Source organism: Lissotriton vulgaris, chromosome 6 (assembly GCF_964263255.1).
Source record: "Lissotriton vulgaris chromosome 6, aLisVul1.2, whole genome shotgun sequence".
In the NCBI taxonomy this organism is placed as follows: domain Eukaryota; kingdom Metazoa; phylum Chordata; class Amphibia; order Caudata; family Salamandridae; genus Lissotriton; species Lissotriton vulgaris.
Window position 1 is genome coordinate 1,842,664,185 of NC_141694.1, and position 72,089 is coordinate 1,842,736,273.

Genomic DNA, 72,089 nt, shown 5'->3' on the forward strand with positions numbered 1-72,089 from the left:
AGGTAAGTAACTAATCCTTCTCTTCCAGGGGATCCTCATCAAAAGTCATAAGCATTAGAATAGAATAGCGAGCCTCACCTCATCCCTGCGGGCAATGGAATAACACAACAGTAATTTCCCATTAACAAGCCTGAGCAGGCCATAGGCTACCCAAACAGATTCCTCAAGGAGGCTTGCCCTACTTGAGTATCGGCCCTGGAATCAGGTTCTAGACAGTAATGCCTCGTAAAGGTATGAACTGATTTCCAGGTTGCAACCTTGCATATCTCTGACATAGGAATGTCATGTAAGAAAGCTACTGTGGCCGCTTTCCCTCTAGTAGAATGCGCTTTGGGTGACACCAATAAAGGTTTGCCTGCAAGCTGATAGGCCAATTTAATGCAGGAGACAATCCATCTGGAGATGTATCTCTTGGCCGCTGGAAAGCCCGTTCTCATTGAACCATAGTTCACAAACAGCTGATCCGTCTTCCTGATCCCCGTGGTCTTTTCCAAATGGAACTTGAGCACTCTCTTAAGATCCAAGAGTGCAGTGACCGCTCGGCTGGGGTCGTAGGATTTGGAAAAAACAAAGGGAGGGAAATGGACTGATTTTTTTTTATTTTTTTTTAAATATATTTTTATTGCAGGAATTAGTAAATCGTTACAATATCGACCAGCGTTGTATCATAAGCAATATCAACAGAATAAAACCCTCTGGTCCCCCGCCGTCAGCTCCGAACACAGCCATCCGGCCCACAACCCTGGGGTCGGGCGGCGAAATGCAATGGGGGATCAGTAGGATGCTTGAGCTGGTCCGGATAATGCACTGTCCGTCATCTGCTTTTCTAAACAATCCTATAAACCCAAAAGAAATCCCCCTCCCTCAAAGGACTACTAATCAAAAGAAATCCCACCCAACCCCACCATCAGCGCCAGGGAGCCACCTACACAGGATCTGCCATGGGACCCACGGGGAAAGCAATAGAACTATCAGTGCAAACGTTTACCGGGACTCGGGGCGAGTCGCTCCTTCACCTTCGGAGTCGCTGGGGGCACAATAATCCCTGAGGGCCTGCACTAACGTTTCCCACTCCAACGCGGCCTCCTGCGCCTTCTCATTGCGTTGCCTCCAAGCTAGTTGATATCTCAGCGCGCTCTCCCCCGCCGCCCATTTCAAAAGCTCACTGTGCCATCTGCTGCCTGTCGGACCAACTCGCGCCTTCCAGTTCCGGGTCACCTCTCGTTTAGCAAGGAGGAGCCCTAGGTCGACAAATTTACTAGTGATTTTATTCCTGGGGGTATGGGGGAACCAGTGCAGGAGCCCCACCGCTGCATCAAATGATAAGGATCTCCCCGTCACCTCCTCCAGGGTCGTCTCGATTTCCTGCCAGTAAGACGACAGACCTGGACAGGCCCATAACATATGTAGGAGGTCCGCTTCCTGAGCCGGACATCTAGGGCACGCCGCCGAATTCGTGGCAAAATACCGCCTGATTTTCACCGGGGTCAGGTACGCTCTATGGAGAACGTAATAGTGGACCAGCTGAAAACGGGCGTTGCGTGTGCCCTTCCAGGCTCGTCTCACTAATTGGGACCAAGTCGTCTCCGGGATTTCCCTACCAATGTCCTCCTCCCAGCGGTTTCTTAGAGTGGTGAGCGGAGCCAACCCTTCGTTAATCAACCTGCCGTAGAGGCAAGTGACCGCCTTCACCGTGCCCGCCGACATCATCACGTACTGGCACACCTGAGATAAGGGGGGTTCCTCCTGCCCGTTCTTCCAGTGTGCCTGGATCGCTCGCGCAATGGCCGAGTGTAGCAGAAAGTCACCACGGGGGATCTCGAAGCGGTCAATAAGATCCTGGAAGGACAAGAGCGCTCCGTCCTCGTACAGATCCCCAACCAGCTGCAAGCCGGCATCCTCCCAGGCCGCCAAGCGTGACCAATCCCCTCCATGGGGGAGGGCCGTCAACATCCCCAACGGTATTTCAGGCGCATATGGTATCCTCAGTTGGCCCCGGGCGTGGGCCCGGTTCCAACACAGGCGGATAGTCCGCTCCTCCATCGTCAAGTCCCGCAGGGCCAAACGTTGTCGCAGCGCTATAAAGGATAGTACATGCCTGGCCATGCCCGTCCCCCTCCCGTCTTCCGGGCCCCGGAATTCCCTGGCGATCTCCTGGGTGTAGGTCTGGAGCTGCGCCGCCAGATAATACTTTTCAAAGTCCGGTACCGCGATCCCCCCCTCGTCTTTCGGCCTCATCAGGGTTTTGAGTGCCACCCGCCGGCGGCCCGAACCCCAGAGGAATCCGACCACCATGGAGCGTAACAGTCGAAACGTGGCCGGCGGGACCCAGATCGGTAGAGTCCGGAAGTAATATAATAGCCGGGGAAGCGCCACCATTTTAAGCAGGGCGATCCGTCCCGCCACCGAGAGCGGCAGCGTGGCCCAAAAGGCCATGCTGCCTCGGAGTGCTCGAATGCTGCGGGCAATGTTCCCATCTAGGAGGTCGGGCTGGTCGTGGTATACAAACACCCCGAGGTATTTGAAGCAGTCGGGTTCCCACCTAATCTCCCTACTTAGGGCAGGGGCGGGAGTGCCCCTGCGTACTGGAAAAAGACAGGTCTTGGGCCAGTTCACTCGGAGGCCCGAGACCTCCCCGAACTCTGTGAGCGCCACCGCCGCTCCACGTAAAGCGTCGAGCGGGTCCTCCAGAAAGAGCAACAGGTCGTCCGCATACAGCGAAACATAATGCGGACCCGCAGGTGTCCACAAGCCCGAATAGTGGGCTCCCGATCGAAGGTGCAGCGCGAGTGGCTCCACCGCCAGCGCAAAGAGAAGCGGGGACAGTGAACACCCTTGCCGCGTGCCTCGTTCTACTGGATACCGCGAGGAAATCAGTGGTCCCGCCCTGACCCTGGCCGATGCAGAGGCATATAGAACCGCGGTCCACCTGATGAAGCCCTCCCCGAGGCCGAATCTCCGCAGCACCGAGCAGAGGTAGTCCCACTCCAGGCTATCAAAAGCCTTCTCTAGGTCCACCGACAGGACGACCGGGGACGGGGCATCCACGAATGGTTCCCCTAGCAAACGGAACAATCTGCGAATATTCATAGTTGTGTTCCGCCGTGGGATGAAACCAGCCTGGTCTTCATGCACCAGGGAACTCATGTGTCCCAGCAGCCTTGAGGCCAAGATGCTGCTCAGTATTTTATAGTCCACCGTCAGCATCGACAGGGGACGATAAGACCCCGGGTCGGACGAGTCTCGGCCTGGTTTAAGGAGAGGAACCACCAACGCCTCACACATCGAGCTCGGGAGCCGCCCCAGCCTCTTCGCCTCCCTGTAGACCACCAATAGTCGAGGGGCTAGGAGGTCAGCGTAAGCTGCATAAAACTCCACCGGCAGGCCATCCAGGCCCGGGGTCTTGTTTCTCGCCATCCGTTTAATGGCCCCGCGGATCTCCCCCAGTTCAATGTCGGATCCCAGGGCTTTCGCCACTTCTTGCTCCACCGTGCGGAGCTCCAGTGGACGCAGATAATCATCAAGCCGGTCAGGGTCTCGTGCGGAGCGACTACGGTATAAACCTTCGTAATACTGCCGGAAGCAGCTAAGAATCTCCGGTTGGGTGTGTACCTCGGTTCCGTCCGCCTTACGCATACTTGTCGTCAATTGGGACTGGCGCGTAGGGTTTGCCAACCACGTGCTCGATCTGTCTCCCTCCGCGATGGATCGGACCGTGTAGGCCTTATAGTCAAAACAGCGGAGCCGTTCGACCTCTGCGGCCACCTTTTCCCTCGCCTCTGCCGTTTGTATTTGCAATTCCGGGTGTCCCGGGCGGCGAAGTTCGAGCTCGCGGAGTTTCCGATCCGCTGCATCTAAGTCAGCTAGGATAACGCGCCTCATGCCCACCTTCTTAGAGATACAGTAACCCCTCACTACTACCTTAAAAGCATCCCACTCTAACGCTCTGGTACTCGCGGTGCCGCCGTTGGATGCAAAATATTCTAAAACCTTGTCCCCCAGGTCCGCCCTGAAAACACTGTCCTCAAGGTTCTCGGGTCGCAGCTTCCAGGTGGGCACTGCCGGCGGGCCGGGGAACCAGCGAAGGTCCAGCAGGAGGGGGTTATGGTCCGAAATGGTCCTGGACAAGTACTCAGACCGGACCGCTGCCGAAACCAGTTCGGGCGACCCAAGAAAGCCGTCAAGTCTGACATGCAACTCATGAAGGCTCGAGAAATATGAATAATCCCTAGATGCGGGGTGATGCGCTCTCCAGATGTCCGTCAAACCCCAGCGGGTCTGCCAATCCTGACGACCCTTAGCTGTGCGACGAACCGGAGAATCGGGAAGCGGCGGATGCGAGCGATCCATGTCCACGTCCACTACAGAATTGAAATCTCCTCCAAGCAGGAGGGGCCCGGAGAAGAAGTGGGCCAACGAGCCCGATAACCCGGAAAGGAAGGCAGTCTGGTCTATGTTAGGAGCATACACACAGCAAACGTTCAAGTCCCTCCCTCCTAGGGTGCCCGAGATGGCTACATAACGCCCCTCCGGGTCTATCACTGTTCTCGTGACTTGGAAGGGGACCCCTGCCCTGATCCATATGAGCGCCCCCTGGCATAAGCGGAGTACGACGTGGAAAAGACCTGCCCCCGCCATCTACGCTGTAGCGCCGCCCCTTCCGCCTTGTTCAGATGAGTTTCCTGCAGCAGCGCCATTTGCACTCCCCTACGCACTAAATAAGCGTGGACCTTATGGCGCCTGGACATAGTATGAAGCCCCCTTACGTTCCAAGTGACACATTTCAAGTTAGCAACATCAGCCATTGTCCCATAACGTTCTCGCACAGTCACCCCATCCGGGTCCCCACAAAGAAAAGACATCATCCCTCCCAGCACTGATGGCGGCCATTTTCCCCAACCAAAACCAAACAACCCAAAAACGAACCAAACCCTCACCCACCCACCCCAGAACAGGACCCAAACTGCACCATCTAGATCCCATCCAAACCTCGCCTTCCAGCAACCCAAGAACCCCTACTAATCCCACGGTCGCCACCGTGGGAAGGCCTTAAGGGCCAGGTGCGGGCCGGGCGGAGGCAGTGGGCCCTCGGCGCTCAGGCCACCAGGACTATATCAAGCCCTAAACAGTGCCAAAAACCTCTCTCGGGGCAGAAACAGGGGCACCCCCCCCCTCCCACCCTCCATGTCAGCAGCAATGGACGGCAACCGCCTCCCCCCTGCCGGGCCCCCACCCAAAATAAGGCAGCACACCCCATTACCCTTGTCCATCCAAAAGGTCCTCCACCGATTTCGGTGTGATTACCGGTGTATGGGTACTATCAGTCATTGAGTCCTCCGATTCCGATGGTGCCTCCTCTTCACCCAGGTTTTCCTCCTCCTCAATGGCTTCGTTCCGTGCACCCGACAATTCCGACAGTACTTCCAACACCCCCCTCCGCTCCGACGACGTCTCTACAGTTGAGGGCCCTCCCGTGCGGCCGCGGCGATTCCTGATCCTCCTGGATCGCCGCCTCTGTTCCGGCTCATCTGCCTGTTGGGACGAGGAGCCGAAGCCATCTTTCCCAGTCCTGTAAAGCTCGAGCCAGGCGCAGACATCCTCCGGGGTGTCGAAGAACTGGGTTTTGTCATCGACTATGATACGGAGCCTTGCAGGGTAGAGGAGCGAGTACTGGATGCCCTCGCTCCTGAGCTCGCGCTTGACCGCCAGGAAGGAGAAACGCTTGCGTTGAGTCTCGTAGGTGTAATCCGGAAAGATGTTCACCTGACTGTTCGCCACTTTGAATGGACCATTATGTCTGGCGGCGTTGAGGATTAAGTCCCTGTCCCGAAAGTGCAATAAGCGCGCCACCACCGGCCTCGGGGTCCGTCCCTGTTGTGGTGGCCGTGCCGGGACTCTGTGGGCACGCTCCAGAGTGTAAAAGGAGGACAGCCCCTCCGGGGCCACCGTGTCACGGAGCCAGGTCTCCAAGTACTTCACCATGTCACCATCCTCGATCTTTTCCGGGAGGCCCACTACACGAATGTTGTTCCTCCTGTTGCGGCCTTCCGCATCCTCCGCCCTCTGCTCCAGGGTCGCAATTCGGGACAGGGCATCCTTCATCGTCGCAGCCAAGGTTCGCTGCGCCGGCTCCAAGGTTTTCACCGAGCTCTCCACTTCCTTGACCCGGTCCGAAAGTTTGCCATGGTCCGCTCTGAGGAGGCCAAGGCTCGCCGCCACCTGGGCAATGTCCTGTTGGAGGGCCGATCTCGTGGTCGTTATCGCCTCTAGGACGCGGTCGAACTGCTGTTGCATCGACGCCCCACCGGAACTCTTTGGGTCCCCATGCTCTTCTTTGTCCTGGGCCTCCGAGTCCGAGGCGGTCGGGGTAGGCCCCTTGGCTCCTCTAGATTTCCCCATGTCGCCGGGGGCACTCCGTGAAAGTTCCGGAGTAGGCGTCTCCGGGTGTAGATGTCGATCACGACCCACCCGGTTACTGATCCTCAAATCGAGTGTGGGAGACCTCCTTCTCCAGGGCCTATGGAGACTTCTCCGCTTCGGCTCACGCCACCGCCACGGGGTCCGAGGGCACCGATGAGGGGGCGGAGACAACCGCCGTCGAACCGGGCAGGCCCGCTCACCCGCTAGAGATCCGGGGTGAGGGTCACCAACTCCACCGGACGACGTGTGGCGCTAAAGTGTCGCGCCTCCCATGGAAGTGAACCGGCCGGGAAGACGTAGCTAGGTGCGGAGTCGCGGGACGGGCCACCGCCTGGGTCACAAGGCGTTCGCTCCCGGGGTCCCCTATAACGTGGGCATCCACCCGGCCACCCAACCGAGTGCAAACTCGTTGTGGGAAGTCCGATCCAATAAACAGCCAGTGCACAGAGCAGCCGGGGATGGCGAAGTCGGGCGCAAGGCACTGCCTGCGACGCTCCTCCAAGTCAGTGGGTCCGACCAGGGGGACAAAGAAGTCCGGGCGCCATGTTGGGTCGCACTCCGCGACTCCGCAAACTTCGGTTTTACTCCGGAGCAACCCTCATCTGAGCTTCATCAGGGGCCTCGGCAGGTCGTCGCCGGTCCGCTCAGCAGAATGCGGGGTTTGGGGTGCCCCGCAGCCTCCGAATAACAGGATAAACCCGGGCTCAGTCCCGGAGCCGAGCTCTCAGGCGACCATCGCCATCGGCGCCCAAGCCACGCCCCCCCGGGAAATGGACTGATATATATGAAAATCAGAAACAACCTTAAGCAAGAAGGATGGATGAGCTCTCAGGACTACTCTATTGTGGTGGAAAACAGTATATGGTTCCCGTGTACAGAGCGCTTGTATCTCACTTACTCTGCGCGCTGACGTAATCGCCACTAAAAAGGCTACTTTCCAAGAGAGATGTTGCAAAGAGGCCTTGTGGATAGGTTCAAAAGGAAGTGACATTAACCTGGATAGAACCAGGTTCAATTCCCAAGGAGGAGAAGGATTTCGCACAGGGGGATAGACTTTTTTCAACCCCTGGAGGAAGTCCTTGACCACCGGAACCTGAAAGAAAGAAATCTGGTTAGGTGATTTTCTGTACGCTACTATGGTTGACAGATGCACTCTAATGGAAGCATATTTCAACCCAGAAGTTGCCAAGGAAAGGAGGTATGGAAGGATTACTTCCTCCTGCCCTTTAGTAGGATCTAGGTGACGATCCCCACGCCATATATAAAATCTTTTCCACTTGAAGGCATAAGACGCTCTTGTGGAAGGCCTCTTAGCCTCTTTTAAAATGTGCATACATTCGGGAGGCAGGTTCAGATGCCCATATTGCAGGACCTCAGGAGCCATGCTGTCAGGTTCAGTGATGGGAGGTTGGGATGCAGTATCCTCCCGTTCATCTTGCTAAACAGGTCCGGTTTGCAAGGAAGTCGTCTGTGTGGACGCACAGACAGATGCAGAAGGTCTGGGTACCACCACTGCCGTGGCCAATCCGGAGCTATCAAGATCATCTCCATGTCCGACCTGAGGAGCTTGGACACTACCTTCGGAATCAGAGCCAGGGGCGGAAACGCGTAAGCAAATGTTCCTGACCAATCCATCAGGAGCTGGCAGCCATTCAATAACTGATCATTAAGCAAAATCATTAAAGGGAAATCAGTAAATAACTGCAACTTGTATCTAATACAACACCAATCCGCTACTCTGATACAGTTATCAGAGTTTTGAAAAGAGGAGGGGTTCAAGGGTGTATTTTGACACGGAAAACCAGGGGGTAAAGAATACCCAAGTTGCAATTCAAAAAAGAACGTAAAACATTAACACTCATAGACACCAATTTTGACAATGGACAAACACGTAATTAGAATAAGGCAAGAGGGAAGAACCTCTATCAAAAAAGATGTTCAGTTTGGGGGCCCTATACACAAGTCCTGTACACAACAGGGGGGCCTATACAGCTAATGAAAACAAACCAGATTGAAAAAATTCTTTAGAGAAAACGACCAACAAACATTTTATACTTTAAACATTTTAGATCATGTTTGGTCGCAAAAAAACAGAATAGCTCTGAAACATTAGGGGTAAGGGGGTCGACGCGTTTCGAATCTCTGGCAATTTCAGAGATTCTCTTCAGGACCAACAGACATAATCTGAAAAACAAAAAATGAACAAACACTCAGTCAGATGCACACATGAGCGACCTTCAACTCGCATACGGGTCAGCATGTTCGTCAATCATACCTGTGTAGTCTTGTGTAAATGTCCAAGTCACGCAGTCTGAAACAGAAAGATTGGATATGTCTAACATTGTGTTCTATTAGAAACCAAAAGTGGGGGCTTGCATCACTTAAGAAGCAAAGAGATAGACACTTACATTATTGGAGGGTACCAAGATTACGTGGCCAATGCTCAAACCGCGAGGGATTACTTGCCCTTGCAACAAGCTGTACATTGGCAAAACCAATCAGGAGGCCAGACAAAGGATGTCTCAACATAAATCCCGACTAAAAAAGAAAGTGTTAACAGCTTCCCTGGTCCAACATTGGATCGATCATTCGCATGGGGACGATGAGCCCATCTCCTCCTGTCGGGGAGATGGGCCTATTAGGAGTCAGTCGTCTAGGTATGGATAGACGAAGAGCCCCTTCTTGTGTAGATAAGCCGCAACCACTGCCATGCATTTGGTGAAGACTCGTGGTGCTGACTTGAGTCCGAAGGGCAGCACTTTGTACTGGTAGTGCTTGCTTCCTACCACGAATCTCAAGTACTTCCGATGGCGAAGGGCGATTGGAATATGAAAGTATGCATCTTGCAAATCCAGTGAACACATCCAATCCCCTAATTGAAGATGTGGACATATTTGGTGAAGAGCCAACATGCGGAACTTTTCTTTGACCACCACCTTGTTCAGAAGGCGAAGGTCCAAGATAGGTCTGAACTTTTTTGGGGACAAGAAAGTATCTGGAGTAGACTCCTTTTCCCCTTTGAGAGGGAGGCACCTCCTCGATGGCTCTTTTTTGAAGAAGAGACTTGACCTCTCTTTGGAGAAGGTTTAGTTGGTAAAGGCGAGACTTTTTCGGAGGTATGGACTTTGGGATCGCACGGAAACATAGTGCATATCCATTGCGCAGTATATTCAGCACCCAACAATCTTTTGTGATGCTGACCCACTCTGCCAGATGTTGTGAAGCACTTCCTCCCACTGGAGTGGGTAACAGCGCCAGAGGAAGCCACTGCTCAAGCTTTCCCTCCTCTCGTCGTGGACGAGGACTGTTGATGACCTCCTCTACCCCTGTTGGATTTGCCTCCTCGAAAGTGTTTTTTTCCCTGATGTTTGTTCTGGGACCACTGAGGGGGTTGAACCCTCTGATGAGCCCCTCTGCCCTTGTTCGATTTGAAGCGTCGTTTGAATTCTTTCTTCTTCTCCAAACCGACCGCTTTTACCGTGTCCAGTTCGGTCTTCATACGGGTCATCGCCTCATCTGTGTGTTCCCCGAAGAGAGAGGACCCAGAGAAAGGAAGATTCAAGATGCGTTGTTGAGCATCCGGTTTAAGGCCTGTTAAGCGCAACCAAGAAGACCTTCTGGCGCATACTCCATGTGAATAAGAGTGCGCCGCCAACACTGCACCGTCCGCCGCGGTGCTTATCATTTGGTTTGCCACCAGACTGCCTTCCGTTAGAAAAGTCCTTTTGGTCTTCCTTCGGGAGCTTGGCTTTGAAGCGCTCCATCGAGTCCCATAAGGCTCTGTCATACCTTCCCAGCAGCGCGGACGCACTGGATACCTTCAGGGCAGAAGCGGCAGCATTACAAACTATGCGACCCCATGAGTCCTGTGTCTTACTGTCCTTATCTGGCGGGACAGAAGATGAAGGAGCGACTGCATCGGTCTTTCGAGCCGCTGCCACAATCACTGAATCTGCTGGTGGATCAGATTTGACAAAGACTGGGTCTGAGTCAGCAGGCTTATATTTCTTTTGTATACGAGCCGGCACTGCTCTGATGGTAGCAGGGGTGAGGAAAATGTTCTTGACTGGATCCATGATTCCAGGGACTAAAGGAAGTAACGGGCGGGAAGAAGATTTTTGGTGTAATGTCTCAAAAATTACTGTGGTAGTCACTTGTGAGACAGCCATCTCAATATTTAATTTCTTAGCCCCTCTCTGCAGAACATCCAAATAGGTATTGTTGTCGTCCACTGAAGAGACTCTGGAGATAGGGCTGTCTGTGAGAGGAGGGGAGTAATCCCTAGTGGAAGATTGGGTAGAGGAAGTAGAAGAGGTGGAAGGAGTTCTTTTACTCCTGCGATGGGAACTGTGTTGCCTCTTGCCCGATCTTCTGGAAAGCTTTTCCCTTCTTGGAGAACGAGACCTTCTGGGACGTTCCTCTCTCCTTGGAGAACGAGATCTTCTTGGACGTTCCTCTCTTCTTGGAGAACGAGATCTTCTTGGACGTTCCTCCCTTCTTGGAGAACGAGATCTTTCTGGCCTCCTTTCAGGTGAACGTGCTGCCTGTTGTCTGGGAGGACTGTTTCTGTCTACCTCAGCAACCAGCCTTGGCAGCTGAGATCTATGTTCCGGGCTGACGTACTGCCGAAGGCGTTCCGTAGCCCCTGAGTCCTGCCAAATTTGCAGTGGCGCATTCCATCTAGGGGACAGCCTCACCCCAGGAGCAGAAACCTCTGACCGACGTGGAGGAGATTTCCGGACAGGACTTCTGGTGTTTGCAGATGATCTGGAGGAACCAGAAGACTGGGAAGATGAGTGACGTGGAGCTGATTCCGTAACCAGAATCGCAGAGAGCCTTGACATTGATCTAGCTCTCGGCGGTGAAGAATGATGCCTCATCGTCGAATCGCCATGCATCGACGATGGAACTCTTCCCCTCGACGTCGACCGCCTCCGGGGTGTCGGCGGAGCCATCACTTCCGACGTCGGATGTCTTGACGAGTGATGCGAAGAACGATGGTCTCTCGACGTCGAACGGCGATGACTTGCAGACGACAGAGCTTTCTCCCTCGATGTCGAGTGTTTACGTGACGACGGCGGAGGAACCTTGGACGTCCTCGACGCCGAACGTCGCCGAGACATTGACGGAGATCGCCTCCCCGACGCCGATCGACGCCTTGTTGACGTCGGCGGGGGAGTCACACTTCTCGCCACCGATTGTGGAGATGGCGACAGCGGAGGTGTGCCGCCCCTCGACGCCGATCATCGCCGGCGGAGGTGTCTTGGTCCTCGATGCCGATCGTCGCCGAGTTGACGATGACGGAGGGGTCCTGGTCCTCGACTCCGAACGTCGTCGAGATGACGATGACGGAGGGATCCTTGTCCTCGACGCCGAACGTCGCCTGGTTGACGACGGCGGAGGGGTCTTGGTCCTCGACGCCGATCGCCGCCCGGTTGACGACGGCGGAGGAGTCACTGGCCTCGATGCCGATCGCCGCCCTGTTGACCACGGCGGAGGCGTGACCGTCCTCGACGCAGATCGTCGCCTGGTTGACGACGGTGGTGGGAATTTCACCGACGGAGCTGGCATCCTCAACGCCAGTGATGAACCTGATCTTCTTTTCGACGGCGAGCCCGCCGTCGATGGTCGTTTTTCAGCTGGAAAACTCACCGGAAGATGTTTCTTCAGCGCCGAACCCGACATTGAAGTTGAAGGACGTGAAGACTTGCCTGTAGAAGGACTTCTGGCCCTCTAGCTGCCCTTCTTCACTGGAGATTTTCCTCTGGTGGACCTTTGAGCCAGTCCATAAATGCGGTTTCTTTCTCTGTCCTTGAGAGTTCTCTCAGACAGGCGTTCGCAGTGAGGACAGTCCTTAGGATCATGATGATCAGGCAAGCAAAAGTATACAGACATCATGACTGTGATTTTGCCTTCTTGTTGCCACAAGAAGGACATCAAAAAGAGAAGGCATTTTAAAATAAAATGCCACACAAAAACTGTCTAAAAAGACAGAAACCTTACTTGACAAGGTGTTAAAAGTCAAAGTAAGTCCAAAAGTTAGAAAATTGAAGCAAATTTCTGTCAGAAAAGCCAGAAATGAGTGGAGCTGTGTTACCAGGGTCCTTCTTGAAGGAGCCGGAAAGAACAACTGACCCAACTGTCACCCCGGAGGCATGATGGGATACTGGGGGTCATGAGTGCCTTAAAGGCACGGTGTCAGTTTTTTATTACATGCAGCTACAGGTTAGCTTTTCAGTCTTTTTATACTGTGTATTTGCAATGCAGCCTGGGAGCTTTCTATGCTTTCAGTGAGTTATAAGAATTTCTACGGCTTTCTAAGCATTAAAACAGTTTGTAAACAATCTTTGGTGTTGTTTCTCATGTTTCTAATGCAGATGTTCATGTATGGTGGAAATTATTTACAGCATAATTCAGCTCTACTTTATTTGGCTGAAATTGCTTATTTTTATATATATATATATATATATATATATATTTTTTTTTTTTTTTAAAGAAACTGTTCAATGGAAACCGACTTTCAACAAGCTAAAGATGAAGCTAATGATAGGTTCCTAAACAGGGGATATTCCAAAAACATATTACAACAGGCTTCAAATAAGGCGTCTAGAATCAACAGGAGAGATCTCCTGGTGCCCGAAATATTGCCAGTAGTGGAGGATGAAGGGAGGATGATCACCAAATTCAACACTAGATCTGGCGACCTGGTCCACTCTTTTAGGAAGAACTGGCACATTCTGACTACTGACAGTATCTTGAAGAAACATCTTTCTAAACAGCCACTAATAACATATCGGCGCTGTCAATCACTTTCAGATCACCTTGTGCATAGCCATTTTTCCTCAGAGCCACAGCCCGCTAATCTTACCAACTTAAAAGGTTTTTTCCATTGTTTACGCTGTAAAGCCTGTAAAGGGAGCAGAAAAACCCTAGAGTATCCGGGTAGAACAGGTGAGGAAAGACCCAACAGAAAAATAAAAAAACTTCTTAATTGTAATTCCAATTTTACCATCTACTGTCTAGAGTGCCCGTGCAAAAGAAGATACATAGGGAGCACTAACCCCACGAAGCTTAGAATACTGGAACACATGCGGACAATCACGAACAAGGATAAATCATATCCGTTTGCCCGGCATTTTGCTGAATTTCATCACAGCAATAGAGATTTACTAAGCTTCTATTGCATTGATCAAGTAAATCGTTTGGAACGTGGGGGGACAGAGAGAAGGCACTCAGAATCCTGGAATCAAGGTACATAATTGACCTTAAAACCATGGCACCATGGGGCCTGAATAACGATGAGGAACTGTGGGTCCACCTCTAAATACGCACATGGGATCATGTGGTTTACTAAACTGTAACGATACGAACAATAACTGAAAAATGTGATCAACTCCCTATTTTTATTTATGTCCTCTATCCTTAAGCACTATTGATGTAATAAGAAAAAGATATGCCTGCCCATTCAGGGCTGCAAAACAAAAGAGATAAAGATATGTAAACATGTACATCTGAGGTATTTACAAGAGGTTTCATTAGGGGATACACCCCTAGAAAGAAAATAACTAAGAAATCACAAAGTTATATTTTCACTACATGTTTGCCATTTTAAATCTCACAAGGCATCAAAATGAAATGTATGTACATAAATGAAATAATGTTTGTTGTGTTAATGTTTTTAAATGAGCACCATGCACTTTATTTTGCACCATGTTCATACTGTGAATAGAGGAGTGATATACACTCAAAGATGGCCGCCACATTGGCAAATTGTAACATCATCTATGTCAATGAATTAAGCTATGGCCAATAGGTATAAAATGGCGTTTTTTACACAATCAAACTGACACTGACGAAGCTGGAATAGCGAAACGTGTCTGTCAGGGATGAAGGGGGGTTTGCATTCAAATCACTTAAATCGGATTCCAGCGTGCTTGCCATTCTTTTCGACTTTATAGTTGGATGTGTTGCAATATATATATATATATATATGTATAATGTATATGTATATATATATATATATTCCAAACAGCTTGGCGAAGTTCTTGCCTGCGCCTCTTAATGTGGCGGGCCTCGACGGGGTTTCGCCTCGCCCCGTTAAATCCAAAAGTTTACCGTCTTTAATGGTTGACAGAGAGTCGAGGCCCAGGTTAGCTTGGTTCAAGTGCTTTTATTTGGCAACAACAACACTCAACGAGTGTTGTTGTTGCCAAATAAAAGCACTTGAACCAAGCTAACCTGGGCCTCGACTCTCTGTCAACCATTAAAGACGGTAAACTTTTGGATATATATATATATATATATATATGAGTATATATATGTGGGGCACATATAATATATTGTTTCCGGGGTCCCGCGCATGGGCGGGAATATTCTAATGCTTATGACTTTGATGAGGATCCCCTGGAAGAGAAAGTGTAAATCAAAATAAAACACATGGGACTCGGACCCATAAGAATCCCTGTGAGGAGGTTAGAAAAGTGCACAAAAACATCAGAACACATGGTACTCGTCCCCAATAGTACCCCTGTGAGGAGGTTAGAAACGTGCAGGGAGCAATAGAAAACATGGGACTTGTACCCATTAGAACCACGTAGGTGGGACTAAAACCCACTACAAACTGCATAGATGGGACTAAAACCCACTACAAAAACATGGGACTCATACCCATTAGAACTAAGTAGATGGGACTGAAACCCACTACAGGCTGCGTAGATGGGACTGACGCCCACTACAAAAACAAAGTGTGAAGCAAAAGGTGACTTACACACACCAGAAAAAAATAACAACATAGCGTTAAATGGGACTACAACCCATAAACTGCAAAAACTGAGTTGAATGGGACTAAAACTCACAAACAGTGAAAACACAGTTGAGTGGGACTAAAACTCACAAACCGTGAAAACAATGTTGAGTGGGACTAAAACCCATCTACTGTACGGGATACTGACATGAAAAACAGGCAAAACCCATGTGCAGCACAAAATGACTTATGGACTGAGACAACGCAACAGTAGAAATAGGACTAGCACCCACTCTAGCATCCCCAATGGAAAGCTTTAAAACGTGAACCATGTATGTGAGACAAACCCCCACAATATAAGCGGAAATGAACAGTATTATGCCCTGCAGAAAAGAAAACAAAGAAAAATGTCCTGTATCAACTGGTTCATGTCTCACTTTGACTGAAACACCTGTGAGCAAATTCTCACATGATATGGCTTGCAAGTCAATACATAGTTGGACGTGGCCTAAAGATAGACGCCCCTAATGTACTTGAGTACCATCATGTTATTAAAAGGCACTTCCTAGGATAATCCTCAATGTCTTTCAGAACAAGAACTGATGGTAGCTCACATAAAATTACAGTTCCTCTGCCAAGCAAGTCCTTTGTCTACAATTCCACCAAACTGTTGATTAAAGACAAACCCACTCATTGCTTCAGAACAGCTTGCTTGTAGAGAGTGCTCAACAGTACAGCGACTGCCTCTGCTGTGACTCGACGACAAAGACAAGTGATGATATGGCATTGCGGCAGACGTGTAAAATACCAGCATTTTCGTAAGCATGTCGCTTGTTAAAAAATGAAAGACGATATGCCAGCATGAAGGACGCCCAAACTGCTGTATACAGAGGGGCATGTAGAGTGCTGCAGCCAAACACGAGATGGCAGCACGCTGTGGACACGCTTGCCTGATGGCTCACTGTGGCTCTGTGCAGCACAGCGTCCAGAAACAACTCGCCTAGGAGACGGTGGCAAGATGTCACAGCACAGTCTACGCATGTCATGGGAACACCAAGGCAACTGTAAGGGTGCGGGCAAAACTGGTGATGCGCCCGGAGCAAGCGACTCATGCCTGTCTATTTAAAAACAGCAACGGTCAAACTGCCAAAATTGGTGGGAGGACTTTAAGTCTGGAAAATCCCACGAAAATGTAAATGACCAAATTACCCTTAACAGGAGTCCGGCTCTGGTCGCTAGCAGAGAGCCAAAATTAAAACCAGAAGAGACATTTCCCAAAGGTGAAATCCGGCCACTGCAGAAAGCACACAAAGGAAAGTCTAGATATCGACTCAAAAATTAAATCATGTGAAATCAATCTCCTTTGATTTCAATGCTGATACCTTCTCAACCTCTTAGTATGCACCGCTGTAATAAGATATGCCTCTCTTGTGTTCAATTGATTGAAGCAGCTGTTGCAGAGACTCGTGCCGCTGTTTCAGGATTTCCTTGTGAGCGCTCCACACTTGTGCTGGGGTCAGGCAGTGTGAGGAAGATTGACGAAGAGCATGGGAAAATGCTCAGGATCACACAAGTTGTCACAGTAGAAAGTGCACAGTAGACAGTGCTCAGAAATACACAAGCTATCCACTTGGAAAAGTTATTTAAGTAGACCAAGGAAGCATGTTCAGGCTAAACTGTTCATTGATAAGTGCTCAGGATCACACAAGCTGTCACAGAAGTAGGAATAGGCAATCCTTTAGCTCAAAAAAGTACAAGTAGGCTGGGGCTGTTTGGTGAAAGGTCACTGGTGGGGCCTTGTACTTCAGACTAGAGGTTTTCTTCTTAGTTTCTGTAGGTTTCCTTAAGAGATTTCTTGTTTCAGAGTACTTTTTAAAATCATGCGTAGTATCGTTTTAAGAATCCTCACCAAAAATCTGTAGTGACGAGGACCTCAGCCAGGATGTAGTTTAACATAGAATGTTTGAGTTCAGTTACAGGTAGTTGAGTTGTAGAGATGCAGCCCCACCAAGAGCAGTCTGCCTACTGCTCAGTCCATACTCCAACTGACACACTCAAGCATCCAGGCCCCCAAACATTCCATTCAAGACTCTCACACCAACATTCCATGCATCACATTCACACTGGCTTGGCAGCTAGGGAGTTGGGGGCATATGTATCAAAATTCCCATTTGCGAATCTCAAACTGCGTTTTTTTGCATTTCCCACTTTGAGATTAGCAAATAGGGATGTAAATAAAAAATCGCTATCGAATAGCGATTTCTTAAAATTCGCTAAAAAGTCTCAGAAACTTGCTTTGCAATTCCTTAACCTTCTGCAATACAGGTGCAGCATGATTACATCACAACCAGGAAGTGGGAGTGAATTACTGCACCTGATTGCCTGAGGCACAGTCAGAGGCTGTTTGGAGAGTGAGAGGAGTGGACACAGCAAAGGAACATCCACAATGGAGTCCCAGAAACAACATGAGGGCAAGAAGGGAGAAAAAAGGTAGAGGAAGCAGAAATTCAGTGACAAGAAGCGGGAGGTGCTCATTGAGGAGATGTGTGCAGCCATGAGCTCCTCTTTGGAAAGAAGGCACTCCGGGACCCTGAGTCCAGGAAAAGGAAGATCTGGCTGGACATCCAGGAAAAAGTAAATGCTGTCGGTGTGACCCATCACACGGTGAAAGAATTAAGGAAAAGATGGTATGACATGCGGCAAAGGTCGATGGAGAGGGGGCAGCCAGACTGAAGGAGTCCAAATAGATCGGGGGAGGATCATCCACAGCATTAGACCCAACAACCCATGAGGAGCTGGTGGAATCAACCCTCCTGCCTCAGAGCGTCAGTGGTGTGGCTGACATAGACAGCTCCGACCCTGCAACCAGCAGCCAAGTTAAGATGCATGCAAAATATAGCCGCACACATCTCCATCCCATGCAGTCAGGAATGCACAAAAACCAAACTACACATGTCACTCCGGTCCACTTCTTACAGCACACCCAAAATGTATCATGGGAGACATAGTCAAATGCATGATAGTGTGTCCATGAGACATAGCAAAGTAAATGCAACATGTGAATCAGTGAAAAGGGGAAAAGAGAGTGTCAGAAGTTAGCCAATACAAATTGTAAAAACTTTATTGAGTGCAAAATGCAGACATTGACACAAACTCATGAATTCCCCTTTACATCCGCAGCACAATGCAGGACACTTGAAGACAGTGCAGACGGCGAGGATTTTGGAAATCCAGAGGACCAGGCTGATAATGGGGACTCATGCGACGACACAGAGCCCACACCAATCACGGGCAGGAAGCGCACAATTGTGCTCCCACTGCCACCATTGGAGGAGCCCACAGAAGAGAATGAGCAAACAGAGCCAAGGCAGGGTGTCTCACACATGCGTGGAAAGCACACCCCCAACTGAGGGAGCCAAGAACTGAAACATGCAGGTCAAGAGCCAGGACCAGCACTGCCAAGGTTGAAGATCCCACAGTCTTCGCAGATCTTGAGAACAGAATGCTGCAGGTACAGCGCCTGCAACCAAAATCATTGCGCTCAATAAATAGGCAGCTCAGCAGACTAAACAAAAATCAGCGCTACATGGGGGAGGGCATCATGGCCATTGCAGGTGCCATACGTGACCTGTGTGTGACATTAAAGTGTGAACAAGAAGCCAGGGACAGGGCTGCCTAACGTGCTGACGCCCGTCTGCACAGCTACACAAGGCGGTGAACCGCCTGTGCACCACCCCAAGCAACTTGACCCGTCGCAGCATAAGCATGCAAGTGGAAATGTCACACTGCTGCCACGACATCGCAAGAGGCCTGGCGCAGGTCATCAGTGCTGTAGAGCTAATGCAGACACAGATGGCACAGCACTCATGGTCTCTGGGGAGAGTGAGGGGACATCGAGCAGGAGTAGCTGTACACCAACATTGCCAGATAATAGACGGGGCAGTGGAAGACAGGGTGCAGCACCTAGGTACCCAACGGAGGGCATTCAGCCAGGAGAATGGCCAGCAGCAGTCCGTCACCGAAGGAGGTGAACTGAACACTTTAAGAGTTGCGCTAATGGGTGATGCAACCCATTCATACCTATTCCACTGATTTTTAGGACTACCTGCACTGTGGACATAACGTGCTGTGGACAGCAACAGTCATTGTGTTTGAGGTATAAATAAACACAGTACTGATTAAAATAATTATGTTGCCTCAAGTCATCCTTACTCACCTAGAAGTAGTTCTGTGTGATCTCAGCCCCAACTCCTGATGCTGGTCTGCCAGGGGGAGCTGGGCCATCATTGTCCGATGTATCTGTATCAGTCACGTCAATTGTGGTGCCTTTTCTCATAGCCATGTTGTGGAGCGCTGCACACCTTGCCATGATTTTACAGGAGGTCTCAGGGCTGTATTGCAGTGCTCCTCCGCTTTTATGCAGGCACCGGAACCGGCTCTTTAGGATCCCAAACGTTCGCTCTATGACACAGCACGTAGATCTGTGTGCCCTGTTGTATCTCCTCTCCCTTGCAATGGCTGGATCCAGATACGGGGTTAGGATAAAGTCCTGCACTGCATAGGCCCTGTCATCTGCAGGGATAGAAACAATATGTGAGTCACTCCCCCCCCCCCCCCCCCGCCCAACAAGATGTACTGGATGGATGGATGTGTGCCATGCATTTACCTAGCAGGTAGCCCTCACCAAACTCTCCAGCACTCAGACGTCTGTGTATCCCACTATGTCTAAAGATGAAAGAGTTGTGAGTACTGCCTGGGCATTTAGGTACCATGTCATTGATGATATACTTGGCATTGCATACGACCTGTATATTCAGGGAATGGTGGCATTTACGGCTTCTGAAGACATATTCATTTGTTGATGGGGGGTGATGGGCACATGGGTCACATTTATGCAGTCAATAACGTGGGGGTAACGTGCAATCTGATAGAAGTCCAGTTTTGTTTGCTGGAATGCCTGTTGTGTGCTGGTGAAGTGGTAGCCTCTGTAGCATTGCATTTAAAAAGGCATGGAAAAAGCGTGACAGGGCACTTTGGAGATCCCGCCAGCCATTGCTATCACCCCTTGAAAAGTCCCTGAGGCTAGGAGGTGCAGGGAGCACAGGACCTGCACATGGGTGGGAATTGTTTGGGTCCTGCGTGTTGGGTGTTCCAAATAGGGTTTCAGCTCCTCAATCAGGTCCAAAATGCGCTGTTTGTGCAGCCTGTACTTCTCACAGATCGCCTCTTCAGTCTGCTGGAACAGAGTGACGTGCAGCCTGAAGATCCGTTCTTGTCTCATTCTCCTCTGTGCTAGAGCCCGAATTCACAGCCTCCTGGCTATTACATATAGTGCTGCCATTGTGGAAGAATATGTTGCATTGTGGGCTGGTTTAAGTAGCTTGCACCTGGTTACCACCTGCATGCACTTGGTGGTAATTGTGATTTCTTAATTTGTGAATTTGCAATTTTCGTAAATTGCAATTTTTTTTACATTTCATTTCGATTTCTTAAAGTGCAATTTTTCATTTTACGAATTCCGCAAACTGAAAAATCGCAGTTTGAGAATTTGCACAGATATTCGCAGAATTATTGGTTCACAGAATAAGATATCGCTATTTTTGCGATTCCTTATTATTGCAATGCGAAAATGTCTCCTACATCGCATTTTGTGAATTTTTACAGGCAAACGCTGTTTTTTGCGATTCGCAGTTTGCAAATAAAAATTTGTTTCATACATATGCCCCTTGGTAACCAAATAAATACAACAAAGGTAGTGATCAAGGCTCCCTGTTTTCCGTTTTTACAGATTTTTACAGATAAATACAGACAGAAAACGATGTGTTTTCTGTCTGCATTTATTTTTAAAAGTGGATAAATACAGAAAACTGTGCTTCTTTTAAGTAATTCTCTGTGCAGTCTTTCATGAAATATAGGCCAGCAGCTGAGGAGATGGACAGCAAGGGAAATTAGAAAACAAGATGAAATTTCTTTAAATAACAGAATATGTCACATACATGTATGGTATGCTAATATTTACCATTGGATGCACTGTTATGTAATATTTAGCAGCTTAAATAGCTAACAAACGATCAGTTAAATTGATTCGGAAATATACAGTTATACTACTTCTTATATACGAAAAACACAAAATAAATATGGATAAATACAGATAAAATGACTAGAAAATAAATATGGATAAATACAGACAGAAATGGCCCAAAAATAAATACCATAAAACCGGAAGTCCTAATTATGATTCTGTCCTGTGTTTGTTTCTTCACCCACTTCTTTGGAATATTTCTAGCAAATATGCCTCTTGCGTATCCTGCATGTATTTTTTGGTAATAAGCAACACTGAGTTTATCACCTCAACCTGATATGTCTATCCAATTAATATCCCCATGTGAGAGTGAAAAAAGAGGGCTGAGCAGCATTAAACTCATAGCATGCATCTTAGATCTATGGGTTTTGTCAAATCTTGCTGCCCTTGTGTGTGCTCTATGAAGGAAGATATGCTGCAGTGATTTAAATCCTCTTGTTAACATCCATTTCTAAACCCATCTCTGTGCACCATACTCCTCATCTTTAGAACTCATAGCCACCACTTTCCAAGACAATAACAGGGGCTTAGCACCCACACTGGGGACAAACCTATCCTGCCATTATCAATCAGCCTGCAATGTCACTGATATCACTACCCATGCTTGCTTAATAATTGGTCAGAAGGGCACACAGCCGAAGGTGACCATGTGGGGTGGCATCCCATTAAGAACTCTGGAAAAAATAATTGCCCTATTTTTATATACATCTTCAAAGGTGGCGCAACTGCTCTGCCAATCAGAGGTATTGTTAAGGCAGCCCACAACCGGCAGATGGTCCTGTTGGACCCCCTCCAGCAGGTAAACCCCCTCCCAACCACGTGATAAGTGTGTTTGGCCCATTTTTCTGCTGACATTCTCCCAGCTTCCTCTAACTTACAGAGCTATCCACATATTTGTAATTTTAGTTATTAGTTGATGGATGTTAAGTTTCAGGGTGACAGACACTTCAATTCTGGAAGTGTAGGCATTGGGGATGGTGGACTAAATTAGCTAGTTGCACACAGTTGTAGGGCTAGTTTATGTGTTGTTTTTGTCCAAACTTCTCAGTTGTGTGCCTCACATGTAACTGTCCCTATATACCTATCCACTATGAGACATGCAGGCTTAGATAGACTGGTCTGCATTCTCTCTTGCTAATAGACTTTAACAAGTTAAATATGGCAGTTGTTCTCAACCACGCCAAAAAAACCAGCCCCTGCATATTCTCCTGATTGAGGAAATCCACCTCTGGGGTAACAACTGTAATTTCCTGGGCCGGTATGGATACACTCGGGTTTATCATGCAGGGTAAACAAGGGTGAGGGGAGCCGCCTTCATCCACAAGAGGTCGTTCCAGCTGCTGCCATTACAGGTGACCTGGTCTCACTAACTGCCCTAGCCTGCCTGCTGGCACAGGCTCCAGCAGACACCCTGGTCACATCAGTCCTGGGTGGAGATTTCAATGCAGGGATGAATCCTGCGCTGGACACATTCAATGGAAGGACACCAACCAGATAGACTCCCCTCGTCACTTGATCCACTTTACTGGGTCACTGGGATGAGTGGCACCCTGATGAGAGGCAGTATACCTTTTTTCACACCCCAATTCCTCGTTCTCACACATAGATCATTTTTTCATGCCAGCAGCAGACATTATGGGAGTACAGGACGTTATGGTCCTACCCAGAGGCCTATCCGACAACTCTCAAGTGAAATTATGCTTTAGGAGCAATCCCATAAACATCAGTAGGGGCTGGCATTTTAATACTTGGTAGATAAGCGATGAGAACTTCTCCAATAAGCTTAAGGTAGAGGTGTTTTCATACATTGATGTTACTGTGGGTTTGGTGGATGCTGCTGGCACAGTCTGGAAGGTCTTTGAACCTGTAGTTCGCAGTATTAAAACTTTTATCCCAGGGGCTACAACTACAGAGGCTGTGCAACTGAGGGTTTTGAGACTGAAATTCTTGCCCTTGAAAAAAAGAATTCCCAGTAGTGTGTTGACTCGACCCTTAGATGACTTGCTGCAGCAATGGAGGAACTCTGGCAGCACCAGCTAAACTCAGCCAGGCTCTCTCGGCTTGCCACACAACACAAGATCTATAAATGAGGAGATAAAGTGGGCAAACTGATATGCTGGCTGCAAATGCAAAAATTGGAATCCAGCATCATACTGCAAGTTTGGCAGGGAGATGGGAAGTTGGTAAGGGACACTACCTCAACTGCGGAGACCTTTGCAACTTACTACACCAGCCTCTACAGACATAATGGCCATGCTGAAAACAAACAGACTCAGACTCAAAAGTCTTACAGCGGAAGAAATTTAGAAGGTTAGCGCCATTATGAAGATGGTTCCCCATTAAATTCTTCAAAATATACTAATTATTAGCTCTTCATATCCTGTCGCTATTGCAGTAGGCGGGTAGGGTACGGCATCTGCTGCTTGATCTATGTGGTGGTAATCCCCAAATCATGGAAGAACCCGAACCAGTATCCCTCTTCCCACCCGATCTCAAAGCTCAACATTGAGATCAATATCCTGGCCAATAGATGGCTGTGAGAAAATTGGTCATCTCTGCTAAACTGAGACCAATCTAGTTCAAATACGTACACCAAAAATACTTGGACCCTAATAAACTTTGGGGAGAAGAAGGGAAGATCGCAGTCTGTGCTGTTGAGACAGAGTGGCATTATTTCACATTTTATGGGCTTGCCCAGTGATTATATAAGTTGAAGACATATCAAACACTTAACAACACAATAGGCGTTCCTTTGGCACCTAACTCCAAACAGGCTAGTCTGGGTATTGAATAGGAGGGAGTGGACACCCCCGGGAACTGGCACCCTTTGGTTTGATGGTGACAAAGCAAGATATAGCCCGGCATTGGATAGGATCTGCTCTTTGTACACTCAAAGAATGGATCTGAGGCATGGCTCTGTGTGCCAGCGCAACAAACTATCTACAGAGTCTGTGGTTGTCTACAAAAATAGTAAACTTTGAATATATCGAGGACCTTTGTAGCTGAATTACATAGGACATGTGGGTGTGATGGAAACTGATTAACAAGGTGATGAGGTTCTGTGATGACTCGTGTAAATCAATGTGTATTTTACTTTAGCAGTGTGCTTTTTCTAAGGTTTAACCACAATGAATTAATAAGAATGATCAAAGAATTTGTGCCTAGGCTTTCTCTCCCTCATTCGGTCTGTCGCTTTGTATGGTGTGTAGCCGTTCACTGTATATTCTACATGCATATCCGTACAACAGCTTTATTGGTAACAGCAGTAAACATAACTGTAACATAATAGCATTAGCCCTATAAAAAAGACTATAACTGAAAATTAACAGACTTAAAAATAAATCTTAATTTTTAGTAACATAGTTCAAGTTTTATACTGTCAACTTCCCAAAGAAACACACAACACCCTATATACAACCTGCTAACACATAATCAGATTGCCTAAATGAAGAAACAGTAATAATACTGACTCTACGAATGAGCCGGAAACGTACAAAGCTTTTGAACAAAAAATCAACCTGCAAACAGACATTTGATAGCAAACAACTTGGTATGAAGTTTATACACCAACACTTAATCTCCTTTTGTATTCTACTCTTTAGTGTCCTATTGCTATTTCTTCTCTATGTTTGTATCTCAGATTTACCGTTCTTCATGTTTTCTTTAATTTTAGTGTTCAATTGGCTCCATATTCTTCTTTCAACAACCTCCTGATAGATCTCCAAGACCATATATTTCTTTTTTCAATGTCAGTGTCCTTCTCCATTGTCTTGTTTCTTTACTTGTCTTAATCTCACATTATTCTCATTTCCAAATCCCTGTGTTGTCGGCCTAAGTACAATTGTGTCTCATACTCATGTTTCATATTGTTCATTGTGCATCCTTTTTTCTTTATTTTACCCTTTCAGCTTAACTTCATCTAGCGACCATGTGCTCGGTCATAAATGTGCTTCTATTTCACTTTATTTCAACTGTCGTATTCTTCCCGCTTGTATGAATCCCATTGTTTCTTTTTTAAGAACGTTTCCACTGCTTGTTGTCCTGCATATTACTAATTAGTCCCTCTAAGAGGAATACCTGTGCCCATCCTCTGTGCTTCTCACAATTGACTGTGTCTCTTCTTTCACATCGCATCTTTATTGATATACTCCTCTTATCTGCTGCTTTATTGTCTACATACATGCCTTCTATTAGTTTTGAGAGTATTCAAAGTGGAACTGGGTGTGAAATTAAGGTATATGTTTTTTTAAAGTCATCTGAACTGTAATCAAATGCTATTTGTTAGTTAAAACAAGATAAGTAATAGCCATGCTCCGTTGAGTACCGCAGACGGACTGATCAAGCTGGATGCCAGTTAATAACATTTAACACTCATTATGGAAGCTGAGACGGAGTACCTTGCTGGCCTTCTTGGCACCCAGCAACATGAGTGGTACATGGATTACGAACAGTTGTCACAGCAGCAATAAATAATGTGCACAAGCTACAACAGTAGACACCACCTCACAACTTTGGGGTGGCTTTAGTGTTAGACAGCTGCACAACTCCACCAAACATAAGCAGATGTCCAGTTCATCTTATTTAGAGTGTACGGATATCTACACACCCTAAATAGTGTTTTGACAAATGTCCAACATTCGCAAATTTCTGAAGCAGGCCCTTTGTCTTTACAACAATACTGTGATTGGTTCAGCGTTTAAGATGATTAAGATAATCTCAATGGCTTCCTAAGAGTCTTCGGGTTTCTACAATTAACAGAAAACAAATAAATCTGAAAAATGGAAACATGATTACAAAAGAAAATATTTAGGGGAAATCTTTCAATTTCAGTGTATTATTTCCACTTGTACAAGTATTAGATTTCTCACAGGTCTGTAGGTTGTGAAAATGGAATGCTGTTCATGCAGCATTTTGAAAATGGAGATGCAATGTATCAATAAACATTGCTCACAAAGTTAGAGATTCTATTCTTTGAAAGTGTAGCTGTAAGGAAATAATCTTGTCTAAGGATTTTTAGTGATTCGTTATTTCAACAGCAATATTCACAATCTTCTAAAAAGGGGGAATGGCTCGACAGCAGAAAGTTCCACAGGCATTTAATGATTGCTAGTGTTAAAACATGCAGTGGAGGCCAGGTTACCAGAAGGCACCTTTTGGGGCAAACCTGTAGTCCAGAACAGATTTTCAAACTATGTGAAACTGAAAAAACCTGCAGAGAGGCAAATGAGCACAAATAACTAGCGAGAGAAATAAAAACGTGATTAAACATAAAATGATTAAATTTACCTTTTAGTCCCTTGGGAACCGCTTGCAATTAAAGGGACAATCTCATTTGATACTTTTTGTACCATTGGTCTGTTCAACTCAAAGTACCTCCCGGGAGCTTTTACAGCATTTATTCAGTCCAGGGGTGAAGAATCTTAACTTACCAGATGGCAGAGATGAGACACGCTTAAACCAACCAAACTCTCTTTAAACACAAGTTATAAAGAGGACAAGGCCGGGTCATGTAGAAGCAGGTAGAGAACGTTAGCTGTGTACCTGGGGCCGGCATATCCTGACCTCATCCTTTCTGAAACTACATGGCAGTTGCATCAGATCACTGTCAACTTCTAGAATCTTTCTCCACCCAGAAACTCCCAAAAATGTTAAAAGTCCAGGAGAGGTGGAGTGGAGGTGGGACATTGGTGGCACAAAAGAAATGGTCAATTTCAGGTCCTTCTTCAAGAATAGGCCTTTTCACAGACTACCAATCACAATTCGTAGTGATCTGGGTCAGGTTTCTCAACTTTAGTTCCATCTGGAAGAGTGATTCGCACACTTGTCAGTCGCTCATATCCATCTGGGTCAGTGTATACCACAGCATGCTTTCGGATACTCCGTCCTATCTGCCAGTTATGTGCAAGACGCACAATCATTTTTATAAAATGAGGATGATCCTCTCTGTGACGACTTATTCGCTTTTTCTTGATTTCCTCTACAATCCAGCATTTAAGCCATTCCTCTCTGTTGTTTTCCACAAAATCCATCACTTCCTCTGGGACATAAGGATACTCCATGCCCCAAACTTCATTTACAAATTTGCGGACCTCCATTTCCGCCCGACTTAACCGTGGAAGCCAATTTCGATAAGGCGTTGCTGGGAGCACCCATACATCGCTACTTCGTGCAGTTTCATTAGCAGTCCCCAGTATCTCCCTTCCCGCACGCGTACCCTGGATTCTTGACTTCTTGGTTTCTGCATTCTTGACACCTTGTTTCTCCTGTTTTTGACAGTGGAGCGGAAGTTGACTAACACACCATGAATTTTCACTGTTAGTTACAGTGCTCTGACTTGCTTTAAAAGTCAGATCATCATCTGGATGCCTTGCATGTGGCTTATGAAAATCTACTGATTTTGTTTCCCACGAAATGTCAAGCTCCCCATAGCAGGATTTCTCAACACAGCACTTTGCGACTGAACATTCTTCTACATCCATGAACTCTGAAAGTAAGTTGGTGACCTCTGAGCAGCATATACTCTCAACGTCAGTAAGTTCCACACTGGTCTCCAACCACTCATTGACTTTTAAAGCTGCAAATTCATGTCGGAGATCAGCCATGCACAGCAAGGATCTTGCATGTACGTTGGTTGGCAATGGTATTTTATCTTGTTCACAATTTATAGTGCGCTCCTCGCTGGCCCGGCTCTTAAAAGATACCAGCATATAATCCTGGGCAGCAGATGCAGTGCAGATGTCTTCAGTGTTCTCACTGAGCTCTGCGACTTTCCAGCTTTCGTTATCATGTTCTGTGTTCGTACTAAATAAAGAAGTACCTTGGCTCTCACCTTCTTCCCCATCAATTGACAGAGTCTGTCCTTGAGGACTCGAGCCATCATTCGTCGATCTTTCACCCTCAATAGTACCATCTAGTCTCTCGTCTTCAGCTCCGTTGGGTGTCTGCAGAGCGGCATTCCAAACTTCTTTACCCTGGCACATATTCTCCCTTACGTTTTTGATAATCTGCGCTGACCTCCACTGGAGGAATTCTGCTTCAGTACCCCTGACAGGCTGGAAGTACATTGCTTGGCAGCTGTCACACCATGCCTCTGGATCAATGTGCTGTCCTCGGCGCTGGCAATTCCAACAAACCGGGACCTCTTCATTCTGACCATCCTTGATGCAGCATATACGTCCAGTAGGAAGGGAGCTGGCCATCTTTGCAAAAACGATCACAAATGGTGATGTAACACACTCAGGTTCACAATAATATGATTCTGCAAAGTAACATATAAGACAGAAAACAAGGCTTAATCAACATGCAGGAGCAACATTTCGGGGTTAATTTCACGGATGCAATATCAGTTTAATGTAACACATTAGAAATGTCAAAACAAAGCAAATACACTATCAGAAAACAGTACTACACCTCTATGTAAAATATAGGAAACAATGGCTAATGACTGAAAAAAAGGGACATCAAGCACAGTGTAGTGAAAAAATGGGCTCGTCTTCAGAACTTATTTGTACTTATTTTATACTATGTAGTTAGCATGCCTAGCCAACCAGTTTTTAAGTAGACTGTAATATAAGTGAAGGTCACAGGGGAGGCTGAAAGGGCGATGGGTACAAAATAAAATCAAAGTTTGGAGCCTTTGTTTGTAATTTTGTTACAAGACAGGAGGCTTTATTATGTAGTTCTGGGCAGCAATGAACAAACATAAAAAAAGGACATTATCCACTATAAATAGAAGATGTGCACATTTAACTTCCACTTTTCTGGCTGCGTCTCTGGGCATTTTGCCATTTATAAACGATTTTATTGTATGATTCATTAACGATTTAAGCATTGAGGATATCGTCACCTTTGACATTGTGGTTTTCATGTTCTTTGGTGGGGCAAATGCTTAAATTAACACACAGACTCTTTCTGGTTGTTTGCTTTTCTTTGTAATTACTTTCTTGCTGTTTATGTTAAGGGGTGTGTGATTCGCCAGGTGTAATGTTTCTGATTCTTCAGGCTCTCTGGGTTCGTCCTCAAGAGGTTTTTCAGCTATAAAAGCTGCATGTAACACAATGTCATTTTTCCTTAATAAAGAAACTATGAGATCTATTTCACTTGCTGTGAGGGATTAATTCTCGGTTAGATCACTTATTTGTTATCATTTAAATTAAAATAGAAAAGAAGCAGAAGAAGATGAGATGCTTAAAAAGATCCTCTGCAACTTATTTACACTTCTGTGTCTAATTCAATTTAGAAAGTGGTCTCCTCATCATTTAGAAATGTGACCACTGAAATAGGTAACTCAGTGGCAAGTGCAGCACCAAACGCATTGTCTGTACCTGTGGGCAGCAGAGTACATTTCCAGCAAGGGGAATCTTTTAGTCAAGTTGGCAAGAGAAGGATGAAGAAGAATCATACTTCCCCTCATGGGTATGAGGGTGGTGACAGTTCAGTTCTTCATATGGATAATGTCCCATGGTCAATGTGGCAAGACCCAATGGTGGGTGCTATGCGAAGTCCAATTAAGAGATCTTACGATGGCATTATTGAAGACAAATTGATGAAGATTGTGAGATTCTAGAGTAAAGGCGGCAAAGATGTCTAATAGAACATCAATGAAACAAGTATCATGGAGGACAGGATATCGTGATCAATGTTCTTCCCACAGAGTTTAATTGGAAGATGTTTACTTGTCATCAGAAGAATTGGTACAGAAGGTAGCAATAGAATAGTGTCTCCTATACACAAGGATTTTTTGCCAACACCCTATTTTTGGTTTAGATAAAAAACAAAAAATGTACTTTTAGAAACTTGAGAGATTTAAAACAATTTGTACATTACTGCCATTTCAAGATGGAGATGATTATAAGTCTTGGGGATATTCTTCCGCAAAAAGATTGGTTGATACGCTGGATCTAATAAATGCTTACTTAACAGTACCAATAAGTCAGCAGCACAGGAGATATCTGCAATTCCTGTGGCAAGGGTGGTGTTCAGGTTCAAGTCCATTCATTCAGGTTATCCTCTGCTCCTTGGTACGTTACCAAGCTGTTAAAACCTCTGGCGGAGGCACTCAGAGAACAGGAACTGTAGATGGTTGTGTCTCTAGACAAGTTGATATTCCTAGGACATGAGAAGGAGAATCTAGTAAAGCAGGTTCAAAGTGCCAAAGAGTTGATCCAAACACTGGGTTTCATTAATAACGTAGCAAAAAGGGTGGCATTTTTGGGGTTTCTGGTGGATTCAGAGAAGGAGATACTGATGTTACCTGAATCAAAAGCTAAGAGTACTCAAGGGGCAATTGAGGTTGATATTGACTCAGTAGTAGATTCCTCTTGGCCAGTTGGTAAGGCCAGTGGACCTTCTCTCTTCCTCAATTCAGTTGGTTTTTTTGGGACCATATTATAGGCCCCTTCATCGTGTGAAGATGAGCGATCTGCAAAGGTGTTTGGAATACTCACATGTGATTCTTTTAGATCAGGATAAAGGGAGGAAATACATTGGTGGCTAGATCACAGAGATGCCATCTTCCCTACTTCTACAGATTTAGTCTTAGAATCAGATGCAAAACTTTGGGGCTGGGGGACCAGATGTGGTAGTTGCTCGAATTGAGGAGGATGGTCCAGTAGGGAGTTGGCAATTTAAACTATGTACAGCTTATTGCAGGCTCCTTTGCAAATGGAAGCCTGGTTAAAAACACATACAGGGCAAAGAGTAGTTCTCCTTTGGAGAGACAGGTACGTAAACAGACTGGAGGGAACGAGATCAAGACTGTTGACAGTACTGGCCAGATCCATCTGTGAGTTTTGACTTCAGCAGATGAGTTCTCTTGTTACAGAATATATTATGGTCCATGCAATATGGCATGGGACTATAATTCAAGGACCCTGTTTGACGACAGCGAGGGGAGTCTGAATCTTCAGATATTAAATGATATGAACAAGATGTGGGGTACTACCCACATAGATCTTTTCACCTCTCTGTTTGATAGCTCAGCGTAGGAAATATTTCAGCTGGAGACCAAAAACACAGGTCAGCAACAGATGCTTTTCTTCAGGGATAGTCTGTTGGAAATCTCTACACATTTTCACCTTCTGTCATAATGCCAAGATGAATGTCTCGGATCTGCAAGTAATTAGCAAGTGGTACTTTGGTAACTCCACCAAGGAGAGAACAACCTTGGTATCCCCTCTCATATATTGTCAAGGGATTACTGAATTCCAATTAAGGTTTTGATCAATTATTCAGGGGTCCTCGTGGGCACTGCACTGTTATGACTGTGTCCTAGAAGGCAAGCTCACTCTGGTAACATCAAACCTTTCAGGATGTCTACAGATATCTCAGGGCTTTCTGAGAGCAGCCTCTGGTTATATCAAAGCACCCTGAGCAAAGTGCACAACAAGGGTATATAGGTCTAGAATAAATTGTGTGTGTAACACGTTTTGATCTCGTTCTGTCAAATGTCACAAGTGTCCTAATGTTTCTTGCATCGCTTGCAGCTAGTCAGAAGGCCGGCCTATAGGGCAATTAATGGCTATAGGTCAGCTATACCTGTAGGACAACAGAAGATGTAAGGCAAACCAGTTGGGCAATGTCCGTTAGTTTGAAGGTTATTTAAAGGGATAAGGTTTTCCAACTCACCCAAGCCTAAATATTCTACCTTGCAGGATGTGAATAGGGTACTAAAGCCTTTTCAGGTATGGAAAGCTGTTGCTTAAACTGTTGTCCGCAAAGATGGTGATATTGCTACGTTTTGGTCTCTTTTAGACAGGTGCCAGATATTAGGGCTTTAGAACTTTCCCTCATGTATTTTTCACGAGTGGGAGTTCATTTTACTGTCACAACGCGAACCAAGAATTCTTACACTGCAACTGAATTTCCAGCTTTTCCTTTACACCCTAAGTTATGTGTTGTAAGATGTCTCACGCAGTACATACAAATAAATGAAAACCGAAGGACGTCTGATTCGCAGCTTTTGCTAACTCTGCTTTGAATGTTGTAGGAATGCTTTAAACTGGCATAATAGAGCCTTCTGTCATGTAAAATAAATTAGATTGCTGATTCTCTCTTACAGTTATTGAAGGAAGACCCTGATTTCATTAAAGACAGAGGCGAATACTATTTCACCTCAGATATCATGAAGCCTAGTACCTGTTGTAACATACAGTTTTGATTATTCTAGTGCCAATTTCAACTAGCCAAGCAAAGGGCGTCAGCCTTTAAACATGGCCTTTTTGCAAGGGGGTGGTGGTGCAGATGAAAGGCACATATTGGAAGGATGGTGATCAACAGAAAGAAGAGGCTCTTTGGCTGTCCTTAGATTTGTGCTGCTGCTTGGATTTTCATGTACCACATACTCTAAGCCATCAAGAAAAGAAGAAGGTAAAAGAGGACTGTTTCTATTTGTAGTAGTTTGTGTCCTTCTTTTATGTTTGTTGCTCCCTGTCCAGAGGGCAGGACTGCTGGAAATGTAGTATACATTAAACATGCTGTGTAAATAAAAGACAAGAAGAGAGACTACATAATATTCGCCTCCTTTGCTTTAATAAAATCAAGAGTTCCTTCAGCAACTTTTTAGGAGAATCTACAATTCTTCTCTCATCATCCGTAACAGTCACAAATAGACACAGACCAAAAATGGCCATTCATTCATCGCAAGGAAGATAAGCTAGAAGTCCAAAAGCAGAAGTTACTTACATATACAACTTGTAATTACTCTGAGTCCCAATGCTTGAGAAAAAAATGGTATAATTTCAAAGTATTCTGAAGCTTAAAATGAGACAGACAGCTAATCCAGACACTTCCAAGACAGCTAATCCAGACACTTCCAAAGCTCTGGCTAGACTAAGCGCAATTTGTGGAGCAGCCACGTCGCGGCCATACTCAGCTCTCCTAGAATTTTACAAAAAGTATGACTGATGGTCCACATGGCTGTCACAGTGCTGACAGGTCAGGGTGAGCTAGGCTAACACCCAGAAGAGGAAGTTTCCTGATAGTAAAATATCTCAGAATAAAGTATAGAAGGCAGTGAGTGCTCAGCGGAAGGATGGGTGTCTGAATGCCAGGGCTAGTGACAAAGTAAACAATGTAAGGTCTGTCAGAAGACTGAAGCAACTACAAATAAGACAGAAACAACCTGACCGACCTAACATTTGAACTGTTATGGGCCTGTTTAGCATCTGAAGATGGATGCTGAGAAAAAGATACCGTAGGAACAGTTGAAACATTGAAATGTGGAGCACTCTATTGAATACAATAGAGTACTCTGTGCTTCTACGGGTCAGTAAAAGCCAGCAGAGCAACATTCCAATGTTGTTTGAGCAAAGGCCTCTGGGCTCCGGAAGCCTTTGTTTTATTTGTTAGAACATGCTGCCCTCTAGTGGCAGAATGTTATAATAGTCTTATAGCCCTTCGTAGCTGGGCTATACCGACCATTAAAGTCCCGCTCCCTTTAACGCTGGAGCGGGCCTTCAATGGCCAGTATAGCCCACTACGGCGGGCTATAAGGCTATATTGGAACATTGGAATGTTGAGAACTCCATTAGAGAAAATTAAGTAGCTCCGGGCTTATAATGTTTGTACTCATGTTTCTCCCTTTTTAATTGACAACATTCTACCCTTAGTGGGTGAAATGTTGTAATAACCTTTCTGTCTCGAACTATCCAGGTTATTAAAGGTCCTCTCCCTTGTTATAGGTCCGAGTCACTCAAATTCATGGGCTTTAACCAGTTTAGCCCTGGACAGCCGGCTATGATAGTGGGTTCTTACAAGAATCCTGATCCCAAAGACCACTAACGGGCTTGGGATGTGAAAGGCTGCAGCCTCCTGTATGTTCTCATCGCAACGGGGAATACGTTCTTCCAGGATGCCAGTTTAATAAATGTCATTGAATGCTACAAGCTTGAGACACCCTGTGTATGAAAAGCGCAGAAACAACCCTTAAATGCACAGCCAAACGGGGCCAGCAATCCTGGGGTAGAAGTGGAAGTGCACATGTAAACATAATTTAACAACATTTTGAAAAGAGAAGCATTTTCTCTCTGACCTGTTCTAGAGGCCAATAACTGTTCAACTGGATATTCAATAGTTGGTGATCAGTTGAGACACCAATTACAACACAAGATCTAGTGTACATGAAACCAAGTTCAAGTCCTTTGTGGAGTCTCAATGTTAAAACTTCAGTCACCTCTCTTTATATTGGCATGTGGTTGAATTTCCTTAGCTGCCTGAAAAACTTCACTGTATATGTGTGTATTTCTAGAGCACGGTTTCAAAAATACCAAAGATTGCACAAGTCCTCAGTTATGAAGTGGGCAAGTTAAAAAAATGTACACAAGGGAGCATCACAACGCCATTTAGATCTAGATAAGAGTCCCTCTTTAAAGTCAAACAACTGGGGAATTAATATGTTTGCAGCATGTGGTGCTACTAGAAAAGTTGGATCTCCAACGACTTTTAAACATGAGATACACCAGAAGACAGATAGTAAGAAAACACGTATAAAAAGGAATTTAGACATGTATCCTCGATTAATCCAGTCTCTGACCATTCAGAAGGTAGACATGTCACATTGCAAATGTTCATTAATTGTACAGTCAGTAACACTGGTTCACCATCTTTTTGCTCAACTCAAAAGTAGATAAGTTTACTCTCCGAAGATTACCCACCTGTGAGTCCTGAACAGCACAGAACAGAACAAAGGCCAACCACATGTATTTGGATAGAGCCCAAGACCATGTCTCAAAGGCCAGCATGTATGACTGGGAACGGGGCAACCTATTTTAATATGGAGAGAAGGAAGTAGAAAGCTCATGAACAACTCTCCCATCAGTGACTTACATTATCTTATACAGGTTCTTCAACGCCTCTACGCTCTGGATGCTTCCTAACAGAATGACTTGCAATGCTAAGCCACAGACAGATCACGTACTATCTAACTCCTCTCTCCTCTGTGCCACATATTATGGTATGGCCAATCCACTCTTCTGGGACCTAAAGGCACATGTGCTAAGATTTCTGGTGCAAATGCCACAAGTAGAGGATAACTGGAATAAGAACCGCAGACTCTCATAAATCTTCTGAGATAACAAAGTATAGGATTAATGCCATTGTCATTAATGGTAGGTCCATGGACATGGGCAGGCCGACTTAAATTAGCAGTATAATGGTGACCTAATTGTCATTACTTGAATCCTGACTCGTTCAGTGGATTATATTTCTGTGGCACTCCCAAAAAGTTACAAATGTAAACATGTAAGCTCGGCATGTAAGCTTAGCTAGTGCAAGAGTAGGATTTGCACTGATAAGAGATTTATTTGCAGAAGGATTTTTGTGTGCATAAATCTAATCACAGGGGACTGAAAAGTAGGGAAGAAACAAGTTACTTACCTGTAACTTTAGTTCTCCAGTATTGGTAACTTTCATAGATTCCCATTGCTTGTATCATTCCCCGTCGTCGGAATGGGAGCCTCGGTAATAATATATATATATATATACCTAGGTAAATACACCCTAATAGGTGTAAAAAAGGTAAAAAATTTAGGCCTAGGCCTCATTATCTTTTGCAGCCTATTGCTGTCATTATGTAAAAAGACCCAAAGTCCCCTTAGCAACCAATCAGATCAGCCTCACCCTGTAGAACCTTCCTGAGAAAGCTCAGAGCCTCAGATTTTCGTAGCCGTTGCTTTGCCACATAATCACCTAGCCCTAAAGTGAGCTTTCCCAGGGGAGGCGGGTGGGCGCATGGGAATCTATGAAAGTTACCAATACTGGAGAACTAAAGTTACAGGTAAGTAACTTGTTTCTTACTCCAGTATTGGAACTTTCATAGATTCCCATTGCTTGTATCAGAGTAGATAGCAGTTAGCATACCTCAAACATTTCGTGCACAGTATAGAATCATTATCAGCCAATGACCTCACAGATTATAACAACTATAAAGCAGTAACAAAGCATAATAAACGAAATGTTTGAAAAAACAGGAGGAGGGAAGAGAGGAAAGCTCACCTCTTATTGGAAGAGATTTCTCAGGACTGCCTGTCCTACAGCCGAATCCTCCTTTGCAGCCGCCTCCAGGCAGTAATGTCTCGTGAAGGAGTGCGTACTGCTCCAGGTGGCTGCTCTGCAAATGTCCTTTATGGATACTCCAGCAAACAGTGCCGCTGATGCTGAGACCGACCTTGTGGAATGTGCCTTCACCTGTCCTTGTAAAGGTTTGCCTGCCGCCTGGTGGCAGAACCGGATCGCACTAGTTATCCATCTAGATATCCCTTGTTTTGACAAAGGAAATCCTTTCCTTGGGGCTCCGAAAGCCACAAACAGTTGGGGTGTTTTTCGAAATCCAGCTGTGCGTTGTAGATAAAATTTCAAACATCTCTGAACGTCCAGAGAATGAAGTGTCCTCTCAGCCTGGGTTGAAGGCCGAGGAAAAAAAGATTTCAAAACCACTGGCTCGTTAAGATGAAAGTCTGTCGGTACCTTCGGAATGAACTTGGGGTTCATCCGCAGGATAACTGTATCATTCTTGAACTGTAAGAAGGGTTCTTTGATGGTTAAAGCCTGAAGCTCTCCTACTCTCCTTGCAGAGGTGAGTGCCAAAAGAAGCGCCACTTTCCATGATAGGAACTTCAGGTCCGCTTTATGCACTGGCTCAAATGGCGGTCTCATTAGCTGAGCCAGGACCACATTCAAGTGCCACACCGGAGGTGGGGGCCTAACTGGCGGGAAAACTCTAAACAGTCCTTTCAGGAATTGTTTGATTACTCTCGCTGATAATAGAGAGGGACCCGATCTCGTTCTCCTATACCTGGAAATAGCTGCCAAGTGGACCTTGATAGAAGCATGAGCCAGACCTGCTTGTGCCAATGAAAGAATATATGGTAAGAGTTGATGCGGAGCTGACGAGAAAGGATGTACTTTTTCCCTCTGACACCACAAATGGAACCTCTTCCATTTCGCTCTATATGTCTTATTAGTGCTAGGGGCTCGTGCCTGTGCCAAGATGGTCCTGCATTCTTCCGGGATGTTTAAATCCTTAAACTCTCTGTATTCAGGAGCCAAGCCGCCAACTGAAGCGAGCTCGGGTTCGGGTGAAGAACTTGGCCGTTGTACATAGACAGAAGTGTCAGTTTGGGTTGCAGATGAATGGGTGGTGTCTCTGATAGGAGAAGCAACTCCGTGTACCAAAACTGGCGAGCCCAGGCAGGCGCTATTAGTATCATCCTGCACCTGTCCATCTTGAGTTTCTTGAGGACTCGAGGAATTAGGGGAAATGGCGGAAAGGCGTAAACAAACGCGCCTGACCAGGACATCGAAAGGGCATTCCCCAGTGACCCTCGATGGTGTTCCCTGCTTGCGTAACACCGGCATTTCTTGTTCCCCGGTGTTGCAAACAGGTCGATCGCTGGGGTCCCCCAACGGGAGAAGATGTCCTTGATCACTGCGTCCTCCAATTCCCACTCGTGCGAGACTGCTCTCAGGCGGCTTAGCGTATCCGCCTTCGTGTTGCATACTCCTGGAAGGTGTTCTGCTACGAGTGTGATGTTCTGCGCTATCGCCCATTCCCACAGTATTTGGGCTTCCTGTGAAAGCAGTGGCGATCTTGTGCCTCCCTGCTTGTTGACGTAATGCATTGCGGTGGTGTTGTCCGTCCGCACCAGGATTGCTGAATCTGTAATCCTTGGGAGGAAAGCCAACATTGCCAGTCGAATAGCTCTTAACTCCAGAACGTTGATATGTAGATGACGTTCTTCCTGAGTCCAGTGACCACTGACCTGGAGGTCTTGCATGACCGCTCCCCAACCTTGAAGAGAAGCGTCCGTGGTAATGACCTGAGGAGCCCTTGCAGCCTTGAAACTGAGTCCCACAGTGAGGTGAGATCTTTTCATCCACCATGAAACCGACCGTTTCATCCGCTGGGTTATCGCCACCCTGTCGTCGAACGAACCTTCCACTTGTCTCCACTGAAGGTCCAGCTCCTCCTGCAGGGGGCGCATTCGCAGTCTGCAATGCGGAATCAATTGAATACAGGATGAAATCGACCCTAGAAGAGATTTGTACATCCTGACTGTCATCCAACTTCTCTTTTGGCAACGGGTGGCTGACGATATGAGTTTCATCTGTCTCTCTTCCGATGGGAAGGCTTTGCACTCCTGAGTATTGAGTATCGCTCCCAAGAACTTCACCGTACTTGCAGGCTGAAGAACTGACTTTTCCTTGTTGAGTTGTAAACCCAGATGAATAAAGAGGTTCAAGCACGTGTCCACTGCCTTCGATGCCTCTTGCAAGCTTGGGGCCTTCAGCAGCCAGTCGTCTAAGTACGGGAATACTTCCAGCGACTGTCTTCTCAGAAATGCTGCTACCGGTGCCAGCACCTTTGTGAATATCCGAGGAGCGGACTTTAATCCAAATGGGAGCACCATGAACTGGAAGTGACTCTTGCCTACTGTAAAGCGAAGGAAACGTCTGTGAGCTGGATGGATCGGGATATGAAAATAGGCATCTTCCAGGTCTAATGTTGCCATGTAGTCGCCTGGGTTCAAGAGGCGCAATATGTCCTGGAGTGAAATCATCCGAAACGATAGTTTCGTGAGATAGGTGTTGAGCTCCCTCAAGTCCAGGATAGGACGCCACTTTTGTTTTGTCTTTCGGATCAGAAAAAATCTGGAATAGAAACCTTCTCCCCTTTGTGATAGGGGAACACGCTGGATCGCCCCTTTTTGAAGCATTTGTTGAGCTTCCTCTTGAAGAAGGTTCAGATGGCTGGAAGTAGCGGCGTGGGGAGCTCTTGTAGGTGGAAAGTCCTGGAATTCTAGAGTATGCCCATTTCGGATGATATTTAATACCCACTGATCCGATGTAATCTCTTCCCAGCTGCTCAGATGTTGTGATATCCTGCCGCCCACTGGAGATCCCAGAAGCGGAGGAACAGTTGGCAGAGTCGGGAGGCCGCTATTGACGCTTGCCAGCGTCCTTGCCCTGACGCCCCTGTCGTCCACGAGCGTTCTGGCGAGAGAAAGACTGGGATTGCGACTGCCTCTGATAGTATTGATTGCCGTACTGGGGCCTGTAAGACTGCGACTGCTGTGAATATCGCTGTTGCTGATAACCTCCTCTAGGTGAAGAGAAACCTCTTCCTCGTGCTCCACGGAACGGTGTCTTTCTATATTGCAGGTTCCCCAGAGCCCTTGCTGTCTCTGTGTCCTTCTTTATACCCTGTAGGGTATCGTCGACATGTTTCCCAAACAACATGTCCCCGTCGAAGGGCAAATCCAAAATCCTATTCTGGACCTCTGGCCGGAAGTATGTAGCTCTCAGCCATCCTTGTCGCCGAAGAACCGCTGCACTGCCTAGGGCACGGAAAGAGATGGTGGCGATGTCCATCGCGCAGTCAATCATTTCCGAAGAGGAACGTTGTCCCTCTTCCAGAAGTTTCTGTGCTTCCGCTTTCTGGTCATCCGCTAGCAGATTCACATAGTGTGCCACATCACTCCACATCTGGCGGTCGTACCTTGCTAGGATCGCCAAGGCATTCGCCGCTCTGACCAGCAAGCTAGCCATCGACGAAAAACGCTTCCCAGCGTTGTCCAACCTTCTACCCTCCTTATCCGGCGGAGTCGTGAGGGTGGCCGAAGGATTCCGCGATTTCTTCTGTGCCGCCTGCGATATGACCGAGTCAGGTCTAGGTTGTCCAATCAAACAGGCGGGACTGTCATCTGGAGCTTTATATTTTTTCTCCAAGCGCGGAAGAGTTGGAATGACCGTCGCTGGGGTCTGCATCACTTTCTTCCCTTCCTCCCATATGTGCTCCACAATGGGAATCGAGCGCACGGCCTTACGGTATGCCTCTTTGAAATCGTATAAAAAACAATCTGTAGATGTTGTCGGCATCGCTAACTTAAAGCGCGCTGTGGCTCTTTCCATCAGGCTGAAGAAACCTCCTACATCAGCCGGAGGCGAATCGACCGGGTCTGGCACTGGTGAAGCCGGATCCGGAGCAATATATTGGTTCCATTCACTCTCTTGATCTTGGTTTTGCCCCGTTTCCTCTTCATCCGAGGTATCCACTTGGACTTGCGGAGGATATGCCCTCTCATGTTCTTCCTGTGCAGGCCGCACTGACTGTGCTGCCACCACCTGCGGTTGAACCTGTGCTTGACCTTCCACAGGTTGCGACCCCTTCTTGCTCCTATACTCCTCCAGCATAGCCCTCAAGTCTGTCAAAAGACTTATAGGCATCGATACCATGCCCTGCTGTGGTTGGGTATCTTGGTATGCAACCTGTCTCTCTGGCCGCTGTTCCTTTTGATAATAATATTCCTCATCCAAATCCGAATCATGGTATTTCAGATTCAATTGTGATGGACTGTAAGCGTCCCCATACATCTCATTTTCCTCTTCTGAGTAGTCATCTTCATCCAACAAAAGGGGTGGAGGTAATGATGGTACCTTCCTTGGAGAAGTCATATCTGGGGTTATCCTCCTCCTTCTGATGTTCTCTGGCGCTCCTGTCGTCAACGGCGTTGAAAACAAATCCACCGTTTCTATATTCTGAATCGTCGTCGACGGCATCGTCGACGAGAGTCCCTTCACCGTCGACGGCATCGTCGACGGAACCATCATCGTCGTCGGGTTCACCGTCGACGGGATCGTCGACGGAACTGTCATCGTCGACGGGTCCATCGTCGACGGGCTCGTCGACGGAGCTGTCGTCGTCGACGGGCTCACCGTCCTCGTCGACGGGATCGTCGTCATCGAGATTGCCACCGTCGACGGAATAGTCATCGTCGACGGGATGGTCTTCGTCGACGTGGTGGTCACCGTCGACGTGGTCATCGTCGACGACGCCGTCGTCGATCCAGTCTTCGTCGACGGAATCGACATCGAGGTCCTCGTCGTCCTCGTCGTCGCTGGATGGCTCGTCGACGACTGAGGAGACAAAATCACCTCAGATGATTTAGAGTCCTTCTTGACCCCTGTAGAAGCCTCTACAGTCGGTTTTTTGACGGACTTGGCTACTTTAACCTGGTGGGAAGGCCCAGCCGAGCTCTCATCCAGTTTAGCCTTTTGCACCTGCAGTGCCTGCCTTTCCCTCTCCTTTACACTCACGTGAGGAGATTCGATAGGCCCTGGCTTGCCAGACCTATCAGAGGTCACACGCACAGCCTTTAAGGGGGGTTCAGTTGAAGTGTCCACAGACGATCCGCCCCTCTTCAATGAAGTCTTTGAAGATGTTGATCTGGCATCTTCCTCATCACCAGACACTACTTCCTCCCTCCTTTCCAACTTCCTGAGCCACAGAAGCAGCCGTCCTTCACGATCACGGAGGGTTTTAACAGACATTCTCCTGCATATACTACACTTATCGACCTTATGGTCTGGGTATAGACAGTAAATACAGTCTTGATGTTGATCCTCTGTATAAAGTCGTTTTTTGCCACAAGTGGCACAAGACCTGAAAAGGCTCTTCTTTTCCTTATCAGCCATGACAAAGCTGAAAGAAATCCTTAAAGAAAACTGTTTAAACAGTACCTCAAGTTGAAGTTAGAGCAGAGCTCTAAGGAGACTCCCTGTCACCAACGAAGCGGTAGAAAATCTGAGGCTCTGAGCTTTCTCAGGAAGGTTCTACAGGGTGAGGCTGATCTGATTGGTTGCTAAGGGGACTTTGGGTCTTTTTACATAATGACAGCAATAGGCTGCAAAAGATAATGAGGCCTAGGCCTAAATTTTTTACCTTTTTTACACCTATTAGGGTGTATTTACCTAGGTATATATATATATATATTATTACCGAGGCTCCCATTCCGACGACGGGGAATGATACAAGCAATGGGAATCTATGAAAGTTCCAATACTGGAGTAAGTGGTAGTTTCAGGGCTGGAATGCCCTGTGAATTTGTACAGTTCTAAATATCCTCCTTTTCCCCAGCATTCACTAACTCCTCTCACACCCATTGGCACCCTGGAAATGGGTTGAAATTTAGTCCTGACAAGAGAAGTACAACATTTACAGGGTGCGAAAGGGACCACCCGTCCAAAAAGTAAAGTGAGGTTATAGAGAAAGGAGTTTAATTAAGGGTCAAGGGGGGAAAAGTTTTAACAAGTGAATTTGCACTTATAATGCAGATTTGCACATAAGCAAATCAAGGTAGTTACATTTACTCATGCCAAAACAGATTTCAATAAACCTTCCTATGAGTATACTTTATAGGCCTACTTTTACGAAGTATTCTTCCACGTTTATGTACATGGATAAGGCGTAATCTGCCATTAAATGCATTTTTGTACTGAAATGTTTTGCTGCCAGTGTCAGAGGTAGGGGGCACTCGGTTAGTCACCAGCATAAGCAAGGCTCCCAAAGAGGTCACACAGGCAGCGATGTCCTCAACTGAAAGACCAGTGCAGATTCTGGATTTCCTCCACAGGTGGCAGAGGCTGTGGGACCTTCAGAAGTCTAGTCCTTCTTCCCAGTAAAAGTTAGGGTAAAACCAATGGCCTTTCTCCCAGCCTTAAAGACACACACAACGCCTGGGTTCTGCAGACAGTGCAAGTTTTCCATTTGGAGTTCTACATGACTCCGAAGCAAGTACATCGCACAGAAGCTCTCATCTTTTCAGAGAAATGGAGAATAGTAAGAGATGCAAAGGAAGCAGCCCTCGGGGCCCAAGAGAGCAGTAGTCAGATAATTGCAAACCAAACCAGGAACTTTGTCAGGAATATTTTTCTGGTGCAGAAGAAAGAAAATGGGCAGCACCCTATGCTTAACCTCAGGGAGTTTAATGGTTGGCTTGTTTATCGCCACTTAGAAATGGAAGGTATCCACCTTCTCAAGGACATTGTTCAGCAGAACTACAGGATGGTCCGTCAGGATTTAATAGACGCCTGTTTGAACATCCCACTTTTCGCTCCACAAAAACACTTCCTACAGTTTTCCTGGAGGAGCCATATTTTTAAGTTCACTTTGCTTTCCTTTGTTTTGTCCTCTGCTCCATGATGTTTCACCAAGTTAATGAGGCTTCTAGGGGAAGCTTTAAGGGCGAAGGGTATAAGGCTAATTGTGTTCCCAGACAATCTGCTCCTCATGGGCCAATTGTGGGAGTGGTTGCTTTGGCGCCTGCAGATCATGATTACTCTTCTTCAAAGTCTTGTCCTTGTGATCAGCAAAAACAAGTCTGGCCTGGCCCCTCGTCAGTTGATCACCTTTCTGGGTTCCTTGATCAAGGTGATTCCTGCCTCCCTTCACTTTCCGAAGGTAAAGGTTACGTCACTCTCCTGTCCTTCAGGAAATTTTCCATCCCAAACTGGCACACATTGTGGGGGCTCCTTTCCTCCTTATCCAATCAATTCTTCCAGTCTCTCTCCATTACTGGGCCCTACAAAGACTCAAAAAAGTACAACTTAGCAAGGGCCTGAGGTATTCAAGCTTGGTACCCTTCATGGAGGAAGTCAAAACGGAAATCGGTTGTTGCTTGGAGCATATAGAAGCCTAGAATGGGGGAGCAATTCTTGGCAATTCCACTGACCTAGTCATAGAATCGGATGCCAATCAGACACGCTGTGGGTGCACTGCAGTGACATTGGCACAGGCTGGCACTGATCAGCAGGGGAACTTTAAATCCCTAAAAACTGTCTCAAATTGTAAATGGGTTCTTTCACAGTAAAGGCACTGATGACAGACCACCTCTCCTGTTGCTTTCTTTTGAGGATGGACAATATTTCTGCAGTCAGCTACATAAGCAGTCTGGGTGGGATAAGATCCATTGCGCTGGGAGAATCGGCCTAAGGATTTGTGAATTTCAATCTAGCCAATAAGATATCGGTAGCAGCAAAGCATCTTCCAGGTTCCTTCAATGTAGTGGCAGACTGGAATTTGAGATACTGGATGATGCCAAGCGGCCGGATGTTGTCATATACCATACTTTTTGGGCTGTTGGACAAGTTGCAAAGTGGACCTCTTTGTCTCCCGTCTGAACAGTCAACTAGAGAAATTCTTCAGTTGGCGTCCGGATCCGGAGGCCTGGGTGGTGGACATCTTTGTCCAAGATTGGGAGGGTGGGCGAGAAATTACGCCTTCCCTTCCTTTGGCCAAATGGGCTAGGGAAGTCGATCTCAGATCTGGGGAGCCGGGTTCCAGTCTCGGTAATGATGCTCAGCATCTTGTGATTCTGGGCAAATCACTTAATATCCCAGTGCCTAACAAAAATGAATGTGTTCTTGTGTAACGTTACTGGTGCTCATGTAAAACGATCTGATACCCGATACCTTCGCGTCATGTGCGCGCTATATAAAACTCCTGGGGGAATGGCCATCGGCCCAAGTAAGGGGACCATTGGCGGAAGTAATTTTGTTGAGACCTCTTTGGAGGGCGCACGCTTGGTTTCTGGTTCTTCTGAGCTTGTTTGAGATTCTCTGATCCTTCAATCCTTCTCAAGACTGGAATATTCTGACAAATCGTTGGGGAGAAATGCATCAGCTTGTCTTGCAGGAGTCTCTTAGCCTTATGGCAAGGAGAATTTCAGGGCACGTTAGTCTCTCCCTACCCTTTGCCACAGGGTCAAATATTCATCCAAGGAGCTTGAGGAGACAGTACCAACAAGCATTAAAGATTTGCTTGGTGACACTTGTCTGCTTGGTTTATGGGACGTGGGTTTGGATCCTATGAGGCCATGCCTAGTCTACATCCTGAATTTTCTTATAGAGTTAGAAGAGCAGGGTCTATCTTATCGGTCTGTCAATGCTGCGAGTTCGGCAATCTCACCAAGCCATCTGACCCTGGTTGTGGTTCCTGGCGGGGAACACCCCTTGGTATGAAAGCAACTGTGGGGAATTCATCTCTTAAAATTCCATATTATGGGTTGTAAATTTGGTCCTAAATCTCTTCTTGTCCTCTCCTCGAATAAATTCCAGACTTGAAAAAAAATTCTCAAAACTTCAGTGCTACTTTGCCTAGTCTTCTGCAGACGGGTATCTGATGTCAGAACCTTAGACTTGACAGGCTGGATGTTTAATCCAGATGGACTGACCTTAGATTAAAGAATAAACCCTCCAGCTCTTCTAGAACATTTCATAGTCCAGCAAAAGAAAGCCACTTCCCTATCAGTGCACAACTAATCATCTTACATACACTACTACATCTCCTTTGGAGCACATCCAACCACCTACGGCACATGTAAATTACATAAACACCGTTCGGGTCTCTTCGGATCTTACAATGTTCTTTCGTTCTTCTGGGAACACTAACAGTAGTACAACAGCTAAAGGACTTGCAGGAACATTACCTCCTATCAGCCATGAGCTTCAAACAGACTGACACTTAGGGAGAAGTGGCGCCTTCATTTGGATGCTCATGCCTGCATCATGGAGTATGCTGTAATGACACAAACATATTGTATTTACATATACAACAAGTGTATGTAAGGGTGAGTTGCACCGTCACCTACACGAATAGGGTAAATATTTGGTTTACCATGAAAACCGTACACAAACTTTCCTTTGCTTAACAGGTTACATTTCTTGGCTTTACTGGAACATAGAGGCAGAAAGTTATTATCCCCCTAAATTGCAGCAAAGTGAAAAATATTTTGAAAAATACATATTATCACTCAGACTTGTAGTGTCCTCTTTCCTGCTTGATTAGGGCGTCATTTCCTGGTATGGACGAGATTCCCCCACCCCCCCATATGCGTGGGGGAAGGCAGGACAGTCAGAATGAGCTGAAGCACAGGAAGAAAGGATAACTTGCTGAGGACTCTCTGTGAGCGGAATACAAAGATTGTTACTCTGTAGGATTGCTTCCTACAATGATCTCCAAATGCCAAATTCTTTTTGTCTCAACTACCAACAAGAATAAGCAATAAATACATTCCTGTCTTTATTATATGGATTTTTGTGGTATGTGAAGACAATCACTGCATTCGTGAGGAGGCTGTGAGTCACAGGCGCTGCTTGGTCTCAACACTCTGGACCTTTTCAACTTTCTTCTGTGAGCAGTAAGCATGTTGTCCTCCATCAATGAGAAACTTAAAGCAAAGACTGAGGTAGTCAGGTCATTAATTGTTGGCGTCTGACCTGCAGTCCATCCTGTGCAGTTGTCTGCTGCCTCTGTCTGACCCTCTGATCTTTACCCTGACCACCATCCACAATCTTGGGCCACCCTGGTGCAGGTGGGTTTAGTATCTATGTGGAGGCACATCAGGGCATCGAAACTGACAGAAGACTGCTCTGCCTCTGTATACGCTGCAACACCCAACACATAAGAAATATTATATTTCAACTTGAGGAAATCGAAAGAGACTCTTCCACAAAGCTCACAGAAAGTCTAATGGTGTATGGTCGACTTGAAAGTTAATTGTTTCACTTTATCATGCACTACCCAGGTGAAGCAAGAGGTTTGTTTGCCATGTGCCTGAGGTATTCAGCGTTGCTATTTTGAAAACTACAGCTGCAAGGAAAGATTCCACTCGCAAATTAATGCTGGACTTGACTCTGTTGCTCACTAAAAAAACTGCTATAAAAGTCTTGGAAACTCAAAGACATCTTGTCCATGGCCTGTACATTCCGCACTGCTGTATGTGAAGCAAACATAATAAACAGACATAAGTATCAGACTAGAATTCAAGAGATAGTGAACATAAATAATCTATGCTTCTAAGACAATATCCAAAGGAGGCCTATGCTACCTGTGTTCCTACCGACTGCCTCAGACCGGTGTTTGTCCTGCAGCTCAAAGTGCAAGCCACTAATTTGGAAAGTCAAGCCATTTTCAAAGTTTCTGCTGGAGTTAATCTGAATGCAAAGGCCACCAACAGATTCCTTTCAAGGCTTTTGAGTCTAGGTTATGCCGATACCAGGGAGAAACACTTTTTCAAGAGGACTCCATGGTATCAGAGAAACAGTGGCCCAGTAAACCCTCACCAGTGGCTTTGTCCACTGAGAGGAAGAAGTCAAGCACAGTCAGGATTTTCTCCGTAAGGATAGCATTTTAACTGCGTTAAAAAAAACGCAGTTAAAAAAAATTAATTGAGAAGAATTGATGTGTTGCATCTCTCTTTGGTCGGAAGGGTAAACGCTATAAAATGGTAATGTTTCCCAAAGTCCTGTACCTTTTTAGGGCGATTCCCCATCTGATAGATGATAAAATATTGAATAAGCTGGAATCAGTCTTCATAAAATTTATTTGGCATTATGGAAAGATCAGACGCTCTACTAATCTTATGTCATTGCCAAGGGAAAGGGGTGGTATGGCACTTCCAAATCTTAGATTATACCATTGGTCTTGCCTTCTAATTCAAATGCCTATATTACTCCAAATCAATACCAACTCTGTGGAGGGGAACCTCAATCCTGGGACTCGAGGACCACCCCCATTTTATGAAATGTTACTAGGAAGAAACGCCACTGGACTTTTGCTCCGTGAAGTTGAGCGCAGGTTTTATAAAAAGGCACGCTTTAAGACCTTATTAGGGGCCTGGTCTGTTTGGAAAACCATCCTGAAACATTTTAAAGCCCCTAAAGTAAACTCATATCTCCTGGCAAATTCAGGTCTATTTCCACAATTGAGGTCAGATAGGAGTCTTCAGGAATGGAAGCGAATGGGGGTTAAGAGTATCGAAAATGTAATGGAGGGAGATAAGATCAGAGGGTTTGAGGACCTGCAAAAGCTATATAACATTCCACCTACTCATTGGCTTCTATATGAACAAATAGCCCACACTCTACGGGGCCTAAAACCTAAATTAAAGCCCAAAATAGATATCACTGTACTGGAGGCATTGGACAGAGGGTGCAGAAAGATTAAAATAATATATAACTTATTAGTAGATAAGATTCAAGATGACATCGAGAAAACGGAGAGCGGTTGGGCTAGTAAATTGAACAATCCTGATGTCTATCTTGATCTCTCTATCGAACTGAATAAAAAGCTCTTTCGGACCACAAATCTACGGGCTCAGCATTATAAGACAGTATTTAAGCTGTATCATACCCCGGCTAAATTATTTGAGTGGGGTGTTAGACAGGACGACTGTTGCCCTAGATGTGGTTCACATCAAGCGGACATAATTCATATGTTTGTCACATGTGTTAGATTGGGCCCTCTTAAGGATGAGATCATCAAATTCTGGGAGGGGCTGCTAGGTCACAAGATCGATCTATCCCAGACATTGGTATTAATAAGCACAGATTCAAAACTGGGTCTAGAAGAAGATGAGGAAGCCCTGGTCTTTCTGTCAGTAGCGGTCATGCGAATACTGATTTCTGCAAATTGGAAAGATGAAAACACCCCCTCCTTTCAGATGTGGCTATCGAGACTCCTAGGCGTTCATAATATTGAGTCCTGTCTGTATGAATTTAAAGGAGTTAAAAAACGTGAGATGGGAAGACATCTATGGGCGCCTATTCTGAAATGGAGGGAAGACAGAACCATTTTATGAACAGAGTTTGACAAAATGTTATCATTTTATCTGTATTTAATTGCCCTGATTGAATTCCAGCCACTTATCATGAATTGAACATCTATTTATTTGGAATAACTAATCTATTTATGTCATTTCATGTATATATTTGGTTTTAATGCTCTATATGTGTTTACACAATAGTTTAAGATGTATATTGCAATTTACCTTCAATAAAAATGTATTTAAAAAAAAAAGGATAGCATTTTAACTGATGACAATGATCTTTCTAAACTTGTAATGGACATTGAAAATTCAAGGTATTCATAGAAGCCAATGGTGGGACGCAGGGATGTGGAATTCCTATAGCCCGACGCCCAGGACATATTGTTTGGGGTCAAGGGCAACAAGTTTTAATGTGTATTTAGTCCTTGGGAGAAGTACGCCCAACCCCGTGAAAAACACAAACCCTTTGGCTGCCAGTTTGCAGTACCACATTAAGGATCAGCGAAGGGTACTGCCTGTAGTTTAGTTAATATGTGTGTGCATGTCTTAATGCTGTTCAAACTTGTATTTATGGTTCATTAATTGAAAGCCTTTATTATTAGGGAAAGCGCTGTAAGTAAATGTACGTTCTGACTGCACTACTGACAGTGGTTCCAGTATGAAAATGTGTACACACTGTTTCAAAGTTTAGCAACATGAGGCTATGCATGATGCTCACAGAATGCTCTCTGATTAGATGCAAATATTTGCAGAAGCTTGAAAGCAAGATTAATGTTTCTTTGCTTTCAATATAAAATCTTCCTAAAAAATGAAAGTAGGGAAATAACATTTTGCTAAACTACTGTAAATTTCAGGTACCATTTCTTTGCAGTATCATTTAGTAAAATGTGTTGATGCATGCTAGTATTTCCCAAAAATATTCCTATTGGAAAATTTGTGTAACCAGTTTCAATAAGATTATGGGAAACAAAAATAACCAAGCCTTGGCAAAGCCAGTAGGTCTGACATTGGTGGTCAGCTTTTTAGTTTTGGTAATGCGCGACTTGTTTTGGCATGGCTTTTGTAAAACCTTATTGATGTGAGTGCTGCCGGGCCCTCAACATTATAACAAACATTCGCAAACGCAAAAATAGTTTTTGGTCTCATAGAGCACACACTGCCACATTAGTTACTGGTACTGATCAAAACTACTTTGTGTACCGATATGCTCCTTGTGAAAGAGCAGCATGCTGTCACTCACAGTGAAGCCAGCCAATTCAGAGAGCGAGAGAGAGAATTTTAATAAACACAAAAGGTCATGGTTAACGCTAGACCAAATTAGGGGCCCATTTATTAAAGAAAGTCTCAAAAGTGCACCTTTTGGTATATGGCTTTCGTGAATTCACAAGAATTTACATTAGTAGGGCAAGAAATTGTACTTCTACAAAATATTTGTGAACTGCATTTTAGCATGAGCAAATATGCATGTGTAGATTTGCTCATGTGAAAACCTGGATGTTTGAAAGTTCATTTACCCTCCAACTACTTTTTTGCCCAACTCTGAAAGAAGGTTTACGTATGCCACTCTCAGGAGTAAATTTCCAACATTTCTCAGTATGGGAAAGATTAGAGAAGATTTGCTGAAAACCCTAAAACATGCAAGTTAGTAGGTTTGCACAGGCTCAATAGGGCATTCCAAGCCTGGAACTACTGCTTACCACCACCATCTTCAGTCCCAGTATGTGGAGCTGCGGAAATGTGCCAACATAAAATGATTACTAGTATTCAAACACCACTATGGGATATACCCTGGCATAATCAGAGGGGCTATATAAGAGCTCTTATATAATGAGACTGCTGCCATAATTTTTGGGAGAACTAGATGGCACCACAGGGACAAGTGGATTTTGTTACAGGACAAGTAGATTTATGAAGCAACCTGCCCCATGGACAAGCAGATATTTTAATAAATTCCACACCCCTGGGGACGAATAATGTAATGATTGATGCCGCTTTTGAGATTCTTGCAAACCCAGCCATGTTAAAGACCCCAAATGTATGCATCTACGCCTACAGCTCAAAGAAGTCCCTCAGGTGCTTAGGCCCATTTCATCTGAAACTCTCTCACCGGTCACACGCTGTTGATGGTGATGTTTATGTGGTGGAGGCTGCAGCTGGCACTGGGTGTCTTCTCAGTTTTAAGTCTGAAATTTCCACGAGTCTACTGCAGGTACTGTGACAGCTTCTTGCTAAGTTCTCTAAAGAAGAAGAGGCCATAGATGCTATTCAGATGCTTCATGAACTCTTTCAAGGTCGAGGAAACTCACAAACTGACTGAAACATCTACATATATATGAATTGGTAGGGAAACCATTCAACATTCAGAAACAGGTAGAAGATAAACTTGACAATTTTCGGAAGCTTTAAGTCATAAAGCCCCCTTGACAACCCCACCCCCTGGTGCCTCCAATTGTTCTTGTGCCCAAATATTAGTTTGAGAAGAAGAAAAAAATCAGATCTGCGTGGACATGCAATGTCCAAACCTTGCAATTCAGTGTGAAAGACATCTTGCACCTTGTATCCATGATTTGATGCACAGCTCAAAGGAGCAAAAGTCTTCTCAAATTTAGATTTAAGGCTATCATCATAAAATGGAATCAGAATAGAACTCTAAATACAGTTTTGCATTTGTGACCTATGCTAGTGGCAGCCTCACTAGTCCTGGAAAAAGCTATTTGCAAGCAGAGAAGGAAAGTCTGGCTGTTGTATGGGCCTGTGAAAATGTTCTCCTATTTGTGTAGGCAAGATGTTTTTCAGGGTCACTGACCATCAAGCACTGGTCTCTCTACCTGAAATCGCCAAAACAATAATGCCTTTCAGCAGCAAAAGAGGAAGTCTGTACTTGCAGGACTACAAATTCAGCATTAGTCATCAAACAGTGAAAGACCGGAATTCAGATTTCCACTTGCATCAACTGACAAGGCCAATGGTTGTTGAATATCCACGCTACATAATCAAACAGGATGATCCTGGTGCTCTGAAAAGGAAAGTCATTGTTCATATGTGGAGACATTACCCCACTCTTCGAGCAGTAGCTGATCTCCTGACCACTCAGAGATCTGGAGCACACCCACAAAATGTTCAAAAGCAGGCTTTCTGAATTTAACTTTCAGGAACACCCACACTGAACTGGCAAACACTACTTTGGGCTCCTGCTTCGCGGCACACACCTGGGGATACCTATTTGCCTACAAAGACCAGTGTTTGATTTGGCCCAAGAGGCTCATCAAGAAATTGTTGCTACTAAACATTTTCTGGGGGACAAAGTTTAGTGCCCTCTTCTTGACTCGCTAGTAGAGAAGATTGATGGAGAATACATGTATACCAGGCTCTGGTAAAAGATCCATTAGCAGAGCCCCTTCAGTTGATGTGTCGGAAATATGTTGCAATTGACTTTTTGGTCCCATTGACACATAACAAAATGTACCAGTGGTAATGAATAAATGGTCTTGCTTTACAGAAGGAATAGCTGTCCTTAGTCAAGCCGCTGATGTTGTCATTCCTGCACTGAACAAAATATTTGCCAGGTTTGGCATTCCTTCATTAGTCAAATTGGATAATGGACCTCCTTTGCATGGAAAATAATTCAAGGAATTTGCTGCCTTTGTGATTTTTAAGCATTAAAAAATCACCCTATTATGGATAGAAGCCAACATTGTGGAACGTTTTGTAAATACTCTCAAGAAAATACTAAAGATAGCCAAAACCACCAATTTTTTAATTTATGTTGTTCTCTGCTTGACTTTAAAACACTGTCCAGGACACTTCATACAACACCATTGGGGTGAATCCTACAGAGTTAATGTCTTGAAGAAATTCAGCAACCTCATGCCAAACCACCTCTTTGAATGAACCGTCAGACGAGAGTTCAGGTGCAAACAAATTACATTATATGCCAATGAGTGATGAAGAGCTTAAACATGATCTGTGTCAATGCCGACTAGTGCAGGTAAAGCCAAGAGTAACAGGAAATGCGATTTGAACTATGACCCCCCCTCCCCCTCCCCCCACAACTCTAAATGATTGCATGCATTAAAGAGACTATGTTCGCTGCCTGGCTTGATGGCTGTCTTTGCCAGGACGTCTTCACATTGAAAGTGTTTTCTGAATGCCATCAATCAGTGAATCATCTGAGAAGGAAGAATGTGCCAGTGACTCCTGGAATTCTGAAGAACCTGGTGAAGACCCAGGCACTTTTGTGATTGATATTGAATCAAAGGTGAGTAAATCACATAACCCAGAGTCATCCCTCTCTTTACATTCTTCTCAACTTTATTCCCCTACTTTGTATCCTGTGCTTCCATGTTCTCTTCATCTTGACCTCATAGAACAATCAGTCCACCTGAAAGACTCATACTAATTTGGAATTACACATTTTAGTTTATGTTGAGAGAGGATGTCGTGTCAGCTTCCGCTGACGTGGTTTCCTGGTGTAGAAATCCCACCACTGCACGCCAGAATATGTGTCTGGCCTTAGGAGAAGGCTGGTCAGAAAACAGGCGAGTGCATGAAGGCTTTCTGAGTAATTTCTTTGAGTGCAATATTGAGATGGTCACTCTTTAAGCATGCTTCTTACCATGGTCTCCAAATGCCTAGTTCTTCTTTTCTCAACTACCGAAGAGAACATGCAATACCAAATTACCTGATAGTAACCGTATAAAGCGAAGGCGGCCAATACCGAGCGGACGGAAAAAGACGTGACCTGGGGATTACACCTAGACAAATTGAAATTCTGAAACAAACCGGATATTTTGAAAATAAGTCCATATTATGAAGATCTGTATATGAACACATGATATTGTAAATAGCCTTGATAAAGCCCCGGCGCAAATCGCCATAGGGGGCGAAACACGTGTCGGCTGTTCATGTTTTAACCTAATTTAATAAAAAGTAATTTTTCTACACTATATGGACTCCTGATTCTGATTACATGAGCAAAGATTCAGCCTAAGGACATCAATAATTTGGTCAAACACACTCATCACCCCTCTCAAAGTAACCGTATAAGTATCTGTGGTGTCTGAAGCGAGATCATTACATGACAGAATTACTATTCCTTGCAGTGCTGCGCGTCTTTATAGATTTGTTTTAAAGATAACTTCACAACAGATAGGATTACCACGTCTCTTGGTATTTGAGGAAGCGTCTCAGTGGCTCTTCATTTGCACTATGATGCAACTCGTGCATGCATGTCACTGCACGTTCATATCAATCTGATACGCCCCTCAAAAATTCGAGATTCAACAAAACGTTCTTAGGAATGGTAACTGTAAATCCAACGACACCCTTAGTCAGTAGAAATGCCGACATAGGACTTTCACCTCAGAAGAAATCATGCACGTGCAAATAAAATAATCGGAGATAAAAATCAGTGAGAGACGCCAGGGGGCCGGGGGTTTAATTAAAATATGCGGCCCATATCTACAAACAGGCCCGGTTCTAGAGGGTGGGCCGGGTGGGCCAGGCCCACCCAAACATGAGCCTGGCCCACCCAAACATGAGACTTGGCCCACCCAAACATGAGACTTGGCCCTCGCAGTGAACCTACCACTGACGTACAACAACAATAACAACTGTTCAGATAACTGGTGATTTACGATACTGCTGCAGAGTAACCATTTGTCTTTTAGTAGTTTTTAAATGCAGATAAACTGAATTTTATGGAAATAGCTCAGTGGGTTACTACCTCTGTTATAGAGATCCTTGTGTAACTTGCAGACCAGAAATTACTATCCTAACATAGGACAATGATCTATGAAATGTCATCAAAGAGCTGAATACAAACTTTGCTTTTTTGTGTTGTGATATAGTTAGAGCTTCTACATTCTTTCCGCATTCTAATGTTACTAAAAAGAGTTTGTTTGGCAGTTGCACTTTTTTATCAGTAAAGCCAACCCCCAACCACTGGGGTACTATTTAAATCCTGAGTTTTTGCTTCCCCAGACCAAACCCTTGTAAAATATATTGCCCACCAGTGTGGATGATGTTATTTCTATACCTTGAAATCCTCATTGGCTTATGTGACATTCTCCGTAGACTGATTCATTGTCTCTGTATAATGTGTGCTGTTATGTAAAGTACTGTGACACCCTACACTGATATGAGTAGCGCTATACAACAAATGGAATGGATATGAGAGAGGGGCAACGGCGAGATGAGGGACACTAGTGTACGGTGGCAGTGAGGGAATCCATGTATGAGGTCATGGGGTGGGGGGCTACGGAGAGATGAGGGGCGCTGGTGGAGGGTGGCAGTGAGGGAAGCCGAGTAGGAGGTCACGGGGTGAAGGAGAACTACAGGGAGTTGAGGGGCACTAGTGGAGGGTGGCAGTGAGGGAAGCCAAGGAGAAGGTTATGGGGTGGGGGGAACTACAGGGAGATGAGGGGCACTAGTGGACGTGGCAGAGAGTGAGTCCGAGGAGGAGGTCACAGGTTGGGGGGTGGGGACTATGAAGGGATGACGGGCGCTGGTGAAGGGTGGCAGTGAGGGAATCTCAGGAGGAGGTCATGGGGTGGGGGCTATGGAGAAATGAGGGGCACTAGTGGAAGGTGGCAGTGAGGGAAGCCGAGGAGGTCATGGGGTGGGGGGCTATGGAGAAATGAGGGGCACTAGTGGAAGGTGGCAGTGAGGGAAGCCGAGGAGGTGGTCATGGGGTGGGGGAACTACAGAGAGATGAGGGGCGCTGGTGGAGGGAGCAGTGAGGGAAGCTGAGGAGGTGGTCATGGGGTGGGGGAACTACAGAGAGATGAGGGGCACTGGTGGAAGGAGCAGTAAGGCAAACTGAGGAGGAGGTCATGAGGTGGGGGGGCTACAGAGAAATGAGGGGCACTTGTGGAGGGTGGCAGTTAGAGAATCCGATGAGGGGATCATGGGGTGGGGGGAACTACAGAGAGATGAGGGGCACTTGTGGATGTGGCAGTTAGGGAATCCGAGGAGGAGGTCACGGGGTGGGGGGAACTACAGAGTGATAAGGGGTGCTGGTGGAGGGTGGCAGTGAGGGAATCTGAGGAGGAGGTCATGTGGCGTGGGGGAGCTACGGAGAGATGAGGGGCACTGGTGAAGGGTGGTAGTTGGGGAGTCTGAGGCGGAGACCATGAGGGGGAGTGGCTACAAAGAGAAGAAGGGCACAGTTGGAGGGTGGTAGTTGAGTTATCTACAGAGAAAGAGGTAAAAAAAGGAGGTCAAAAAGACTTTTACAATTGCACTAAAGCCGGCCGATTAGGAAACTTTGGCGCATACTTTAACACGCATGCTAATTACATTTACTGCTATATTCAATGTTTCAAGTTGGAAGGTGATTTTACTATTGTTTTTTTACTGGGAATAATGAAAGTGGAACTGAATGGTGGCTGATATGGGGCTGGGGCCCAAGGTCAGCTGTGAAATAAGGTGTAATGGAGAGGAGTGGTAGAAAAGTGGATAATCAAGCCTGTAGGGGAGTGTGCTGCAGAGTCAGGGGCCAGGTGGATGTAGTAATAAAGAGGGTTTCTCCTTGAAGGCTCACACAGAGGGAGCCCGAGTAGTGTCACTTGCTTGATACTCCCACCTTAGAAACCTCCTCTTCCCATCAAAGGGACATTACATGGAAGAAAAGCACTTTTGAGAGTGATACCATTTAGAAAGAGACTTTGAAAAGAGTGTGTTTTACTGTGCCTTGTAAGACTAAGGAGAGAAAGGAGGGCACAGATACAGGCCTGGCTAGATATATAAGCGATAAAGTGGGCCAGCTGTGGCCCACCCAAATGTACCTTTGGCCCACCCAAATAAATATTCCTGGAGCCGGGCCTGTCTACAAAAGAAAAAAAGTGAAAACATTCACTGAATTCTGATCACAAATATTCCCGTTAGAAGTATCCTGCACACCGAGAACATTATCTCCGATAAATGACATATAAAGTAACGGAACTCCTCGTTATAGACCTCACACCCACCTGACAGAACTCCGCAGCAGACCGTTTGAGCGTGGGCAACGGACAAACGGCTGGAGAAGGGCAAACTCAACCAGCAAGGGGGAGCGGATTTAGAGGACACCTGCCTTACGGAATGAAAAAAGGACATGCCAAGCTTTTCAAACTTCAGTCATTCAGTCGTTTCTTTTACACACAAAGCTTTACAGTCTAGGTGGGTTAGTTGCAGAAAACAGCGCAAAAATAGGAAAATAAGTGACAAGCGTCACCCCCCTTCACTGGATGACGTGGACTCTTCCGGATCCTGGAAGTCGAGCTCAACGTGGGCGCGTGGCTCGTCGAGTGGTGCGATAAAGTCACATCTCACCGCTCTCTAGTCTAGAACATAGGAACTTTTTAAGGGGACATGTTGGAATCCAGTGGGCATTCTGCTTGACATGCCCCGAAGTTAATTTGCATGCACTGTGGAAGAGAATGTTTTTTTTGTTTGTGTTTTTTAGCTCAGGAGCTGATAGATGATTTTTTTTTAAATATAATATACTCTGTAATCTTTTTTTTCATATATCATGGTGTTTCTATCTCATTTGAGAATCATTCACTTCGGAATAGTTTGCTCTAAATATGCTTCTGAAGGATCCGTTTTTAGGTCTGTAATTAGCCAAGACATTTTTATTTTCTCAAATTATATGTATGTTATGCTTATTCTGGCTTTCAGTTAGCCCTCTCCATCCTTTGGTCTGTTACTATGTCATTTACTATGATCAAATATCTTTATTCGGTTTTAACATGAAAACCATAAAAGAGCACAAAATATTACAGCTAAAACATCATGAGATAAAACGTCATTAAAAAAGAATACATTTATAACAGTGACAGCGACTTATCAAGAAAACCACATCATATATAAAATACAATCTTTCGCAACGCCTGATAAAAAGAGGGCCAAATGAATACAAGTAAATACATCAAGTAATAACATTAAACAAACCGGGACAAACTTGTGCAAAATACTTATCAGCAAACAAAGGTGCAATAAAAGACTTACACAGACTTTTATAGTAAATGCAGAACATAATAAAGTGCAATGTGTCCTGGGTTGAATGACTATCACAGCTACACGAGATGGAATTTCAGCCGCCAAAAGAGCTGCCAAAGGGGACTGGTAAGAAATGGTGGAATAAATTCAATGAGGAACATATTAACAGGAATCGATGATGATCGGGCATGTTGTAAGTAAGGTACTGTGAGAAGTTGGCCTGATAGGTAGTGTTTCCAATTCTGGAACCACTGGTTATCAGTCCAAACAAACCCCAAAGATGTCAGGTTGTAAGTCAACCTTGTAGACAAGCTATCCTAGTGGTAGCATGGACTAAGCAGCCTTAAAGGCTTAACTTAAGAGGTCGTGTTAAGCGAGCTTGTTTTACCACATACAATCCTGTAATCAAATGAAAGGACACCACACAAGTATATATTATAAAAATATATGTATTTATTACTAAATTACTCCCCAGTACTCTTTATGAGGAAAGGGGCACAAGCGTTAAATCAAAAGCACTGTTACACATATAAAGTTGGCACAATTATGGCTGAGGGCGGGGGGCCACTCAGACCATATACTAAAAAAGTGGTATAAGTAACACTTTACGAACAATGGTTAGGCCTAGGGCCTAGAGATTCGCTGGGAGCAGTCAGGACAAGCAATGAAGAAGTCGGGAGTAGCCCACAGGAGACGGGTGCAGCACGGAAAGTGCAGCGCGCACCAATGCACTGTCAATGGTGCGTAAAAGTCAATTAAAGTGAATAAAAAGATACTTCCGCTGAACCTAGGAACACAAAACTTTAGACACAGACCCTAGAGGTGTGTACCAGTGTAAAGACACCGGCGTTGCAAAGTTACCTCACCCACAGGCCGTGGGTGCACAGGGTCGAAGTGGCGTCGGGTTCTGTCACGCAGGTTCTGGGTGCTTGGAGCTGTTGCAGCTGCAGGCGCTGTGAAGCAGAAGTGTCCGGTGCGATCCAAGGGTGGATCGATGTAGAAAAGTACCTGAAAGCAGAGGGGACAGAGTCTGGGTCACTCAGCAGTGACCAGGGTGGAACCAGGACGGAACCAGGCAATGTCGGGCGCAATCAGGCGGTTGTCGATAGGCTTCTCTCCGCTGTCACGTGGGCTCTGGGGCATCTGCGACGTCCAGGAGCAGGTCACGATCTGTCCCACGTAGGCTCTCGCCGTCAGCACCGTCGGCTTGAAGATTGTAGCAAACAGCACTTGGCAAAAGCAATCCACGCGGAACCGGGAGATTGCTTATCACTCGAACCAGGAGGGTCAGAGTGGGTGCTCCTTTTCACAGGAGCTGGTGCAGATCTGGAGCAACCAGAAAAGCAAGTCGGATTTCAAAGTTCGTCGGCACAGGGGCCACAAGCCAGCTGGCAAGTGACCGGGCCAACGCGTCGAGCGCACACAAGCAGAAGGGCCCCACGCAGCACTCAGCGAGTGTGGAGGGGTGAGCTTTGGTGCAAGTGGAGCTCGGGGCTGGGGCTTCTCAAACCCCGGTGTACAGCTTCGAGGGTCACTCGTGGGCCGCACGGTCAGCGTCTCGTGGCCTTTTCAAGATGGCGTGCCCCACGCTTCCGGTCGCCTCCACGGGTCTCAGCTCTGCAGGGACTGTGGATCGGGCAGGTAGAAGGCAGGCAAGCTTGATCTCGTCGATCTCTGTCGCTCGAGTTCCGGCGGGAACTGCAACAAAGCAAGGGTCGAGGGCTGGATGGTGCCTGTTTGCACAGGGTGGTCACTCCTTGACCACAAGGGAGATTCTTCAGTCTTCTCACGTCGTGTAGAAAGTCGAAGGGTCCAGATTTCGTTTCTTATGTTTCTTCAGGATGATCTGAGGTCCGTTGGGACTGCTCCCCCTCTTATTCGAATCTAGGGGGTTGGACATCCTGCTAGGTCCCCTCCTATGGGTGGGACCCAGGAAGGGGGTGGTTACACCCCTCTCCTTTGATCCTGGCCGCGCTGGGACAGGGGCTGGGAGGCCCCAGAACCGGTTTGGCCGGATCCTGCAAGGGGCAGCCTTGTGCTCCCCAGGCAGTGTCTGGTTTCATTGAAACCTCCCTACTCCAATCCACTATCTCCTGTCTGGGGTGGTTTGACACCGCCCTGTGACAGGAAACTCTTTGTCCAGGCCTCCTCTGCCGGGTTTCGGTCAGCAGCAGGAGGTCAGACCCGTGTCTGTGGCAGGGGCATCCATTTTGTGGATCTGAGGCTCATTTTAAATCAACCGCGTTTCAGTAAAGTAACATGTCTTCTCCCTCTAGAAGGGTGGAATGCTATCCCCGTCGCCAGAACTGGCGAGGGGATAGTATTCCAATTCGTATGACACCTTACACGACATGTTTTGATAAAGCCAAACCAAAGTTGCTATATAACCGCGAGGATTATAATGCGCTTAAGAGTATATGGTATGGCATTATCCCGGATCAGCTTAGGGAGTTGTTCCCGACAGCTGCAGACAGGCTCAGCTCATGCCAGAGCACCATCTCACATAAAACCACGCACTCTGCCTCCAGGATTGATGAGGCCTTCCATAGGAGTGGCTTACAGGCTATATATGTGTCCAGATATAGGTTTAGATATAGGTATACTATATCTAAGCAAGGGGTGATTACACCCACTTGCCCCAGCTGAGTGATCAGCCAGTTGTGTCAATTTAAGAACCAGCCAGGGGTGGCAAAAGCTATGCTTCAGCCCCTGGTAGGCCTTGGTGGCACCTACGCCCTGGGCACCTATAGTGCATGGTACAGGGGCTGACAAGGAGTCCATTTCCAAGTGTGGTATGTACCTATAGCACATGTATTACAAATTTAGAGAGAGAACAGCAGGCTGGGGGTCTGATTAGCAGGCCCACAGCCTCAGTAAGTCGAAAACCAGTGAAGCAAAAAGCAAAAATTGGGGTGACCATAGGATAGCAGACCCTACTCTCCTACATAACCCCCCCCCCAAACGCAGGGACATTAAACTTAACCTTGACCAGATAAGTCTTCATGTTCTAAGTGGAAGTACCTGGAGAGACCATCTGCATTACCATGGTCAGTCCCTGGGCGGTGCTCCACTGTAAAGTCCATCCCCTGTAGGGAAATGGACCACCTGAGCAGTTTGGGATTTTCACCCTTCATCTGATTTAGCCACAAGAGGGGCTTATGGTCTGTCTGAATTAGGAAGTGAGTACCAAACAAGTATGGCCTCAGCTTCTTCAGGGCCCAAACCACAGCAAAGGCCTCCCTCTCAATAGCTGACCAACGTTTCTCCCTGGGGGTCAGCCTTCTGCTAATAAAAGCAATGGGCTGGTCTTGACCATCTTGATTAAGTTGTGAAAGCACAGCTCCCACCCCCAACTCAGAAGCATCTGTCTGTACAATGAACTGTTTGGAGTAGTCAGGACTCTTCAGGATAGGTGCAGAGCACATGGCCTTCTTCAGGTCATCAAATGCCTTTTGACAGCTAACTGTCCACTGAACCTTTTTGGGCATCTTCTTGGATGTCAAGTCATTCAATGGTGTCACAATGGACCCATAGTTCTTTACAAATTTTCTGTAATACCCAGTCAGGCCCAAGAAGGCTCTGACTTGTGTCTGGGTAGTTGGAGGAGTCCAGTCCTGTATGGTCTGGATCTTGCTCTCCAGTGGTTGAACTTGACCCCCACCTACTAGGTGGCCCAAGTACACAACCTTGCTCTGCCCTATCTGGCACTTAGTAGCCTTGATAGTCAGGCCTGCCTTTTGCAGGGCCTCCAGAACCTTCTTCAGGTGGATCAGGTGATCCTCCCAGGTGGAGCTAAAGACAGCAATATCATCTAGATATGCTGCACAAAAGTCATCCAACCCAGCAAGGACTTGGTTCACCAACCTTTGGAAAGTGGCAGGTGCATTCTTCAAACCAAAGGGCATTACCACAAACTGATAATGTCCACTAGGGGTAGAGAATGCTGTTTTGGCTTTTGACTCTTCAGCTAGTCTGATTTGCCAGTAGCCAGCTGTCAAATCAAATGTGCTCAGAAACTTGGCAGAAGCCAATTTATCAATGAGCTCATCTGCTCTTGGAATGGGATGAGCATCTGTCCTAGTGACAGCATTGAGACCTCTGTAGTCCACACAAAACCTCATTTCTCTCTTCCCATCTTTGGTATGAGGTTTTGGCACAAGGACCACTGGGCTAGCCCATGGGCTCTCTGATGGCTCAATCACTCCAAGCTCCAACATCTTTTGCACCTCAGCCTTTATACAATCCCTGACATGGTCAGGTTGCCTGTAGATCTTATTCTTCACAGGCAGATTGTCACCAGTATCCACCTCATGGGTGCACCAGCTAGTCTGACTGGGTGTGAGTGAAAACAAGTGTCTGTGGGCCTGCAACACCTGTCTGCAGTCCACCTGTTGCTGCTCAGTGAGGCTGCCTGCCAAGGCTACTCCATCAACTGAACCATCATCAGGGTTCTGGGAAAGCAGGTCTGGGAGAGGGTCACTCTCTTCCTCCTGTTCCCCATCTGTGGCCATGAGGAGACTCATGTCCTCCCTGTCAACAAATGCTTTCAAACGATTGACATGGAGCACCCTGTGGGGGCTCCTAGGGGTGCCAAAGTCAACCAGGTAGGTGACTTCTCCCTTCTTTTCAATGATAGGGTAGGGTCCAGTCCATTGGTCCTGGAGAGCTGCTGGCCCCACTGGGTCCAACACCCACACCTTCTGCCCTGGCTGGTACTCAACCAGAACAGCCTTTTGGTCATGCCAGGCTTTCTGTAATTCCTGACTGGCCTCAAGGTTTTTGGATGCTCTCTCCATGTATTCAGCCATCCTGGAGCGGAGACCAAGTACATAGTCCACAATGTCTAGTTTAGGCTTTTTGAGAGGTAACTCCCATCCTTCCTTCACCAAACTCAATGGACCCCTTACAGGGTGGCCAAACAAAAGTTCAAAAGGGCTGTAGCCAACCCCCTTCTGTGGGACCTCTCTGTAAGCAAAGAGCAAGCAGGGTAAAAGGATGTCCCATTTCCGCCTAAGCTTCTCTGGTAAACCTTTTATCATTCCCTTTAGGGTCTTGTTGAACCTTTCCACAAGCCCATTGCACTGTGGATGGTAGGGTGTGGTAAACTTATAGTTTACTCCACACTCTTTCCACATTGCTTTTAAGTATCCAGACATGAAGTTGGTACCTCTGTCTGAAAGAACCTCCTTTGGAAAGCCCACTCTTGAGAAAACTGCAATGAGGGCTTTTGCCACCACAGGAGCTGTGGTGGTCCTCAGGGGAATTGCTTCTGGGTACCTGGTGGCATGATCCACTACCACCAGTATAAATCTGTGCCCAGATGCTGTTTGAGGATCCATGGGACCCACAATGTCTATTCCAACTCTTTCAAAGGGTACCCCCACCACAGGTAGTGGTATCAGGGGGGCCTTTGTTGTGCCACCTGACTTACCACTGGCTTGGCAAGTGACACAGGAGCGACAAAACTCCTTGACATTTTCTGACATGTGAGGCCAGTGAAAGTGTGGAACAAGCCTGTCCCAAGTCTTATTCTGGCCTAAGTGTCCTGCAAGGGGAATATCATGGGCCAAGGTAAGAAGGAAGCCCCTAAACTTCAAAGGTATAACCAACCTCCTGGTTGTGCCAGGCTTGGGGTCTCTAGCCTCTGAATAAAGGAGTCCTTCATCCCAATACACTTTATGGGTACCTTGAGCATTCCCTGCAGCCTCAGCAGCAGCTTGCTGTCTGAGGGGTTCAAGTGAAGGGCAATCTAATTGGGCCTGCCCCAGGTCTGCCCTTGAGGGTCCCCCTGTCCCCAGAAACTCAACCTGATCAGGTTCAAGCTCCTCAGAGACAGTCTCCTCTTGGACTGCAGAATCAGTTTCCTGTGAAACCTGATCCTCAACCTGGGGCAAGTGGGAAGGCACAGCCTTAACCCTCTTGCTCCTTCTCTTGGGTTGTGGTTGGTCTATTGTTTCAAGATCCACCACTGGTTCAGGAAGGCACTTCTTAGCCTGAGACCTTGTCACTGCAAGGACATGAGCTGAAATCCCTAGCATTTCTGCATGAGTCCTGTACTCCACTTCTGACCAAACTGAGCTTTCAAGATCATTGCCTAACAGACAGTCTACTGGGAGGTCTGCACTCACAACAACTTTCTTTAGGCCATCTACCCCTCCCCAGGAGAAGTTCACAACAGCCACACTATGGGAAGTAGTGGAGTTGCTTGCATTGGTCACTAGGTAACTTTCACCTAGTACAATTTGTCCAGGGTCCACAAAGCCAGGTGCCACCATTGTGACACTGGCACAAGTGTCCCTGTAGGCCTGAGCCAGTTTCTCATTAATTAAGGGAGTCTGCCTATATTTGCCCAGGTTACTGGGGCTTACTGCAGTGGGCAAAGATATGTCCACATCATATAGGAGAACTGCCTGTGTGGGGATTCTGACTAGGCCAGATTCCACCTCAGTACCCAGGGTCAACCCTACTAAACCCTTTGGCTGTGTACCACCACTGCTGACTGTACTAGGGGGTGCAGTTGCTTTAGGAGCTGCAGTGGTGGGGACTGGATTTTTCTTAGTGCCTTCACTGCCCCAGTGTGAAACTGATTTGCAGGTATTACACCAAGGTTTCTTTGGGCCATCATTCTTCTTTTTCTTGTTTCCATTTTGGGAACCCCCCTCCTTATTGCTAGTTTGGGGGCCTGAAGACTTCTGGTCCTTTTCTTTATCTTTCTGATTCCCACCCTTCTGGTCTGTTTTCTTCTGGTCACCTTGGTTCTGGTTTTTCTGCTTAATCCTTGTTCTGACCCATTTGTCTGCCTTCTTTCCCAATTCTTGGGGAGAGGTCAAATCAGAGTCAACAAGGTATTGATGCAACAGCTGGTTCTGACAGTTATTAAGGATCTGTTCTCTCATCATAAGATTGTACAATCCTGTATAGTCTGAAACTTTACTTCCCTGCAGCCAACCCTCCAGAGCCTTAGTGGCACAATCTACAAAATCAGTCCAGTCCTGAGTCTGTGCTTTTTGGGTGTCTCTGAACAACAACCTGTATTGCTCAGTGGTTAGGCCAAACCCTTCAATAAGAGCACTCTTCAGAACAGAGTAGTTTTTGGCATCCTCAGGTCTAACAGTGAGGAGCCTGTCCCTCCCTTTCTCAGAAAAGGAGTACCATAAAATTGCTGCCCACTGATCCTCAGGGACCTGCTGTACCATGCAGGCCCTCTCAAGAGCAGTCATCCATTTGTGGATATCATCCCCTTCCTTGTAGGGGGGCACAATTTTTGTCAGGTTTCTATTGTCATAGGCCCTGTCTTTTTCTTTAGGAACTTTGCTGCCACCAGTGGCATCTAAGCCACACAATTTTTTTTCTCTTGCTAAAGCAAGTTTAGCTTGAGCCAAGGCTACCTCTTCCCTTTCTATTTGGAGTTGGACAGCCCTCATCCTGGCCCTATGCTCTTTTCTCTGGGAGGAAGTCATTCCTCTTTGAGATTCTCTTGAGGCACTAGAAAGGTGAGAGTCCCTTGACAGAGATCTCTCCCTTCTATTACCTGGGAGAATTTGGTTATGAGATCTGGAGTGGTGCTGGCCCCCTCCATTCCCATGTAGGTCCAAGTTGGCCTGGTTAAGCCTGGCAACCTGTACCTGGTTTCCCCCCTGATCCTGATCTTCAGGCTCATCTATATCAGAGCCTTCTTCTGGGTCTTCCTCTTCCTCCTCTATTCCTTCTTGAAGATCCTCATTCTCAGGGGAGTTTATCCCTTCCTCTGTTTCTAAGGGAGTCTGACTCGCCTTGTCTAGGTCATCCTTTTCCAGGAGAGCTACTAGGGAAGGAATGGTAGGGCCTCTGCCCTTTTTTAGCCCCCTGGCTGTGCACAAGGCACTCAGGTCTTTGTGGCTAAGGTTGTCATATCTGGATGTTGTCCCTATAGGATCAACTATTACAGGAGCAGAGCCTGAGGCTCTTTCTGTATCAGACATGACTGCTAGTGAGGTGTAAGTGGTGCACTTACCTACACTAAGTGGTTTCCTACTGTACCTTGCTAGTGAGTTGTAGTCAGGGTGTGCTAATCCCTTTAATCTACAACTACTAAGTTCAGTAGAACTTAATATGCTAAGCTTTTGATTTATATGTACCTATAGGTACTTGATGTGATCTTTCAATTTGATAAAGATTGCAATGGTAAAACAAACAGCAAGCTCAAATCCGCACCGCTGCACACCAATGTGAGAAGTTGGCCTGATAGGTAGTGTTTCCAATTCTGGAACCACTGGTTATCAGTCCAAACAAACCCCAAAGATGTCAGGTTGTAAGTCAACCTTGTAGACAAGCTATCCTAGTGGTAGCATGGACTAAGCAGCCTTAAAGGCTTAACTTAAGAGGTCGTGTTAAGCGAGCTTGTTTTACCACATACAATCCTGTAATCAAATGAAAGGACACCACACAAGTATATATTATAAAAATATATGTATTTATTACTAAATTACTCCCCAGTACTCTTTATGAGGAAAGGGGCACAAGCGTTAAATCAAAAGCACTGTTACACATATAAAGTTGGCACAATTATGGCTGAGGGCGGGGGGCCACTCAGACCATATACTAAAAAAGTGGTATAAGTAACACTTTACGAACAATGGTTAGGCCTAGGGCCTAGAGATTCGCTGGGAGCAGTCAGGACAAGCAATGAAGAAGTCGGGAGTAGCCCACAGGAGACGGGTGCAGCACGGAAAGTGCAGCGCGCACCAATGCACTGTCAATGGTGCGTAAAAGTCAATTAAAGTGAATAAAAAGATACTTCCGCTGAACCTAGGAACACAAAACTTTAGACACAGACCCTAGAGGTGTGTACCAGTGTAAAGACACCGGCGTTGCAAAGTTACCTCACCCACAGGCCGTGGGTGCACAGGGTCGAAGTGGCGTCGGGTTCTGTCACGCAGGTTCTGGGTGCTTGGAGCTGTTGCAGCTGCAGGCGCTGTGAAGCAGAAGTGTCCGGTGCGATCCAAGGGTGGATCGATGTAGAAAAGTACCTGAAAGCAGAGGGGACAGAGTCTGGGTCACTCAGCAGTGACCAGGGTGGAACCAGGACGGAACCAGGCAATGTCGGGCGCAATCAGGCGGTTGTCGATAGGCATCTCTCCGCTGTCACGTGGGCTCTGGGGCATCTGCGACGTCCAGGAGCAGGTCACGATCTGTCCCACGTAGGCTCTCGCCGTCAGCACCGTTGGCTTGAAGATTGTAGCAAACAGCACTTGGCAAAAGCAATCCACGCGGAACCGGGAGATTGCTTATCACTCGAACCAGGAGGGTCAGAGTGGGTGCTCCTTTTCACAGGAGCTGGTGCAGATCTGGAGCAACCAGAAAAGCAAGTCGGATTTCAAAGTTCGTCGGCACAGGGGCCACAAGCCAGCTGGCAAGTGACCGGGCCAACGCGTCGAGCGCACACAAGCAGAAGGGCCCCACGCAGCACTCAGCGAGTGTGGAGGGGTGAGCTTTGGTGCAAGTGGAGCTCGGGGCTGGGGCTTCTCAAACCCCGGTGTACAGCTTCGAGGGTCACTCGTGGGCCGCACGGTCAGCGTCTCGTGGCCTTTTCAAGATGGCGTGCCCCACGCTTCCGGTCGCCTCCACGGGTCTCAGCTCTGCAGGGACTGTGGATCGGGCAGGTAGAAGGCAGGCAAGCTTGATCTCGTCGATCTCTGTCGCTCGAGTTCCGGCGGGAACTGCAACAAAGCAAGGGTCGAGGGCTGGATGGTGCCTGTTTGCACAGGGTGGTCACTCCTTGACCACAAGGGAGATTCTTCAGTCTTCTCACGTCGTGTAGAAAGTCGAAGGGTCCAGATTTCGTTTCTTATGTTTCTTCAGGATGATCTGAGGTCCGTTGGGACTGCTCCCCCTCTTATTCGAATCTAGGGGGTTGGACATCCTGCTAGGTCCCCTCCTATGGGTGGGACCCAGGAAGGGGGTGGTTACACCCCTCTCCTTTGATCCTGGCCGCGCTGGGACAGGGGCTGGGAGGCCCCAGAACCGGTTTGGCCGGATCCTGCAAGGGGCAGCCTTGTGCTCCCCAGGCAGTGTCTGGTTTCATTGAAACCTCCCTACTCCAATCCACTATCTCCTGTCTGGGGTGGTTTGACACCGCCCTGTGACAGGAAACTCTTTGTCCAGGCCTCCTCTGCCGGGTTTCGGTCAGCAGCAGGAGGTCAGACCCGTGTCTGTGGCAGGGGCATCCATTTTGTGGATCTGAGGCTCATTTTAAATCAACCGCGTTTCAGTAAAGTAACATGTCTTCTCCCTCTAGAAGGGTGGAATGCTATCCCCGTCGCCAGAACTGGCGAGGGGATAGTATTCCAATTCGTATGACACCTTACACGACATGTTTTGATAAAGCCAAACCAAAGTTGCTATATAACCGCGAGGATTATAATGCGCTTAAGAGTATATGGTATGGCATTATCCCGGATCAGCTTAGGGAGTTGTTCCCGACAGCTGCAGACAGGCTCAGCTCATGCCAGAGCACCATCTCACATAAAACCACGCACTCTGCCTCCAGGATTGATGAGGCCTTCCATAGGAGTGGCTTACAGGCTATATATGTGTCCAGATATAGGTTTAGATATAGGTATACTATATCTAAGCAAGGGGTGATTACACCCACTTGCCCCAGCTGAGTGATCAGCCAGTTGTGTCAATTTAAGAACCAGCCAGGGGTGGCAAAAGCTATGCTTCAGCCCCTGGTAGGCCTTGGTGGCACCTACGCCCTGGGCACCTATAGTGCATGGTACAGGGGCTGACAAGGAGTCCATTTCCAAGTGTGGTATGTACCTATAGCACATGTATTACAAATTTAGAGAGAGAACAGCAGGCTGGGGGTCTGATTAGCAGGCCCACAGCCTCAGTAAGTCGAAAACCAGTGAAGCAAAAAGCAAAAATTGGGGTGACCATAGGATAGCAGACCCTACTCTCCTACAGGTACGGTTCAATTAAAAAAGTTGTTTGTAATGGCACATAAGGAACATGATTTATCCCTGACCAATTCATAAGAGCTCTCTTGGGCCAAGAGCGGTTGTCTATAGCTAATAACTCAGGATGATAAAAGAAATTTGGTCGACACAACTTAGTTTAACTATCCTTAGATTAGCTAAGCCACGGAATAATAAACACATGATCAAGGGACTTTTAAGACTAAGCGATTAAAATGCTTGGCAGGATTTGTCCACAACGAGATCCAAAGGAGAAGAGGTCGTAACAGCAAAATGTCCTCTAAGTAACCTATGCCTAGTCTTTCATGAATGACAATAGAGGGTGTACTGTGGGGTTCAGTAGAGTCTTCTCAGAAACATATTCTCTGAAACCTGAAGTGATTACGCATTTACAAACCCCAAGATATCACTACCATATACTGCATTGGAAACACATTTTGCACTGCAAACCTCTAACATGGCCTTAATTGACTTATGCTTAATGCAAACAACAAGGACCCCCTGTTTAAGTACTGGATTTGTAATACAGGGAAATAAACATTGTGTAGAAAAGACAATTGATAATATAGCCAGGGAAACTGAACAATATGAGAAGCACAACCAATTAAAAAACACAAGCTGAATTTATTCATAAATATACATAGTCATATTAAAAAAAGAACAGTTAATACAAAGTCATGTGAACTCAATACTCATAAAAAGCAAAAGCAATCAATCATATATAAAAAGTATATTTGTAACACATTTATACAAGAAAGCATGTATGAGAAAAGCATATATAGAAAAAGAGGTGGCGAACAATATGAAACGACGCGCGTTTCGGCGTTAACAGAACGCCTTCATCAGGAGCCACAATCGATCTGTAAAACATATAAAATAAATTAAAAACATGTAGGGGTTATAGATAACTCCCATCCTACTTTCAATTAGTGCATATACATATTGTTGTGCTTACATATCAAAAAAATCCCTATAGGCTGCAGCCAAACAATATAGCTACAACAGATACAGACTAATCTATGTATATTTGAGCAGCAATTATGTATAGAACTGGGAAAAATGGCAAGGTGGGCGTGGGGGCAGAAAAGTTTTCATATTATCTTAGGGGCAGCGGTCATTAGCATTTAACACCATTCGAATGTGTGCATTTAGACCTATATCCTATGGTAACATTTCAATACCAAAGGGAAACTGCATGAACATAGTACTTTCATAAAGCCTTACCTAAAGAACACAGGATGGGTGTTCTCTATTTATTCTCGTTTTAGTTCGACATCTATTGTCTGGGCAGGGAAATTTCTCACCTGACTGTGAATATTTGTCTGAAAAAAATATATAATCATTAGACCTATGTGCCATCAAGTTAATCTAACGGGTACAAGAACCTTTTTTACGCAAAGATGTGATCTATGCGTATTACAAATCTCAATGGTTGTTTTTATTAAGGACATTCCTATATATAATCCTGTATCTCAGAGCAAAATGCTAAAGATGTCTATTCTCATTGTTGTTAGACATTTAATTTTTATGGATTTATTTCATTTTATATATATTTTGTAAAATGAAAGCATTAGTAATTTAGTTTATGGACTTACAAAGAATCTGGGTGATCTCCTATCCATGTTTATTCAATACTACATTATTGTTTATTCAATACTATTGAATGCTATATTATTATATATATAGCAGAATCTTACCCGCTAAAGTTAAGCAAACAACTGATGCGTCAAGATACGTTGAAAGACAGCCAATGTTAAAAACGGGGCTGCAAGGCAAGATGAGAATAATGTATGGAGGATCACAAAGTTTGTGCAGATCTAAGATCTGAATTATAGCTTCCTACTAACTTACCATTAGCAAGTTCAGGTAATGCCTAATTCAATTCGAACGGCGCCGCAATTAAAATATATGCTGGCAATCCATAATATTCACCAAAAAACTGCAAAAGGAAATGTAAAAAAATGCAGTTGGTTATTTAAATGCCCTACCACGACATAGAACAGTTGTCGATTTTATTCAACACTGGAGTTATATTCATGCCTCATATAAGGCTGAAGCCATATTCCTAAAATGTATTAGAGACACAATATCGCGCTTCCTGTTACTATTCTAAAGTGTGCCGTATTATCAGCATGCAAGGTAAAATCTCTAAACGTGCATTTAAAGTCCTGGTATGGTTGATCCCGTTCTAAAGATAAAAAAACACATTCTCCCGCTAAGTGTGGTTTAGTATTTCCACAGAGATATTTCTAAACAACAATTCTAACGGAGTCGAGTAGCTGGCTTACCGAAATGAAAATGAAGGTGAGCCGTAGCTTCAACCCGACGAGAGCCACAGTCAATGATTTATACTTGCTTCTCGCAGCCGTTGGTAAACGCTTATTTAAAGCTGGAGAAAGGTATAAGAAAAGAACGCGCTTGTCAGGACTCCGAAAGGTAAATACGCTTAAAGAAAGCAAAATGGAACACCGCAGCGGCATGTGTCAAAGCCGTTTGCTTACCGGGAAAGGTGCAACCAGGCTGTATCATCAACCTGTGGGCGCCGCGTTCTGTGCTTCAGTCGGCGTCCCGCAGCCGTTGGAAATGGTGATTGACCAGCTGGACGCGCGTCGTTTCATATTGTTCGCCACCTCTTTTTCTATATATGCTTTTCTCATACATGCTTTCTTGTATAAATGTGTTACAAATATACTTTTTATATATGATTGATTGCTTTTGCTTTTTATGAGTATTGAGTTCACATGACTTTGTATTAACTGTTCTTTTTTTAATATGACTATGTATATTTATGAATAAATTCAGCTTGTGTTTTTTAATTGGTTGTGCTTCTCATATTGTTCAGTTTCCCTGGCTATATTATCAATTGTCTTTTCTACACAATGCTTAATTGACTTATGCCCCAGTCTAGACGCAAATTCAAACACGGAAGCAATGCTCCATGAGAACATATGACCTCTAGCTGCTATCAGGGCAGACCAGGATAAGGAGGAGTTGATCAAGACTCCCAGGTAAGGAAAAACAGTGACACACCCAGGGAGATTATCTTTAATACAATAAGGTCTGGTCTAAGTAGTCTGAGGTCCAATCACCAAAACATGGGACTGTGTAAAATTGGTACTAAGATCAAGATTATCCATAAATTCCATAAGTAGATGTAAAAGGGGATCTAAACCCGTAGCGATTCGTGAAATAAGGATTGCATGGTCAGCATAAAGTACTGCTGGAATCAGGCAATAACCAGTTTTGAGCGTGTGGCTGCCTAAACCAATTAGGACAGTCTCTAAACTATTAATATACAAAGAACACAAAAATAGAGCTGTGATACATCCTTGGCGGTCCCGCTAATTGAGTTTAAAGAGCTCGGTGCATTCACTTCCATCACCAAATCTAACTGAGGTCATCAGATTCAAATGAAGATCATACAGGAAAAAAACAACTGAGGATCTGCCTTCAGCTCCAACATGATTGGCCAACGTTTCTCCCTAATGGCCCTATTAAAGGCTGTACTTAGGTCCAAAAATGCA

The 72,089-nt window shown here is 46.0% G+C and overlaps 1 protein-coding gene across 1 annotated transcript; it reads right to left on the reverse strand.

Moving 5' to 3' along the window:
* Positions 1 to 24,638: 24,638 nt before the first annotated feature.
* On the reverse strand, positions 24,639 to 50,829 carry LOC147709621 (uncharacterized). The gene is made up of 2 exons (XM_086925518.1): positions 50,733 to 50,829; positions 24,639 to 28,503 (listed from the first exon to the last, which is right to left on the reverse strand). Exon 2 carries the CDS (start codon positions 28,442 to 28,444, stop codon positions 26,999 to 27,001), a length of 1,446 nt encoding a protein of 481 aa, XP_086781644.1. The 5' UTR covers positions 28,445 to 28,503; positions 50,733 to 50,829; the 3' UTR covers positions 24,639 to 26,998.
* Between the last annotated feature and the right edge of the window lie 21,260 nt (positions 50,830 to 72,089).

Excerpts from the sequence above, each read along its gene's own strand:
- LOC147709621 (XM_086925518.1), bottom strand. The coding sequence starts at position 28,444 with ATGGCCAGCTCCCTTCCTACTGGACGTATATGCTGCATCAAGGATGGT.